The 71,939-nt window shown below is 46.1% G+C and overlaps 3 protein-coding genes across 3 annotated transcripts; 1 reads left to right on the top strand and 2 right to left on the bottom strand.

The window, feature by feature from the left end:
- Nucleotides 1-8,588: 8,588 nt before the first annotated feature.
- On the top strand, nucleotides 8,589-11,381 carry LOC147869236 (mitochondrial outer membrane protein porin 5-like). The gene is made up of 6 exons (XM_087323195.1): nucleotides 8,589-8,645; nucleotides 8,757-8,781; nucleotides 8,864-8,928; nucleotides 9,145-9,438; nucleotides 10,495-10,753; nucleotides 10,838-11,381. Exons 1-6 carry the CDS (start codon nucleotides 8,589-8,591, stop codon nucleotides 11,191-11,193), a joined length of 1,056 nt encoding a protein of 351 aa, XP_087179321.1. The 3' UTR covers nucleotides 11,194-11,381.
- A 12,387-nt stretch (nucleotides 11,382-23,768) lies between these two features.
- LOC147869237 (inorganic pyrophosphatase 2-like) lies at nucleotides 23,769-26,688 on the bottom strand. Its single transcript, XM_087337340.1, has 5 exons — nucleotides 26,415-26,688; nucleotides 25,949-26,070; nucleotides 24,390-24,588; nucleotides 24,150-24,295; nucleotides 23,769-24,039 (listed from the first exon to the last, which is right to left on the bottom strand). Exons 1-5 carry the CDS (start codon nucleotides 26,613-26,615, stop codon nucleotides 23,919-23,921), a joined length of 789 nt encoding a protein of 262 aa, XP_087193466.1. The 5' UTR covers nucleotides 26,616-26,688; the 3' UTR covers nucleotides 23,769-23,918.
- Nucleotides 26,689-27,574: 886 nt separating this feature from the next.
- Nucleotides 27,575-35,006, bottom strand: LOC147869238 (CMP-sialic acid transporter 2-like). Its single transcript, XM_087327638.1, has 14 exons — nucleotides 34,835-35,006; nucleotides 34,018-34,081; nucleotides 33,826-33,937; nucleotides 31,634-31,713; nucleotides 30,636-30,711; nucleotides 29,671-29,771; nucleotides 29,505-29,576; nucleotides 29,344-29,392; nucleotides 28,989-29,030; nucleotides 28,744-28,865; nucleotides 28,585-28,644; nucleotides 28,209-28,257; nucleotides 27,897-27,991; nucleotides 27,575-27,785 (listed from the first exon to the last, which is right to left on the bottom strand). Exons 1-14 carry the CDS (start codon nucleotides 34,890-34,892, stop codon nucleotides 27,734-27,736), a joined length of 1,032 nt encoding a protein of 343 aa, XP_087183764.1. The 5' UTR covers nucleotides 34,893-35,006; the 3' UTR covers nucleotides 27,575-27,733.
- Between the last annotated feature and the right edge of the window lie 36,933 nt (nucleotides 35,007-71,939).

The following is a 71,939-nucleotide window of genomic DNA, read 5'->3' on the forward strand; positions in this document are numbered from 1 at the left end:
CGCTATGTCAACTTTGTCTCTCCATTTTGAGTAGACCCATTCTTTCCACCCGAACCATTGTCGCCATCCGATCCACCATATTCTTTGTTCTCTCTCGTCATATTCTTGGCCCTTGTCATTCGTGGTAGTGTCTTTTACTGGCCTCTTTGTTGTCTTCATCAACCTTGACTTTTTTCCGGATCGCTCTCGTCCGATCGACTTTCGGTTTGATCGGCTTCCGATCGGATTCGTATTCGGCCGAATCGGAATCGGTTGTTCGGTTTCGATTGAGTCGGTCTCCTTCCGGCCCGGTTTCGATCTATCGGTTTTGGTTTCGGTTGGCTTTCTTTTCCTCGTTTTCACCGGCCTCGACCGGTCCCACCTCCGATTGAGTCGGATTAGCTTCTTTCCGGATCCGTCTCGTCCGATTGGCTTTCGGCTAGGTCGGCTTCCATCCATATTCGCGTTCGGCCAAGTCAGACTCAGTCGACCGGTTTTGACCAAGTCGATCCCTTTTCGGGTCGGCTTTCTTTCGGGTCGTCTTTCGGCCGAATCCTCATTCGCCCGATTCAGCTTTCGTTTGTGTCGTCTTTCGGCCGAATTCTCTTCCTTTCGGTTCGGCTTTCTTTCGGGTCGACTTTCGGTCGAATCCTCTTTTACCCGGTTCAGCTTTCTTTCGGATCGGAATCCCATCCGGATCACCTTCCATCCTCACTGGCTTCCGACTTTACCTTTCTTGCCGCCACCTCCCGTCTCTCCGGTCTCACGTTGCTTCTCAGACACAACCGCCGAAATCTCTAGGATTAGTGGGTAGGAATCCTCGGTATTATCATCCTCCATTGTTTCACCCATAGCCATATTCTCGGCTATCTCTCCGTCGTATGCATCGACTTCGACCTTTGTTTTCTCTCCGCCACCTTCCGTCTCTTCGGTCTCACGTTGCCTTTCGAACGCAACCGCCGGAGTCTCTGGAATTAGTGGTGGGGAAGTCTCGATATGGCCATCCGCCATTGATTCGTCCATAGCCACCTTCGATTCGATGTCATGTTTCGTGGCGACCTCCTCAATCAAGTCCTCCTTGCTCTCTTTCACTGCATCAATTATGCAAACATCAATTATGCTTACCCCTTTTTCACCCGATGTTTCGGACACTTGTATTCCGAAATCTTCTTCTACACTTGGGTTATCGGCCTTATCCTTCGCCGTCATTCTTTCGCAAGACAAGAGGGTAGCTTGTTTTACACCCTCTTCCGTCGCACCATCATGTTGTATTTCGGCCTTCATATCGGCTCCATCGTTTGTCTTCAATCGACCATCCTTCATCGGCCATGTCGTTGACAAGATTCTCATCTTCCTCTCATCATGTCTCCGGCATACCCTTTCGACTTTGGCCCAATCCTCGGTAAGACCATTCGCACCGTCATCGTCTTCGAGTTCGATCCCGATGTCCATCCTTTCTTTTCGATCGATCGATTTTACGAACATTAGGACTTTATCCTCTCCCACCAATCGTTGTTCCCGCTCCGAGAGTTGAGCAAGACGATGCTCGAACTCTAGGAATGCTTGTGTTGCACTTCGGTGGGTCTTCTCCGATGCCACCCATTCGTCGAATTTTCGCCGATCTTGTCCCTTTGATCTCTTGTAATCATATGCCTCTCGTAAAGCTTCTTCGAATGACCCCCATGTCGAGTTTTGTTGTCGTATCTTGTGGATTCTCTCTTGTAGCTCATCCGTGGCCACCCGATTGAAGGATGTCACTTGCAATCCTTCCGGTATCCCACATCGTATCATCTCTGCCTTGTAGTCATGTAGATAGCGTGACAGATCATTTCCGTTGAATTGTCCGTTTCGTTGTACGAGCCGCTTTACTGCCCCCGTGATCTCCGACATCACTCGTTGTTCTTGTAGCATCCGCTCGAACATCATCATCATCGTTATGCTCATTGCCTCTTGTTGATTCTCCATCTCCTTGCCACCCGCCTTCACGTCGGGTTCACCAACTGTGTCGTGCCTTTCGGCTCCGGATCGTTGCGTGAGTCGGGTGGGAACCACTGGGGTTTTGGACTAGGAGAAAGAAGAATATGAGATGAGGCTAGTAATGAATAGATTATTAGAAAGAGAGATAGAAATTTCGTGAATCCCACGAGTGTATTTTATTCGATTAATCAATATTTAGATAAGAATATGTATTTAGATTGAAAGAAAGATATAAGAAACTTGTGAATCCCACAAGTATAGATTATATTATTTTCGTGAATCCCACGATTATATTAATCGGTTGGTGTTTTCGGAAATATATCCAATTTCCAAATATTTCACACACCTATTACATTGTGCTCCCCATCCTTATGTAGTGATGGGAGAGACTAAGCATAGCTACATGCTTTTTTCTAATATGTTCATGCACACTAAATATGCATGTGATGCTTTTCTAATCCTTGCTTTTATTTGCTAAATATAGTGCTCATGCACGCTAGATGTGCATGAGTCACTTTTTAGTTGCTTGCGTTTTTCTATAAAATATTCACGCACTCTAAAAATGCATGGTTTACCTTTTAATAAAGGTAGGCGCAAATAAAGCACTTATAGTTATTAAATCTATTTATAGAACACTAAAGATAAGGTAGCATAATGGTAAAGTTGAGGTTTGGCTACGTGGAGGTATAGGGTTTGAATCTTGCCCTATGCACGTGATAAATATCTTGATATATTATTTTATTTATTTATATGTAATTAAATCGGTTATATTATTTTTACTTTTTCACGTAGTGTACGAAATACACTACGACAACGTCTCTTTGCTTTCTTTTCCTCTTGCCGTTTCCTCTTCGTACTACGTCCTTGTTGATGCGCTCTTATTCATGGATGGTTGTGTTGTTATCCCAGCGCTTAACATCATCCACTCATGACATTTTTCTTCAAACCCTCAACAACATCCTCACTCATCCTTTCAAAAATAAATCAACTTCCTCTTCCACAACATCCATCTTGCCAGTCATTGCCCGAGTCCTGTATCTCTCTATTTTCAACTAATTACAGTACATACACAAAACAAAATTAATCCACTCTCCTCACCCTCATGAAACCTTGCTTCTACCTCCGCCACCATCTTCACTCATCATTCTGAAAACTGAAAGTAAATAAGACTGCTTCAAAAATTTCCACATCAACTATCTCATCACTCGAGTCCTGTACATACAAAAACCAAAATGAATCCATTCTCCTGAAACCCTCATGAAACCTTGCTTCTACCTCCACCACCATCTTCACTCATCCTTCCAAAATTAAATTAGCTTCATTTTCCATTACAACCATCTTGCCATTCATCGTCTGATTCCTGTACTAACAAAAACCAGAATGAATCCACTCTCCTCAAACACTCATGAAACCTTGCTTCCGCCTCCGCCACCATCTTCACTCATCATGTCAAAATAAATCAGCTTCATTTTCCACTACAACCATCTTGCCATTCATGGCCCGAGTTTGTACCTACAAAAAGAAGACCAGAATGAATCCACTCTCCTCAAACCCTCATGAAACCTTGCTTGTGCCTCCGCCACCATCTTCACTCATCATTCTAAAAACTGAAAATAAATAAGTCTACTTCAAAAAAACTTCCACATCAAAGCATCTCGCCATTTTCCATCAAAATCCTCTCCATTTTCAGTACTTTCTTGTATATACACACTCCTCAGACCATCATGAAAATTTGTATTTGCCTCCATCCCCGTCTTCATTCATCGTTCTAAAAGTTACAATAACTAAATATGCTTCAAAATAATTCCACAGCAACCCTCTCGCCATTTTCACCAAATTCCATGTTGTCTACACTAAGAACGGTGATGGTGGCGGAAACAACCAACGAGGTGGAACATAATTCCACTTAACATCATCACCTACATCCAACAAAATAGGAATAGGTGCCCAAACTCTACGAATTCTTCTTCTTTTCCGGTTAGCTTTATTTCCATAACCCTTATAACTATCATACTCACCTTTTACTGTATGTATCACTAATTCCCAAAAGGTCTTAACCTGATCCACAACATGAATTTGTTCATCATTGTATAGTTTGGAACATCTTGCTTTCCACAAAACCCATAGGGCCAAAGAGGAAACAATCTACCAAACATAACACCGCGAGAAGAACTTGATTCCCGGTACGAAGGTTGAAATAGAGTACACCTAAAAACTTTTTACCTGTAAAGTCAATGAAGAATTATGATAATGATAAAAAGCCTTTTGCTAATCCAACATTCCCCAAAATACTGCACCCCACTTGAAAATGGTTGACCTATACTTACGACCTAATAACCTAAGAATTCGAAACCAAAAACTTTTGGCCGCAACACATTCCCACAAAACATGATGCAATGTCTCAACTGCAAACCCACACATAACACATGATCTTTCAGGCATTGTTCCCCTCAATAAACCTCCTACTGGCAAGGCATAATGAATCATCAACCATCGAAAATGTAATACCTTATTCATACACTTAAGTGACCAAAATTGTTTCCAGAACTTCAACATATGCGAGGATAACACATTACCTTCCTCCCAATATTTTTTCCCCGCAAGTACCGATTCACTCTGATTGCGAAGAATGGGAGGACCTTCGTTTGCGAAGTGTCGGATTTGGACAACTTCCAACCATAATCAGATGGATCCCAATGCAAATCAACAATTGGCCTAGATTGTAAAACCCAAATATGAGATCAATATTTAGCAATTAAGGGATTAGGATCTATAAAGATCTTTTTATCCAATCGAGCAATTACTCACACTGGTAACTGATTTGCAGAAGACATAATTGGAGCCTCCTCCTCCACTAAAAACAGTCTACCATTATCCAGAACTTCATAAAAATAAAGGCTACCATTTTGATGGTATAAATGAGCTCCTATAAGTATATATTAAGAGTCGAAAAAATACCATACCAATTCTGAAAATGGTCTAACTGCATAGTTGGCATTGTTACATGAAATACCATGGACACTTGAGAGAACATAATATTTTCCCCTCTTAAATTAGACAACCTATTCCTCTGCTCTTGCGCTGAAGTCTCCGAAAAAATTAGCCACTCCGCAACCATACAAGCAGGGCCACTATCCAATGCCGCCCAAGATAACCCGTAAAAGGATGTCCTACGAATTCTGTTCCACCCGTTGTTCCTTTGTAGCATCCACTTTCTTACTATTGACATCCTGGACTTGCACTACCAAGGAGACCGTCTCCAGCCTATGAAATTCTCCCAATACGGTGTATTTATCCTCCGCTGATAGCAGAAGGTCGACTGACTCATCACTCAAATGAGGCGACTTTAGGGGGGTGCACTGGACTCCTCTGCTCGCGTGTACAGGCCAGCCGAGAATGGTGTATGCAGTTGTTCTGTAGTCAACTTGTTGTTCATGTTCTTTGATCCTCTCGCGGTGGCAGCACTGTTTGCTCCATCCGCGACCTGTTCGGCAATCGTCACTGTGCTCTTCATTCTCTCCGCCTCAATGAATTTTATTTAATAAGTTTTATTTAATAAATAAGTATATATTAAGTAACCTAGTATATTATTTAAATATAATAATATAGTAGATAATTATTATTATTATTAAAATGTGTGAGAAAGATTTTATATTAGACATATATCTATGTATTTACTTTAAAAGTAGTGAGCAAAAAAGAAGAAGTAAAAGCGTAATTCTATGGTGGAGCAAAGAAGTGTGCATAAAGGAAGAAAAAGTGGAGCAAAGCAATGGTCAAAAATATATGAAAAAGATGAACCACTCAAGTCAAACATGCAACTAGAAAGAGACAACCTCTCCTATAAAAGGCAATGCATAGATGTAAGAGTGTGTTAAAAATAGAGAAGCACCCTCCTCAAGCTAGAGTTAACTTATGTTAATCCTCTTCTCTCCTAAATCATCTAAGCTATTCATGCTCATGTATAAGCAATAATCCTCTTCTAATATAATCTATTTGATGTATATGCTTGTCTAATTACAAGAATCTCTTCTTATGTCTCATGATATTTTAGTTTATGTCACTAATTAAACATATATTATGAATTACAAGTGGTCTACTACTCTTCTAGCTATGTGAGAATAGCATAAATTCTCACATGTTTGTACAGAATATTATTTTGAAATTGAGTTTTTGAGCCTTCTGCTCTCTCTCTGTCTCTCCCGCGTACTCTCTCTCAGACACAATTGTTCTTTGTGTTTACCGTTCTCTGTTGTAATTCGGTTGAGCCGGTTGTGTCTATGTAGCTTCCGCACGCTATTCTTTACAGAATGTTTCCCGTGAAGGGGGAGACTACTCATCAACAAAAGAGATTTCAACTTGTCGTCAATTATCATCCCTTGGGTCAAAATCTGGGAATTGATGCTCTCATATTTGTTCAAGTGTGCTTGGACCGAATCAGATTCTCTCATCCGAAGATTGTATAGGTGCCGAATCAAATAAATATTTGTGGTGGCCACCTTCTTTTCATATGTGTCTGATAGAGTCTTCCATAGTTGGTATGTTGTAGAACATGTCTACACTGTATAGTAGACCGATTCAGGCAGGTGCATCCATAGTTGGTATGTTGTAGAACATGTACACACTGTATAGTAGACCAATTCAGGCAGGTGCATTCAAATGGTGGCACAAGCTATACTATCGAGCTTCTTCCACTCATTTAGCTTGTATTCATTTGGAGCCGATTCATTCTCGATTGGGTCAATCTGACCTTTCACAATCAAGTAATCTGGCTTTTTCTCCTTCTAAAAATTGAAGTTTGTGTCGTCAAAATTCCTAAGACTCATCTTTGACGAGCCGGATGCAGAAGCCATTTCTTTGACAAAAGTCGACTAGTCAGAAGTCTTGCTCAAAGTGACTACGATCAAGGGAAAGGGTGTGAAACCGTCTGATTTACCCGAAATGTGATCTAGCCGAGTTGAGCACAAACACAAGAGTCGATTGATCAAAAGTTTTGCCAAGAGTGTCTATGACCAAAAAAGAGGTGCAGTGGACTGGTCTGCCTAAAGTATGGTCTAGCCAAATTGCACACAAACTTAACCAAGTGCTTTTTCCTATCACAAAACAAAAATATGCAGTGGCCAAACAAAAGATTTCAATTGGATTGAAATCTTGGAGATCTTGTTCAGGAGATCCGACAAACTTGAAGTTTTTAACAGTCGAATCAAAAGTGTTGATGATGGAAGGATGAATGACGACCAACAGCGAAAAAAAACCTATGGCTCTGATACCAACTGTTGGGAGTGTGGTCGTCAATTAAATGGTCTAAAACACGGCATTGTATGCTAAAAACGAGTTGATGGAAATGGAACAAAGATGAACAAAAATGAAAAAGATAGACTACAAGATTAACAACAATGGAGACAAGAGAGAGAGAGAGAGAGGAAAACTCAGAGGCACAAAATATACATTGTATATTCAAATGGCAACATTGACATCAACCTTACAAACTAGGTTACAAGTCGGTTATATACTCACCAAACTCGGGCAACTACCCTTTATGCTATTTACATAAATAGCCTAATCTAGTTTGTCCAATAAATTAGTGTGAATATGTCCATTATATTACCGTATTCGATGTCTTTTTCTTCTTCTCAAGCATACCTAAAGACGAATTCTCTATCGAGCACCATCACATGTTGGCTTTAGAGAAGGCATTCGGCAAACTCACACATCAGTCATGAAAGGGGACCATGAAGTGGCTTGAGAACACTACTTCAACCCAAAGGTGGTTGTTGATCATTGGCGAGGTCTCGACGACCTACTTGACTCACACCTTCACCAGAAACTCGATCAACTCCCCAAACTTTGTTTCCTTTTATGCTTAGTGGTTGCCTTGTAATTACCCCATATTGTACTTAATCACTTTGAAAATTTTGGAACCCCTACGTTATAAAAGGATTTCTTGTATAATTGAGCATCTACTTCTTAATAGGAGGTCATTTGGTCTTAATCTCGTGTATTTACATTAATCTCATATATTATTCCTAATCTTGTGTGCTAATCGGCTCCTTGGAGCATTCATGTCCTACACTCATGTACTACATTCACGTCCCTACGTTCACATCCTACATTCGCGTCCTATGTTCGTGTCCCAACTTTCATGTCCTACATTTGTATCCCAATCTTTATGTTCTCCCTACTCCAAGACCCCCACGCATGCATGTTTATGAGACATCAACCAAACAACTATTTTTACGTATGGTAGAAAAGTAGATATCAAAGACAAGAAAAATAGAATGCCCATAGCTCACAAAATGTTTGCTGGCAGACAAAAACTATTTTCTCATATGTTGACCTATATGCATCCCAATATTAGTGGGAATTACCGATTTGGCCTTTCATGTCATGTATCAATGTTGCCTTGTCTTGACTTCTTAAAGACCACCATTAATCTGAACATATATATATATATATCTACTTTCAATAACTTTTAAAAGACATAAACTGAAACAAATCTTAATGCTCGTCATGGTAAGAGGATTAGTACTATGTGATAGAGAGTTACAATGAGTTATAAGACTTTCTCGAGGTTGGCTCTATGTTAATTAATGACTAAATTGGGTCAACTATCTTACAACATTTAACGAAATATGGTCATGGAAAAGCTGGATGAAGCAGCTCGAACAAATGGGCAAGCCATGAATAAGGTTCACATGATATACAAAACAAAGTTCTTAATATTACATGAACTACGAGCAATCCAACACAAAGCACGGGCACAGATGGACTATTGGGTGAAGTCATATATTTTATCGTAGATGGAGCATGCGGCATCGGAAAAAGGTTCTAATTGTGTGCCCCTTCATGACAAGTACCCGAATCATTGTGCATCTATGATATTGATTTCACATTTGGGCATTCGCAGTGCCGGGACGTGGACATGGACGCGGGGCGAGAGGAGGGGAGGGAGGTCATGAAGAGGAGGAGTTGGTATATGTACAAATAAGTAAGCGTAAAAAATAAATAAAAACCCAACACGTGGAGGCTAAAGAACATGACCAAATGGAAGCCCCCCCCACTTTCAATACAGAGCTAAATTCATGGAGGATCATGTAGGGGATGAAAGCTTTGAATGAATCTCTGAGACACCAAACAGGAAGAGAAGGGAAGAGGAGATCATCTTTTAAAGATTTTCTTTTTACATAGAAAGGAAGAGAAAGAGAAAGAGAGATGTGGTGGGCGAATTATAGTGGTGGTGGTGGTGGTGGTGGTCCGCCATGTGTGTTTGCAGAGGTTGGGAAGAAGGCCAAGGATGTGTTGAGCAAAGGCTTGTCCACCGGCCACATGATGCTCTTCTTCTCCCACTTGACGTCCACTGGCGCCTCCTTGTCCACCACGCCCATCCTCACCTCCCAGGGCCTCCTCATGGCCACCGTCTCCTCCTCTTTCAAGACCGCGGGCGTCAAGGCGGACCTCTCCTTCTCCTCCCCCACAAACCAGGTAATCTTCTTCCCTGCATTTATGCCTTCCATAGATCCATTGACCTTCCTTTCCTTCTTTGTGTTGTAGTTTTTGCATCTTAGGACCAAACCCTTCCACATCATCTTTTCATGTGTTACCATTTTTGCACCATGGGATATGCTGCATGTTTCTAATAGCTTTCTATATTCAGTTGAATCTTGTATGCATGCCAAGGTACTACATTTTTCCATAATTTGTTTCCTATGTCATGATCGGTTTTTTTGGGGAGAAGCCGCCTATTGTCTGAATCTTTTGACATGTCCACCATCGCTTGCTTCGATTGATCGTATTGAATCCTTGACATGTTCCACTATTCTAATTATTTGCACAGCAATCAATTCCCTACAGTTAGTGTTTGCCATTCCATTTGCCTCACGACAATTGACTATTCTACAAATAGTTCCTCTTAGAGCCCATTTCTTAATGGGCAAGATCCACAATACTAAAAAAAAAGGCTGTCCCATTTATTATGCATATGAAAGTCTCTGTCAGTAGCACGGACCATCCAAATTTTACATGACAAAGCAAGATATGTCCACAAAAATCCCATTTTTACATGACAGTGCTGGGTATGTCTGAATATTGCATGCCACATGTATGATATGCAAAACGGTGTCAGAAGCCAGTCCTATAATGCAAAAAAAGGGAGCCCTTACAATATGCCAATTATTCCATTATTTCACACGAGGGCAAAATAAAACATGATACATGTTTCCAGTTCTACATTTTCATTTTGTCATGAAAACACATCCACCCGTCTATATGATATTTTTGTAGCATCTGTTTGTAGTGTAGCATTCCGTGGCAAAGAATTGTATATACTGGTTAGTATCCACCATCTATCTTGCTCTTGATCTTGCTTTTAATTCCTATAAAATAAATTTTATAATGCAATCCAAATGCAAAAATGTCTTTAGAACAGTAATAATAATATTATGCATTGTTGGAAGCTAAGGTGAGTATTTTCTAAGATAAGCTTTGAATCATCAATTACCCCAAATATTTGATAAGTTTCGAAATGGGACTTTTTATAAGATAACCGCTGAGACGACATATGAAGATCTTGCCCCAGGCTTGAAGTTTTCATTGTCAACAGCAATCCCTGATGCTAGCCAACTAGGGAAAGCCGAGTTGGTATATCGGCGTGAGGCCGCAGCCGTTACAACCACCATGAAGGGCCTGAAAACTACACCGATTCTAGAATGCAGTGCCAATTTAGGGTCAGAGAAGTTCTCGGTCGGAGGTAGTGTTGTATACGATACACAGACGAATGTGTTATCCAACATGGTAGCAGGTGAATATGATCTGTGGCATTTTTATTCTCTTTAACAAAGTGTACTAAACAAATATAGGATTTCTATTGTCATCTTCTTGACAGGGTTTGGTTATGTTGCTTGTCCGATGTCTTTGTGTCTCTTGTATAATCCCAAGAAGGGTGACAAGAACTTGACCCTGTATTATTCACATGAGGTGAATCCCAATCTCTCTCTAGCCATGCATGTTGACTATGAGCAGGAGGCAAGAATTAGCAATTCAGAAATTGGTGGATCATACAAGCTTGATCCACAAACAAGTTTGAAGGCCAAGATGAGCAATACAGGAGTCATAAGTACACTTTTGGAATATGAGCCAAAGCCATTAGTTACATTGGGGCTTTCTGCCGAGTTCAACGGCAAGCTTTTGTGGTCAACTAAGCCAAAATTAGGGTTTAATGCGACGGTGCTATCGATTTAACATGTTTTGGTTTTTCATCCATTTTGACGCTAGATACACAATGTTTGGGTTATATTTAACATGTTTTACTTTTTCATCTTTTCTTGATGCAAAATACGCAAAGTTTAGTGTAGTAAAGAGAGTGATTGGCCTCAATCTGAGGTACTAAATTTGGTTTGAATTATGAGCTAACTTGAAATTAACGACACGATTGTTTCTGTTATTAGAATTACAGTAAGATATCTTCCTGATTATAAAACCTCATCAGAGGTAGTAGTTCTAATCCTTGGCAATCTTGAAATTAATTTTTATGACTTGTTTCTGTGAATAAAAGAAACAACACAAATATTTCTTCCTGATCATAACATTCCCACATATATTTTATCCCAAGGAAAATTCGGTTGCCCACTTATATTAAAATTTATCATAGTTTTTGTTTGTGGGCAGATGAGTGCAACTTCATTCTTATTCTTTATTACCTTCAATGATGTTGCATTAGGATTTTAGATGTGGATAAAACTAATTGGAATGTTTGCATCTTATTAATGCGTACAGATGACATAATTTAAACATTGATTGTATGAATTTGGTACATTAGAATCGTGTAATACATATCTAGATAATGACTTTCAGTAGAATTAGCCCTATTTTGAGAAACTGAATTCTGGGTTATCAAGATAATAATTCGAGAGACCAAGCTCAAAGTTGGGGCTTCAACTATGTATATGCATCCCGAGTAGTTGGGGCTTCACTGTAATTAGTGACTTCAAAATGGAATGAATAGTTAACATGGTTAGAGGTTCTGTATGGTCTCTGTTTAGCAACTAATCATATGCATTTGCTAATCCAAGGCCTGAGATCTGTATGGTCTATCTGGCAACTAATCATATGCATTTGCGAGCCGGATTAATATTCCTTTCAAAATATGGCTACATAAATTTATACAAATAGCATATTTAGTGATGGAACGTGCATGGCATGATATTTGGCAACTATGCTAATTTACATTCACGTGGAAGCATGTGTCGGCTGTAAGTTTGCAATGGATGTATAACATCATGAAAAAACATTTACTTGCATCTTTACTTGCAGTCAAGATTCATACTAAATATATTAGGGGGATACATACTAAATATATTAGGGGGATACGTTTAAATTATGCAATGGATGTAAACATCATGAGATTGTTTTTACTTGTTCCTTTACTTGCAGTCCAGATTCATACTAAATAGATTAGAGGGATATGTTTCAATTACGGCGGCTTTAATGAAAAAAGGGAATGGTATTGGGCAAATGAAAGGACGATGTAGTAAGAGGGGTAAATGTCTTCTTAATCAATTAATCGTGGCCCAAAACTCAACCATTTTGCTTATTATCAAATGACTTAACAAGACGTGATTATTCCGTAGCCCACTAGAAGTAGAGCAACATTTCTTTTATAGAGTGCCCCACTAAATTCTAATCAAGTTGGATCAATGCCATCTACACCAAACAAAACTTACCATGGTACATTCAACACATAACAGGGATCTCTTGTAAAAGGAAATATACCTCTTGGGACCGAATTATATAAATGCATTACATTTTCCCCAAATTGTGTTAACTTTTTTACAATGCTCTTTTGCTAGGTGAAAATGTGGCAAATTGAGAGTGTCTTAAGAAAGGTAAAGAAACTGGACCCTATTTCTCCCCAATTATGTACACAAACAAGGCAAACAATTGGCATCCAAGTGGGTCAAAATAGAGAGCATGAGAGCTGAGAGACGGTTATGAGTGTGTGTGTGTGTGTGTGTCCTTTGGTCGCTAGCCTAGTTATATATAGGTGTTGTTTACTGTGGTAATTGAAAGAGCTGTTCTGAGGTGCAATAAAACTATTAGCTATAAGTTAATCTATTGGGTTTTATCTACTACATTAAAGTTATTTGACATCTAAAGATAGGTACATAGATGTGTGTGTGTGTGTGTGTGTCTGAAGCTAATTAAAACTAGTTTTGCAAATAAATGGTCTAATGGCACTAGATTTTGATCCTCTTTTTTTTTTCCATTGGGATGGCAAGGAGAAGACAATCTGCAGCTATTACCAGTACATAGCAATTGATTTTAGTTGCATTTGGAACTTAAGAGCCTGGAGTGTTTTTCTCTTTTCCTACTGTAGGAATCGAGTGAAGAATCGAGAGCCGATAGATGAGGAGTTGCAATGGCATGAAGAGCGGCAACAGGAGCCGCATGCGTTGCAGTGGTAGTTGCAATTGGATGCTGCTCCGCCATGATTGCACAAGCACACATAGATGGTATGATCTGCATCATGATATGATTTTTGGAAAGGGTGGCCACCCATTCCATTCAAAACAGTGCACAAGGAATGCTCAATGAATAGCTGAGAGAGCAACACACACACACACACAATTTGTTACAACAGTTATATGTACATATATATATATATACCTTTGGGAGATGGAGATGGAGCAGGAGCAGGGGCTGGTGGTGGAGGAGGAGGAGGTGCAGGAGGCGGTGGAGCAGGTGCAGCAGCAGCAGGAGGAGGAGGAGCTGCTGGTGATGGTGATGGTGATGGTGATGGTGCTGTTGCAGGACGGGCTGCTGCTCCTGATGCTGCAGCAGCAGTAGGGTTAGGGTTTGCAGGAGGGGGATTAGCAGGGCTGAGTACTTTGGTAGCAGTGGAGGAGGAGGAGGAGGTAGCAGTGCTGGTTGTACAAACTTTGGCCAGGATGTATGCGAACAGAGAAAACAGGACGATCCCAAGCACCACGAAGAGGAGCTCCTGCGATCCCACCACAATGTTGTCGGAGCCGACCTCGATACCACTACTACCACTACCACTATTCGACTGCAGCTGCTCCCTGCTACTACTACTATTACTACTACCACTACTGCTGCTGCTGCTGCTGCTGCTGTGTGTCTGATTCTTCACCATCATGTCACATGTGGACAAGCTCATGCAGCTCTCTGCAGGCGATCGAGGCGGAGGCGGCGGAAATGATGGTGGAGATGCAAACGTTTCCCAAGCAGCAGTAGCAGCAGCATCACGACGCATCATCCTCATCCTCCTCCCTCTATGATCTCCCTCTCTCTCTCTCTGTCTGTCTGTCTGTCTGTCTGTCTCATGCACCCATACAGGGAGGGGGATGCAGACTGGAACCCTGGGAAGAGGAGGTGGAGGAGATGAGATGAGATTTTGAGGTCTGAATTGAATTAATGGAAATGGAGGAGCAGGAGGAGCTGAGACAGCAACATGTGGAAGGAGGGGAGAGGGCGGCTGCTGATGACCACTAGCACTAGCAGGAAGGAGGGGATCCCACAGCTATATAGCTCATCAGAAATTACGTCTTTCTGTGTCTCTGTGTGTGTGTGTGTGTGTGTGTGTGTGTGTGTGTGTCTATGGCGATAATGTCTATCTATCCATCTACATACATGATGTACATATCTATGTCAAATCAATCTGGTGTCTGTGTCTGTGTCTGTGTCTGCAGGGTAGGAGTTAGTTGAGGGGTCTGGCTTGAAGACGATGATGATTGTGTGTGTGTGTGTGTGTGTTATTTGGCGATTGCGGATTCGAACCCTGGACCGACCCGATCAACCCCCTTCCTCTTCCGAACGAACGAACGAACAAACAAACACGCACGAGAACCTACTACCCCCATTCCTTCCTTCCTTCAGGAGCCTATTATTATTATTATTACTATTATTATTATTATTATTATTATTTGTTAATTCTTATTCTTATTGTATGTATACATATTTATATATGTACGTATAACAGAATGGATATGGTTAGGCGCAATAAATATAAACTACAAAAACATCGGACCCACCACATTCATACTTGACTACGTAACAGCATACATACATACATACATGCATGCATACACACACAATACATACATACATATTTGCTCGACTCTCGTTCTGAAATCTCCTAACCCTTAACTCACTCTCATTCTGAACCCTACATGTACAACTACAGTCTACACACACCAACAAGAAAATGGTGCCGACTTTATCGACACCTTCATGTTGTGATGTTCCGAAACATGGTTGAGTACGTTAAGATCAACAAGATTCTTACATTTTAATTCCCTGTCCGTGATGTTTGAGTAGGATGGGATCGATTGCCCAACTGACTCTAATTGGATTTTATCATGTTATGTACTTTAAGCATAGCTAGATAGCCTAGTATAAATGGCAAACAATACATTTCATTTGTAGAACATTTCGTATCTACACCATAATGTTTTGTGATAGGCCCGTGGCTATGTTGTGATGAAAGTCAGAAGTAAGGATACATACATGTTGTGTGTGTATGTATGTATGTATGTGTGTGTGTATGTGTGTGGGCACACTTTCAAGTGAGCAAGTGTGCATGCGTACATACATCATGTGGCAATTGTGACACTATTCAACAACGTGGCATGTTACGAATACTAGTGCTTTCATACAATTAGGTGCAAGTGTGAAACATGCAACCTTGTTCATCAACGACTATTGATATTTATGCACTCATCTTCCTCAAAGTTTTACCAAAGTTCATTTCTCAAGCACATTCTTTTTTCAATCAATTAGCAATGCCTATGAGACACAATACCGTTCGCCACATGTAGTTTTGTATCAGTCCACATTCCTTCTCTCGAGTCTCAATTAAAGGTCTATCTTTCATCAATGCACTTTTATTGAAATCTCATCATTAAAATGTCGATATATGGTCCAAATGGTAAACAAAAGTCAAATGCTCTTGAATTATAAAGAAATCCAAAATAAGTCACTTAAAATTTTGTCCTAAGTTCTAACCTAATAGCTTGTTAAAAAAAGTTATATTAGCTTACTAGCTCGTTAAATTTCTATTTTAACCTATTGGCTAGAGTCGAGAATTACATTAACATACCTAAAGAGTTTGAATCATAGAAATTATATTATATTTCCCGATTCCTAGAGATGTTTGCACTCATGCTACTTGCATGCAAGGCTTCAAGATGAAATATTTGGCCATAACATAAATGGCGTGAATGAGGACACGAGGTATAATTCACCATTTGCCTTGTCTTAATATGTCATCTACAATCCACTTGGAAAGTAACTATGACTCTAGCCTCACACATTTTCTTTTCAATATTAGCATCTTCAAGCACTTCATGTTAATATTGTAAAGAACTATAGAAGTTCTATCAAGGATAGTTGGACAACACATTGGAGATGATAGAATTTGTGTGTATGGGCATGTGTGTGTTCTATGTATGTTTGTGAGGAGAGAGAGAGAGAGAGAGATTTTATTATCAACTTTGGAGGCCAAATATGACCTATTCACATAATACATGAGAGAGAGTAATGAAAGTATTGGCTAAGGTCGCAGATGAGTGGAAAGCAATGTTGTTGAGAGACAAGCTCAACATCGGTTGGATCGGCTGAAGAAGCCGAGGACCGGATCGGTTGGGACCGATCGGTTAGGCCGACTGCATAAACCGGGAGGCCGTTAGGAAAGATATTCCGTGAGATATATTTGGGAGTTAGTGTAGGAGCTCTTAATGAGCATTGAAGTACTGTCAGTACTTCGGTCAGTCCTTCTAGGACTTGTATAAAAGTGTTCACTGAAGCACGTCTTATGTACAGATTGAGTATTATTATTGAACATAGTTTTTTGTGTTTCTCTCTCTCTCTGTCTCTCCTGCGTATACCGTGTAAGCTCAAGCTCTCCATTAAACCTGAGTTTCCTCCCTTCTGTTCGGTCTTCATACTTGCTTCCGCACGCTACTTTCTAAATGGTATCAGAGCGCGAGGGTTGAGAACCTCTCTGCAGCCGACACAGCTTGACGAAGAAGAACAAGAAGAACGATGGATAGAGGCATGGTGAGCTCACTTCGAACAGAGAAGCTCGACAGAACCAACTACGCGTCTTGGTCCTACAAGATGCACTAGTACCTGCTCGGACACGGCTACTGGAGTTATGTCGAAGGAGCTAATGACGCAACACCCGAATCGACACACAGAGACTTCCCGTCATGGGAGCAATCGGCGAGCAGGGTATTATACTGCTTCGCGTTGTGTGTGGGCGAACAGCTATTGAGCTATGTTCGGGATGCAAAGACGCCGAAGGGTGCGTGGGAAAATCTGAAGAAGATTTTCGCCGCGAGCACCACAGCCAGGAAGCTTCAGCTCCGACAGGAGTTGAGCAACCTACGACAACGCGACTTGTCGGTGGCGGACTATACCTCGAAGAACAAGGATATCTGCGACTCCCTCGCCTCCATAGAGGTGAACATCGAGGAGAGTGAGATGGTCCAGATCTGTCTCGGAGGTTTGGCGTCGAAGTTCAGAGCGTTCCGAACGGCTGTGTGTACCCGGGAGAATACGCCGTCCTTTTTCGACTTACAGTCGATGCTCCTAGTAGAGGAGAACCACGCGGGTGCGTCGACGAGCACGCACACCGACAGCAGAATGTTGTACACGGAGGGAGATAGGCCCCATGGACGTGGAGGACGAGGCGAGTCGGCGCGCAATGGAGGCGGTCGCGCAATGATGCTGACAACAACTCCGGACCCTTCGGAAACAAGGGGAGTCGAAGCGATGAGAACCGGCAAGGGAAAGCCATCGCGGAGTGTTGGTACTGTGGCAAGAAAGGCCACAGGGAAAGCGAGTGCTGGTAGAAGCACGCCGATTTGGAGAGAACCGGTTCCGGAAACGGCTCCGGACATACCGACAAGGGAAATCGGTAGCGATCGCACTACGCCGAAGACTCCGGGAGAAACGGAGAATGGTCTGCCTTCGTGACGAGACACGAAGCAAACTCAATGAAACAGACCACCCCGAGATCGGACGAGGTGTGGTACGTAGACTCCGGCGCGTCAAACCACATGACGAGCCATAAGGAGTGGTTCTTGTACCTTGAAAAATCGATACAACCTGGAGTAGTCGCAACAGGAGACGACACTCCGCATCCGATCGCGAATGTCGGAGAAGTTCCCCTTAGCCATGTCGGGCAGAAAGGGAAACTCATGAACGTGTTGCACATTCCGACAATCACGAAAAACTTGGTCTCTGTCAGACAGATCGTCGACCAAGGGATGGAGGTTCGGTTTACACACCTCGGGTGCTTCATTGAGGAAGAAGGCCGTGTGATTGCGCAAGAGCGCAGAGACGGGAGGATGTTCATCCTCGACTGAACTGACGGCGGCATCGCAATGTTCGCAAAGGGACAAAAAGCCGAGTCGGACATCGACTTGTGGCACAAGCGGATAGGCCACGTCAACCACCAACAGCTTCAAGATCTACAATCGAAACAGGTAGTGTTCGGATTGCCCAAATTTAGTGGCCGAAAGGCACAAATTTGTGAAGCCTGCCAGCTCGAGAAGCAACACCGACTTCCTTTCCCGAACAAGCGAAACCGGAGCCGGAACAAGCTCGACCTTATACACTCCGATGTATGGGGGCCGGCACAAAACGTTAGTCTTGGCGGGAGCCGATATTTCGTCTCCTTCATCGACGACCACACGCGGCACACGTGGATCTACCTCATTGAGAGGAAGAGCGAAGTCTTCGACTGCTTTCGGGACCTCAAAGGGTTCGTGGAAACGGAAATGGGACGGAAGATCAAGTACTTGCGGTCGGATGGCGGGAAAGAGTACTTTTCCGGTCAATTCAACGGTTATCTACAACAAATGGGAATTCGGCGCGAATTCAGTTGCAGATACACGCCGGAGCAGAATGGCGTGGCTGAGAGGAAGAATCGGTCAGTTGTGGAAGCGGCACGGGCAATGCTGGAGGAGAAGAGCTTGCCCAAGTTCTATTGGGCCGAGGCGGTAAGGACCGCGGTATACATCCAGAACCGGATCGGAGACAAAGTGTCGGCGCACAAGCTATATTTCGGAACGAAGCCGAACTTGCGACACTTGAGGGTGTTCGGTAGCATTGCATATGTGCATATACCGAAGGAGAAAAGGAGGAAGCTGGACACAAAGGCCGAGAAATGCATCTTGGTCGGTTACTCGGACGAGCAGAAGGGTTATAAGTGCTATAACCCTCGCACCAAACAAGCGCGTGTCAGCCGCGACGTTGTGTTTGACGAGTCCGCGTCCTGGTACCTGCCCCCGACTACGAACCTCGACTCCAATCCGAGCTCTGACGATGAGGTCAGCGAGGCCAAGATGCCTCCGGATGAGCCCGAAATCGAGACCCGCGAAGAGAGTCTGATTTCACTCCGGTTAAGTGGACCGATTGGACGACTGAGTCGGTACGACCAGTCCGATGAAGAGCCGGCGAGTAGTGGAGACTCGGCCGTGCATTCCCCGCGCAGGAAGCCGAGGAGACGGCTTACGCGCAAAGAGAAAGGAACGAGTCAGACCGACGCGAGTCCGACTACGAGGGAACCGGTGACGGGTCTTTAAAGATGAAGACCGTGTCGACCGAGAAGGCCTCGACATCGGCTAATGTGAGATTACGCCGATCTACCCGCCCGAAGAATCCTATTTTGCAGTTCGGATACAACGAGTACATGGCGCATCATTATGCGTACATGACCCGTGTAGCGGAAGTGCGTGAGCCGGAGAGCTATGCAGAAGCGGCTAAAGACGTGAATTGGCGTGCCGCGATGGAGGAAGAGATGCACGCATTGGCGGAGAACGAGACCTGGCACCTGGTTGACGCACCGAAGGGTGTGAAGCCGATCGGGTGTAGGTGGGTGTACAAGGTCAAGTACAACACCGATGGCTCGGTCAACCGGTACAAGGCTCGGCTAGTGGCAAAGGGCTACGCGCAGAAACACGACATTGACTACGATGTGACATTTGCGCCGGTCGCGAAAATGACGACCGTCCGTGTTTTGCTCGCAGTAGCTGCCGTGAAGGGGTGGCACTTACATCAGATGGATGTAAAGAATGCGTTCCTGCAAGGTGACCTTGAGGAACAGGTGTACATGGTACAACCCCCCGGATTTCACTCTGGAACGAACTCCTCGGCAGTATGCCGACTGAAGAAGTCCCTTTACGGACTGAAGCAAGCCCCGCGTGCCTGGAACGCGAAGATCACGCAACAACTGCGTCGGATGGGCTTCGTCACGTCAAAATCGGACTCTTCCCTGTTCATCCGGAAAGGTCGACTCGGACCGGTTAGTATTCTACTATATGTTGATGACTTGGTCATCACCGGCGCCGACCTAGGTGAAATCAACCGCGTGAAGATCCAGCTTGCAGCATCGTTCGACATGAAGGATCTGGGGGACCTTCATTACTTCCTCGGGATCGAAGTGATCCGTACCCCCGAAGGCATATTGATCAGCCAACGTCATTACGTGCTGAGTATGCTCTTCAAATTCGGGATGGCCGACTGTAAGTCCGTCTCGACTCCTCTGGACAGAACCGTCAAGCTTTGTCCCGATACGGGAAAGGTATGCGACCCGACGAGGTTCCGACAAATTGTTGGAAGCCTTATATACTTGACCATCACCCGACCCGACCTCAGTTATCCGGTCGAAGTGATCAGTCAGTTCATGGCGCGACCTACCGAGGAGCACCTTCAGTGTGCGCAACGCGTACTATGGTACGTAAGTGGCACTAAGGACTGCGAACTGTTATATCGGACCGGTGCAGCCGCGCAGTTAGTCGGCTACACCGATGTTGATTGGGTTGGCCACGCCGCCGATCGCCGATCCACATCCGGATACGCTTTCTCCCTCGGGAGTGCCGCGATCGCATGGAGCAGTAAGAAGCAGCCGATAGTTGCACTGTCGAGCACCGAAGCTGAGTACCGAGGAGCGGCTGTCGCGACATGCGAAGCCATATGGTTGAAGCGGCTACTTAAGGACCTGCAAGTGGAGGTGTCAGATCCGACGACGATCTATTGCGACAACCTCAGCAGCATCCAGCTCGCGAAGAACCCCGTTTTCCATGCACGGACCAATCACATTGAGGTGCACTACCATTTCGTCCGTGAGCATGTCCTTTCCGGTGAAGTCGAACTTCAGTACGTGCCGACGGATCGGCAGACTGCCGACATCTTCACAAAGCCTCTTGGTCTGGACAAGTTGCGGCAATTCTCAGGTGCACTCGGGTTGCGTCACCTCGACGTGCCAACCTTGAGGGGGAGAACAGTCCCGAACGACCAAGCAAGGCAGCAGGAAAGGAGCGAAGACCGCGACACCGAGTCCGAGTCGGTTGACTCGGTTGTCGAGTTCGACTTCGGATCGGCTGAAGAAGCCGAGGGTGGACCCACGGAAAAGTCTGAAAGCGGATAGAAGGGGAGCAGCCGAAGGAGAGAGCCGAAGCCAACCACACATGGGCGAGATGACACAATCGAGGGCGAGAAGACCGAAGACGAGTTGGAGACAGCCAACTCGGATGAGAGCGAAAACCGATTGGAAGTAGCCGAGTTGGTTCGGATGTTTGATTCAAACACATTGAATCAACCGAGGCCCAAGCGGAAGAAAAGGCAGCAGAAGAAGTGTTGACACCGCAACAGCAGAAGAGCTTATAAGGGTCACATGAGCAGACAAGCCGACCGTAAGGGTCGAAGCACGCAGAGTCGAATAGGTCGAGGAGCGCGAGCGAGGCGTGAAGCCAGGAGGAACCGGAGCTATGAAGATCCCGAAGAGCCTCAAGTTGAGCTTGAGGGGGAGTGTTGAGAGACAAGCTCAACATCGGCTGGATCGGCTGAAGAAGTCGAGGACCGGATCAGTTGGGACCGATCGGTTAGGCCGAGTGCGTAAACCGGGAGGCCATTAGGAAAGATATTCCGTGAGGAATATATTTGGGAGTTAGTGTAGGAGCTCTTAATGAGCATTGAAGTATTGTCAGTACTTCGGTCAATCCTTCTAGGACTTGTATAAAAGTGTTCACTGAAGCACGTCTTATGTACAGATTGGGTATTATTGTTGAACATAGTTTTTTGTGTTTCTCTCTCTCTCTGTCTCTCCTGCGTATACCGTGTAAGCTCAAGCTCTCCATTAAACCTGAGTTTCCTCCCTTCTGTTCGGTCTTCATACTTGCTTCCGCACGCTACTTTCTACAAATGTGATCAAACGCAAAACATTGTATCAATGTGTAATACTCAAATTCCTGAAGTTGTCTAGGGCAAAGTGTGCATAGTCGATTCCTCTCATCACGTGTGCCCTAATGCCTTGTGTAACATCCTAGCACGAGTTGGAGCTAAGTTGTATAGAAGCACTGGTTGAGATGACAAACAATGGGATGAGCGCTAACATGTATTGATGTGCAATTTTCTTGCTTGGTGAAGAACATGGTCTTATAGTTAGGTGTAACATATGTAGTATAATGTGTGAACCATGAGCCTCCACATTCCTCCCATGTCATGATACATTGAGTTCTTAATGGTTGATGGAGTTTTTGTGGTCATTCTTAAGTGGTGAATCAAGAAATGAACAAACACTAGCTTTGCTCTCCCCATTGCCTAATTGGATATGTACATCATCTTGGCATGTCAAAAGCAAAGTCATGAAAGTTTATGGGTGCCAAATGGAACTAAGTTAGGATTCCCCATTCAACCCCATTGAACAACTGTTGGAATTGGTCAATGTACAAGCACAACCTTTGTTGGTGAGTTTGTTAATGTCAATTTGTTATAGTTGTGTGACATGTATCTCCTTTTGTTGTTGCCCACTAAGCAACTCCTCCATGTTCACCAAGTGTTGCTGACTCTTTTCTAACATCTCCATAGATGTTGCTTGTATATTGATTTACTATGGTTGGTATACTATCCAATAGATAGTTGTCTATACATTACCCATGGGAGTTTTTGCATTATGCTCAAAAAAAAGGGATGAAACTTTGAGAGAAATTCTACTTTGATCGCATTCAATTTTGCCTCTTACCTATTGATCTCCCATGTGCAAACTATATGACCTTTAATGTTTCCAAGGTTGCGTGAGTAAGGGGGTCTTGTCTTGTGCTAGTAGAATCCCAAATTGGATGCAACGCAGCATCATTGAGCAATCTCTTTACATAGGTTATCACATAGAAATCGTCGATAAATAATCGAAGAGAAGTGGAATTATATTAAAACAAATATTCAACTACAATTGATCAACACTCACACACGTATTGGTATATATATCGTTCACACTTCCAACAATGCTAAAACATTGAGCTGACATTATCCTTAGGGTTTTAGCACATAACAAAACAATGAAAGACGTAACCTTCAAAACAACAAGAAATCAACAAACATATTGAAGCTACCATTAACAATTAGAAGTTAGTGAATTCTAAGTGATCGTTTTGAAGGTTATTTTAGCAATATAAAGGTTCCTTTAACTTGGAAATTTATGAATGATAGAAAAATGGGGGGAAAGCATATCATGACTTGACCTGCCAACAAAATCTCTTTGGCAACTTCTACATACATAGATTTGACATGCAAACTCTAGCCTAACATAGCTCTGAATCCGCTATCAAAGAGATCCTTACAAATGTTCCATTCTTTTGGAAGACTAATACTCTAAAAATTCTTGGCCATGTGTAGAATGACTAGGAATGCTCTATTCTTGGTGGGGTTTAGTTATTTAGCTACATTTGATCAAAATGTGAGCATCTCAATTGTTATTGCAAAGCTACCATCCTCAAACCACAACCAACATTTCTCTTTTCAAAGATTATCAACTCTTTATTCAGGTCTCATTTTGTTCAAGCCCTCTATTTGGTTTACCAAATCACATGTCATCACTCCCTATATATTACTCGCACCGTAGCCATTTACTTAACATTTCTTAAATTTATCAACTTACAATGTAATTAATTATGATGCATTATCAAGGGTATAAGTTTCTCCTTCATTTCACTTCCATTATTCCATGGATATACACTTGCTTTAACCTTTTGAATATTTTCTGTAATCAAGTCAAATAAAGGATACCTGTGAAGATGAAACAACAAAGTCCCAAAATAAAAGTAAGTTGTTTATTAGTGAGCATTTGAAATCCTAATGACAAGGTTTCGAAGAGTGTTACAGTTGAAATGGCATACCCTTGTCGAGGAAGTACACAATCTTCTAAACCTAGCCTCAATACGGGACAAAGATCACCAATTCCATCACCAAGATATATGATTCTCCTTCTGAGATTACTTGATTCCTCTTGTGTTTCCTCCTTTATTCCATCTAATACCATTCCCTACCCAAGAAAAATACAAACATACGAGAATGTCTAGTAAAATAAAATAACAAGTAATGAAATCTATGTTTTCATTGGAATCTATCACAATTACCTTACACATGTTAGGGGGACATAGAGGACATCCATGTGACCTCCATTGCTTCTTGTGATAAGGCCCTATATGGATTCTTCCTTCATCAATAAAAGAAGGGTTTGTATGTATTCGACTAAAAAGATGTTGGACCCCGTGTTTTTGTAAGATTGTATCAATAAAGAAATCATTGGCATCACTCACAATCCTTAGTTCACACCTGCGAATAGAAAATGACTAGTCTTGTATATGAGACCGTGGATGAGGACATCTAGAGGTACTCTCTAATCTTCATAAAAAGAGCCCAAGAAGGTTGGATAATCTTCTATTGTAGTTTCCATATTCAAAATTGGGAAATTTGCTAAAATAGGCTTGTTGTTTGGAGAAAATCTAAAATAACGTAAACAAGTACCACACACTTAGGGTCGTTCTTTTTTAATGAGCCCCAATATGTATTGTGAAATGCACATAAGAGATCAAAACCAGTCTAGTTAGCTTCTTACTTCTTACTCAATTTATAGTTTATACAAAGGTACCCATTTGGGTTGGCTTAGCTTAAAAGGGTATGCTAAAAGGGTGGGTCGGCTTAGGTACATGCATCCTAAAAAGGGTGTGCTAAAAGAGTGGCACAAAGGCATACATGCACACCACAATATTATTGGGATGTCTATTTCCCCATTTGGACCCAAAACTTTGATAATGTCTCAACTTCATCACAATGTCAAAAAGGAGAGCATTGTGCTCTCCTAGATCACATATTGGTATATCACACTTTTATATATCCCAAATTTGTGAAGATCCCATTTTGTGACATCTAACTAATGGAAAGAGTTTGAGAGGATGTGTTATTCTAAGGTTGAAAATGGGGGTTGCACCCATGTATTTGTGGGTTGCACCCATGTGTAAAGCTTTAAGTTCGGCTGGTAATTAATTCATGCATGGCTTATCAATTGTATTAAAATGGGGGTCTTCATTGTAATTGATGTTCAAGAGGATCTAAACCCATCTCATTGAATACAAGCTTCTTGTTTGGTTCCCATATCTTGTTAAAGCTGTAATTTAGTAAAGGTCAGACTACTAGATATTGAATAGACTAGAAAACATTTCGAAGGCAATCACCAAGAATAGAGGCCAGTTCAGTTTAATAAATGGCAAAAATTCAAAACACAAGTCAAGGCATGAAGGTCAATTGAGAGACCACCTATCTAACGACTAGTGTCCATGTAGGCTCTAGCTAGTGAGCCCTAGATATGTTTATGTAATGCGCAAATAGTGTGAACGATCCGTATCTTATTGCAGATGTTTGCAATGTAGATGTTTGTGCAATGTACAAGCGCCGTCATAGACAATGCACTTAGATAAACATGTCTCACGGAAAAGCATCGGAAATATGGAAGTTCTATGCAATGGAATGAGGGAAGTTGCCAACAACAAATTGCAGTGGTTTTTGTTTTCTGGTTCTCCATTAAAGGATGTCAAGATCCAACAAGTAAGAAGCGTGCGTGTGTGTGTGTGTGTGTGTGTGTTATAATTATGGATGAAAAATCAGAATAAGAAGACTTAGGAACACAAAGATTTACCCGCGAGCATGGGTTTCTTTAATCGCATTTATAGTGTCGAGATCGATGGGGATAGAACGCAGTGCTTCCTGTACATCATCAACAGTGTGGCCCTTCTTTTGGAGGGCTAGCATGAGCACATTCTACACAAAAATAAATACACACAACTTTTTAATGCAAGATGTTTACAAGTAATACATATAACCATGGTAAGCAACGTAATCTTCGAAATCCTTAGATGTTAAATCATGTTATGTGATGGACTCTCTAATCAAGCATGAGAAGAATGAGAGATGGGGGCTCAGAAGCAAATGTAAATGAGACATGCAGTTTGGATGATTCTTTGCCTTTGTGGGTCCCATCGGTTTACTGTGAGACATGGGCGGATTGATGATCCAAACATTCGGCCGGTATATGATGCATGCATGTGATGATGGCATGGCAGGGCAGGGCATGGCATGGCATGGCATGGCAATGCAGGAATCACCATCATGTCATTCCATGGGAGGTGGGGTTGGAGGGAGTGGAAGAGAGGGGAGGCTCCCAGTTGTTGGGCGACCCAAGGGTCGCTATCCACATCCACCACAGTGCAATCAAAGTCGAAGATGACCATCGTGCCATCGCTATCGCCATCGCCATCGCCATAGCCATCATGCTCCCTCACACTGCACTCTCCTCTTTCATCCATCCTGCACACACACAGACAAGAACAAAACAAACAGAAATAGCAATAATTAACAGGTCTTCGAAATGATCTCCTCGATACCTACCTATACCTACCTAGTAAAGGCGATCAAATGATCCATATATATCTGTTTACGTTGCTGTTCTCTTTGAGACAGACAGATCAGAGAGCGTCTCTTCACATATTTGATATTTCCGTATTGTCTCTTTGTCAAATGAGAAAGAGGCCATGCCATGTTGGAATGTTTGGGACACACACTGTTGGTTACCAAGAGAAACAGCCATCTTTTCCTGGAATACCCCTCACCTTTCCTCGATCGCCTTAACAATCCTAACGAACATTACCACCCAACAACAAAAGCCAAACATTTTTTGAGTTCCAATCACTTGGCAGTAACCTAAAACTATGAATATATATATTATATCATCATTAATTCATACCCACCAACACCAGAGCGAAATACATTCAACATAGAGGGAATTGTCAATCATACCAAACATACTACACGTTTCATACCAATTTTGTAACTCCATTTCACTTCTTTGGTATGTATTCATGTCATCCATACTAGCCTTATTCTTGCTTATTCAACAATTGTGTTTCTCCCTCCCCTTTGAGCATATAATATCGTGAACAGGAGGCTAGTAGGTGGATGTGCATGGTAGAAACATTTCGGCAAATGGAAACCTAGATTTTTTGTAATTCGTAGCCTCCTATTTAACTTTTGAACAGGCATCACGATGCTACTCTACTGTTTTTAAGTTCTGATGTGGACTTTATCAATAAAAATTTATTTCATTGAAAATGAATTCATGTAATAGGGTCGCCTATCATAAAAAAATCTATGAAATTTTACAACTTATGGCAAGATGTCAGGAGTTAAAATGCACATAAAAGAATGAGTTCAATCTTTTATGCACACTAATGTTTTAATTTTTTAATAGAAGCGCGTACACTCAAAATCAAAAAATATTTCTTTTATATCAACAGCTCCATTCCAATGGCATATTACAATATAAATACAAGCCGCGAAAATGTATGTCCTGCATGAGTGATCAATCTCCATTCCGCCTTCATTATAAACATATTAGATTTCAAAATCTTAATCCACAATCGCTCATTCACTTGCCAGCTTTGCCATGTGAATGCAAGTAAACAGCAATAGACACCACTCTGAAACAACAATAATCCGAAACACTAATAAATATATGTAATTAGAGAAAATTTTGCATTCTTATTTCATTATAAATAGTACCAACAGATACAATGGAGTTAACTACTTACGAAGATCCGAGAACAAATGGTAGTGTCAATTTGAAGTTAAAAAGCACCATGGACACAAGTGCTGTCAGAAGCATTGCCACAGATGTGGAGTAAACCTAAAAAAGAGGAAATAGATAAATAAACACAACAATATGGCGAATTCATGCCCCTTCATCACATGGGAGCATCGGCAGAAAATAATAAAACGCAGGGACATTTGGGGAAAAGAAGAAAAACATGAGTATTTTGGAGTTCTTCATAAAGAAGAACAATAATCTACTGAATAATTTAAGTGCAGTGAAATAGTAATTACAAAATTAAATTTCTCCTCACCTTTACAATGTTGTCTGCATACTTCATAACCATGGATACTGCGATCCCGCTGAAACAATCACAAGACGAATGTGATATTATGGCCAAGCAATTAGACTCTCTATATGAGAGAAAAAACGACCACGCAATCAATTATTATTAAGTAGGTATTACAAATAACCTGTTGTGTCTATCAGAAAAACACGGGCATTATCTCACTCAAGACAGATGCTTCCTAATAAAAGAAATGGAGAAAAAAGAACACCCATAGAAGAAAGTGTTCTACTATCCCAATCTCACCATTGATCCATCAACGTGTCTCCTTATTTGTCTATTAAATTTGGCATTCTACCTCGGTTTCACTCATTTGCACAAGTAATCAGGTTGTGTACTTTACCTCAAAGCATGATTTACTATCATGCAAACAGTTACAGCAGTGTATCCATGAAAAAAGCCCCTGCATACGTATTCCTTTGTCAGGTGATTATATGACTATATATGAAATCTAGTAAATATCATATATCTTCAAAAAGAATAAAAATGGTCTTCGTCATACTTTTCAATTACAGCATCGAAGTCTTGAGTGAAGATAGCAATTGAATTGAAGATGATTCCAAAAACATATAACCAAAAATTCTGGACATTGATGTTACGTGAAGGCCTCTTTTTAATTATGACCTGTTGACAACGCAAAACAACATAATACAAAAAATGAAGAAAAATATCAAACACCTAAATCAATTCAATGCAGCAAAATAACTGCAACTAATTGTGTGTAAAGACAATTAGCTTCGCCGTTACCTCAGTATACACACCTGCAAAGCCACTCAGCAATGCCATAATCTGCATAAAAGAAAAGCATCAGTTTGCAACATTAATCTTGCCTAGTTCAAGAACCAAAGACCCAGCAGCCAATATGTTCAGACAACAAGGTTAAACCTGATGCTATACATATGAGATAATTGTGTTCGACTTCAAAACAGAGATTGTGACCATGGGATGACTTTATATATCATGAACTCTCCATATAGAAATTTAATTATAGAAATTATTCTTCAAGATGAAGATGGTATGAATGACAACACCCAATATGACATAATATTGAGACAATCATGATTTCGCAATTTTAAAGCAACAAAATCAAGAATACACTCACAATTGCCAGTGCCCATCCCTCAAATGGGGTCTGAAGGACATGCTCTGATCTGAAAGAGAAAATCTGGTTTTCAAACTTCATGGTGGAAGGCACATAACTAAATGGAACAGAAATAAGTACTTGTAATTAAACAAAAGGATTGCATTTCTCATTTAACTTACGAGGCATTCAACTGAGCAGTGGTGCAGCCCAATGCAAGAAGAGCATATGCTGCCCATTGGATTGCAGTAAGTCTGTATGAAGACATCAGATTGTAATAAGAAAATCATGAGATTTTACACCGATAATACTGAGATAATGCAGGAGTAAGCACAACTGAAATGCTACCTGCGTTGGAGAAAAAGCTTGTATAGTACCCCTGTTGTAATGATGTTCAGATTCTTCAATATCTGATAGCTTGGGGCATCGACATACAAGAAAACATAGTACTGTAAACAATAATTAACATATGATTAGATGTCATGTTTCAGTGGAGTGAAACAATTTATTTTACAGAAAATCTTGCAACGTAAAATGAGGGAAAACCTAAAATCATGTACATCGACAGACAAAACTGAGCTCCATGTGTAAGTTATTCACACATGCATTTAATAAGGCCCTTATAATCAAATGATAGACAAAAGCATAATCCTTTCTCTACTAAAAGTGACAAATAGATATATTGGAATTTAGTCTTAACAATCTACGACGCATGCATTAAATGCAGAGACAATGATGGTTTTCAACAAAATCAAACACAAATAACAATGAAAAATACTAAACAAAGATGCACGCATGAGAGGAAATATAATGATCCCATTCCAATATCAGGAAAATGCACGCAAATACTCTATTGAGCTAATGCATGGGCTCGGATACATAGACCATCCAAAACGTGGACATGCAGACATACATAAGTACACATTTGTAAGAATGCATACATATAAGTGTAGATACATATTCTATACAACGCACGTAGATACGACAGTGTCCAGCATAATATTCTAAACTTACAAACGCAGAGAAATCTGAGAAATGGAGATGAAATAAGTGAACTACAGACAATCTTTATTTTTAAAGAAAGAGTACACCCTTCATGTACAGGATACTTAGGGATATTATATGCAGAGAAATTCAAAATATCAAAAGACCATATGCAGCTTTTGATACTTTGTGGTTAGGGATTGGACTACTAGTGGTATCAAAGCATAGGGATCATTACTCCTTGGCTACCTTTAATTTTAACTGAATTTATTAGGTTTATAGGTGCATCAACCTGAGTAGATACACTACGATAAAATCAACAGATCTACCTGTAAGATATTTTTTATGAGATATAAACCGGCAGGAATGGGATACACCTTAACCTCTTCCCATGACATACTCAACCTGCACGGAAGATGCTTCAAGTATTCATTAAAGTGTAGAACTAAGCTTATAAAGTTTCGAAAACATCAAACATCACATACATCATAAGACTATAAAGTTTCAAAACCATATTTTAACAGTCGTTGTCATAAAAGTAACCAAAGATGTTTGAAAGGGATGTCATTTTGGCATGTGGTATAGATGGCCCCACATTACAAATAACAGATAATAGCACTCCGATTCTTCATAATTTATAGTATTCCTCAGTAAGAAAAATCATGTAATTAGTAGTATACAGGGCTAGGAAATTGTTGTCTGAGAATCTCATGGGTACAAAGACAAAGGCAACAAGAAGGAGCTCATAAAAGGTTCAAGAAAAATAAGGACACAAAATACACGCTACATTTGGGCAGATATCACAGATTTTCTTGGTCTGACTTATTTAGCCTCATCAAACAATTGGTGACAGCATTATATTCACTGAAGCTCTGACGTCGAATTCAACATCTCAAGTTACCTTGTAAAATGATATTTGATTCCTTAATTGAAACTTTTAGCCATATCTTTCTAGCCCTTTCTTTAATTTACTTAGAGAATTGCACTACCCTCTCGTAGCCTCCCTCAGGTTAAACTAAAACAGAAAATATAAATCATCAGTACTACCTGATGAGGAAAACTGTCCATAAATCAGGTAATACTGGAGCATAAAATAAGGTAGAGAATCATATTCATGCGCTAAGGTTACTAATATTGGTTGTTTCTTCTTACACAATTATCACGATTTTCATTTCAATGGAAGAAATCGAATTTCTACATTTTTATTAGACTCCAAACTGAGTAATAAGAAAGTGATGAATACAAAATCCTATGTTTCTGTTATATTACGAATAATATTTGAAATTTGATCATTTGGAGCACTGAACACCAATTATAAGTTTCATACTTGTTGTCTTCATTAACACCATTCTTGCGCCAGATTTGAATCAAGGATGCAAGAGAGATGAGACACTTCAAAAGTTCTACCTGATAAAAAAGAACAACGTTAGAATCTTATCTCCAAAGTTACCTTGCAGAGAAGACAAAACATTGAATATGTGCACAGTTTCTGGGGGGGAAGACAGATCTAGAAAGGGCCATTGATATAGACCTTATAACACTGAATCTTGAATTAGCATGGCCTCTACATGTAAGAAAGATTGAATAAAGCCAATGTGAATTAGCATCTGACATCTATTGATCTCAGAGCACAGAATCTCTAATTACTCATGCCTCTAGATATAAGGAGATATTTAATAAAAGCAGCGTGAAGTAGCAGCTTTGATTCTTTTAAAATATAGAGTGGGCAATCTATCACTGGACATGTTGCACACAGGTGGCGGTTTCATCTGTCAGCAGCATCCAGTGTTCATCAAAATCAAGGACAATGCAAGGGTCTACAACCTAAGAGAAAAGCCTAACTCCTTTCCTCTATTGGGAAGATCCAGAAAGAGAATTTCATTGACTCTCCAAAGTTAAGAGTACAAATCAAATGAAATTTCATACAGTGTGACCAGCACTTCCAATGTAGACAGACACACATCACCAATCATGTGGGAGCACCCTCTCTTCAAGATACACCACAAGATGATGTTGGAAACTGTATATGAGACTATCATTATGATGGTCCATCAGGTCATGGCATGGTAGCATGTTCAATGTGTCTGTGGAATATCCAGAATTTATGAGCATAAAGACGTGGTTACAATATAGACTCATATGTTACCAAACTTTCTGCAGTTACCAAAGTACTGCTCCCCAAGAAAGATATCACAAGTGCAGGGCAGAGAATGAATCGTGATTTTAGTGAACTGACTGCACACCAAAGTGACAAAGACAATATTGTAACCAGATGAGAAAATAGCATCATCCTTCCAGTCAACAATGTAAGTCTCAAGACAGAGTATGCATAGAAGGAAAACGTATCACAGAGCATGCATTTTGAGGGCCATCAATGTAATGGCTGTACCCCCAAATCCAGAGGTGCCACTCACAACCTAGCACAGTGAATCTCCTGGACATGTTACAACATCAGTAATTACTGTCAAACACAAGTAATACTAGGTCGCGGTTGGCGTATTTGCTAAAAGACTTGGCAGTACAGAGTCACAACACACATAATCGAACCAATGAATTATCTTCCAACCGGGTGATTGATTATTACATATGGCCAACAAGTTCATCTAGCCTTTGTTTTGCACTTCCTCTCAACTCTAGCTTGGGAACATGTGTATTCTTTCTTGACTGCATGGAATGTCTATGTGCATACCATTAGCGAAATGCGTGAGGAATAGCCAAGGTACCTTAGGCAGTTTTGCTACTTTTTTTATTTTGATTCGTTGCTCTTCAAGATGATACACCATTTTCCTATATGATCTCTTATTCAGTCTCATCGGTCATTTGGGCATCTTCAGAAATGTTGATATATCATTGTTTATCACCTTATATATCCTAATCTTGCAAAAACTTTTAATGTTATCTCCCAAAGTAGCTAATAATAAGCTCAAAATCTAGTGATTTGGGTTCCTTGTCCATTAATAATAGGAAAAAGCTGTTATGTACCTCTGATTTTCTTCTTTAATTCCTCAAATACCCCTAAGTTTTCGTATTTCCATAAAATCTTTTGGCAGAAACCTCTCAAGCAATTGTATGGTCAATTCATCTGCTTTCTCTCAGTTATATGAAGTCTGAGTAATATATTGCAATTTTTCCCTCTTTTCTGTCATGCCTGAGTTAATCCAGGGTACTTAGTTTTTCCCACAATAACATGTAGTCGAAATCTTTTACGCTGCTTTGAGCTCACTCAAATCTAGCTATTTTAGGGCATTGGTTAATTAATACAAAGGAATGTGTCTCTCCAACTAAAAAGCATACTCTAAAGCATGAATTTAGGAGCACGTTTATAAATATAAAAGGTTCAGTAAAGCTCTTGATTTAGTAAAATAGCTTCATCCTTTTCTAACTGTAATAAAAAAGAACAAATTTTGGAGAGATTTCATCAATGTATATATAATTTGGGTTTATGATATGGAAAAGTTTTATCAACTCCCAGCTTAACCTAGTGACCAAACAAACAAAGATACATGTAGAGAGAGAGACCATAAAGTTAGCAGTTGTGATACTATAATCATAGCCTCCTGCCCTCTTTGACCATGCAATTAAGATCCCCTGTGAGCTTGTTAAGATGGTAAGTGCAAGCGTGACCATGGACCTTTTCACATACAACGAAAACATCAATTACTTTGTTGTCACATTAAGGGGAGATATCAGTATGTAAAAATAATCGGTTACTTGCGCTTCCATTCTGACACGCTTGAATGAGCATCATTGAACTTGATATCCACATGAAGGGAATCTGCAATGGCATGTATTCATTATGTGTAAAATGCACAAGGGAGAATTTAATATAAAAGTTCAAGGGAGGGAGGATATAAAATAAGTGGATTTAGGGAATAGACTTTAAGATTCAGTAAACAAGTCATGACATCAATGATAGAAAGAGAAACTCTTAACGTTCTTTTCACTCTATGCGTAATACATATTCAAAACAGAGTTTCAGAATAAATTTGTAAATACCAATACTAAAGCTCTTCAAAGGCTTCAAAGCCAATTTCTTTTTGTAGGATGAATGTAAAAGGGATCAAACTTGAAGCTAGTTAAGATCCAAGAACAGTTTTGCACTTAATAGACATCCAAGCAAACAGTTTGATAAAGAATTTGTTGATGCTGAGAGAAAGCTCGAGAAATGCTTACTTCAAGGAGGTTTCTTTCTGTAGAAAAAAAAACTCTTGAATCCTGATGAAGACTCGCATGGAGTGATGCACACTATATGCAATAAAACAAACAGTTTGGGAAGAAAATTTCAAAATGCAGCGATACCAAATCAATGAAAAAAAATAAAATTTGAAGCAATGCTGTGATGCAAACTCATTTCTAACAAACGGTATCAGAAGAAACCTTTAAAATGCAGCAATCTAAAATCATTTCAAACAAAAGAAATAGTGAAAATGCTGCAGAATATTGGAAATGCTAGCTGAAATGAAAGTATTTCCATGTCGGAGAAAAGAGAAACAGATGTAAAAAGAAAGAACAAAAACTCGAAGCGTACCATCTTCCTTTTTGTCCAGCTCGGGGATCCTGGTGCCCAGAAGCATCTTCTCGGTCATCTCGGAGAGGCAGCAGGGACGAATGTGAGCGATCTGTTGATCTGTACAGTGATGTCGAGGAGCGAGGCGGAGCTACTTGGGTTGGGGGGTATGGCGCTCTTCTGGCTTATGTTAAATTTTTCAGTAAAAGAAGTAGAAAGGGAGTAGTATGTATGTAGTTGTACATATAATAGACAGACACAATCACAACATAGTCACAAAGATAGAGATAGATAGATAGGTAGATTATATTATCGTCTTCGGAGGTCAAATATGGCCCATTAGACCCAAAAATATTACATTTCACGTTGTCGCGTTGTTACGCGCGTGCATGGAGAAACGAGGCGGGACCACCGGGGTCTTGAACCGAAGAGCAGGCGATAGGAGGGGAAAGAGAAAGAGAGAGACGACCGGTTACGTATGAGCAAAGAAACACAGGGACACGGCCCGTCAACGCAGAAGACACGAATGGACACAGAGACAGAGAGACACGAATGTTTGTATATTAACAAATGACACAAAAACAACAGAGCACGCGAGCGGTTACAACCGAATAGTCCGGCGAACAGATGTCGATGCCTGCTCGTCTGCGCACAAAAGGGGATAGGATGGAGGTGCTGTCGGAAGCACACGGGCGTTCCTCGAAGCAGCGCGAGCCTCCCGAAAACCTGCAGAGAAGAGCAATAGAGAACAAACAGAGGAGAAGTATTCGGTTACGGTCCGACAGCACTTCGTCCTCCTCAATGCGCGATCCCTTTCTCCCCGCGTCTCCCTCTCTTTTATAACTTCAAGAAGGGAGCCGTTTCCCTCATTAACTTCCTACCTACCGAATGTAACTACCTAGGATATGCCTTTGTACTTAATTCTCTATTATATACATTAAAGGGCGCGCACGCGTGAAGAGCCGGTTCACGCGCGCTATGCACCGATTGCTCTAAGGGACGGTTTTCTTCACGACATCCGCCCCCACCTAACCACGCATCCACCGGTATGCGCCAAATTTGGGTTCTGGTTGGAGGAAACCGGTCCAGGTTCTGGTTCCTCGTCCATCGGTTCGTCCTCCGTCTCGGACTGTTTGTCGTCGTTGTCCAGGCCTCTTAGATCCGGTTCGCCGTCGTGGCGCTTCTTGAACGCTTTGATCCGCTTCCCTGCTACTGGTATCGCCATCCTCGTACCGTCGAGTTCCGCTAGGTGATACGTCCCGTTGTCGTTGGCGCTCGTTACCACGTAAGGTCCGAACCACCGCTTTGCAAACTTCTGTGTTGCTCGGTGCTGGTTGTCGAGGCTGTTGTCGTAGACTAGCACCCAGTCGCCTTCCTCGATTTTCTTTGGTCGGAGTCGGTGCGTTCGGTCGAACCGGGCTTTGTTCCTCATCCTCACCGTCCGAAGTCTCTCCGCCGCTCATTCCACGTCCTCTGGCCTCCGCTCGAGCTGCCGTATACGCGTCGCTAGCAGTTCTTCCCGACTCATCTCGTCTCTCCGGTCCACTGTCGCCCAAAGAGGAGATCGTCCGTTCCATCGGCATGATTGGCTTCTATCCAAACATGAGCTCGGACGGCATGAACCCGGTTACCGAACTGTGCGTTGTCCGGTCCGCCCACAAGGCATAGGGTAACAGTCGTGGCCAGTTCCCAACCTGGCCTCCACATGCCCGGACTAGCGCTTTGACGATCGGTCCGTGTCCGCGCTCCACCTTCCCGTTCGCCTCCGGATTGTATGCTGTGGTGAGCGAGAGCTTGACCCCTAACCGGTCGAACAGCTCCTCGGCCTCTTTGGCGTCCAACTCCCCGCGGTCAGCCACGATCTTCCCGACACACCCGTACCGGCATATCACGTCCTCGATCAGGAACCGACACACGGCCTCGGTCGTTTTGTTTTGCAGGGCTCGGCCTTCCACCTGGTTCGTCAGGTTCTCCCGGGCCAGCACCAGATATCGCATCTACCCTATGCCCATCGGCATTGTCACCAAATCTACCATCCATTTGAAGTGGATGGCCGAAGGGTATGTAGGGTGAAGCTCATCCCGATGTCGGACTATGGAGTGTATCTGACAGCTCTCACAAGTTGTCACGAACTGATGCATGTCCCGGTACAGTCCCGACCACCAGTACTTCCCCTTTAGTTTCTTGAACGTGGCCCACGTCCCACGGTGTCCAGCCCAGGGGCTGTCGTGGTAGGCCTTCAACAACTCCTCCTGTTCCTCCTTCATCGCCACTACTCGGAGCGGGATGTCGTTTCTCTTCTTCGGGTGCTTCCACAAGTATCCATCCCGGAGAAAGAATCGGTATGCTTTCTTCCGGATCCGGTTGGCCTCGTTCTTTGTCCATGACGCGTCCGGCGTCATCGTCCTTAAGAATCCTCCAAACTGCAGCCACTCCCCGTCGTACTTGCTCTCGTTAAAATCGTTAAGTGTCGGAGTGCTCCCCCCCTCGGTTGTTACGTAAGCCGCCTCGAAGAAGTCCACGCCTACTTCCTCGTCCTCCGAAACCATGCTGCCCTCGTCGTCGAATCGCGCCCTCGAAAGCATGTCGGCCATGGCATTGTCTTTTCAGGAAATGTGTTGTATTTCCGGATCTAGGGACTTGATGTACGCTATCCACCTGAGCATTGCCAGGTCCGGGGTTGCGCATCCGGAAACCATGCCGAGAATCGGCAGGCAGTCCGTCTCGATAATCACCTCTGTCCCGATAAGATAGTCTTTATCAGCCTTCACCGCTGAAACGATACCCCAGAGTTCGCGTTTAACCTGGGCGTATCCTCGCTGTCGCTCGCTGAGCACCTTCGCGCCGAACCGGATTGGGAACCGAATGCCGTCCTCATCTTCTTGGTTGACGACCCATCCGATCCCGGTCGGACTTGTATCTACCGTTATGTAGATAGGAGTGCCTTTCTCGTAGACAGCCTTCTGGAGTGCCGGAGCTGCAGCAAGAGCCTCCTTCATCTTCCGGACCGACTCCGCATGCTCGTCTCGCCACTCGAATTTTCGCCCCTTTTTCAGCAACCCGTATAGCGGCTCGGCAACGTGGGCGTAATGCGGGATCCATATGTGGTAGAACGCGCATGCTCCCAAGAACCTCCGTACCTCCGTGACCGAGTTACAGTCAGGCTTCATTGCGGAGATGGCTTCCACCTTAGCCGGAGACGGTTTCCAGCCATACAGTCCGCATAGATGTCCGACGACCATGATCTCTGATTGCCCGAAGGCCGATTTCTCCTCGGAGAAGGTGAGCCTTGCGTCCTCTAGCCTCTACAGCACCCTCTCGCAGTCGTCAATGTGTGTCATCACAAATTTCCGGCATCCGTCCGGTCTGATCGTTTCGTCCTTGTCCTCCACCGGACATCCCTTGATTGGGATATCGTCCAAGAATGGCATGGTGACGTCCGGGATACAATCCCTCAGCACATTGTTCATTGCATTCACCATGTGGGCCACCGAGTTCGTCCCTCCTTGTGGCAGGGTGCACATCCGCACTAGGCCGAGAGGAGTCCGCATCGTCGTAATATCTCTGCTCTCTACGGCTAGTTGGAACTGATTGTACCCCGAGTACAGATCACCGATCGAGTAGATCGACCTTCCGGCGAAGGCCTCTGCGAACTCGTCTATCGTTGGTCCAATTCCTGCGTTCCGAATGGTCACTCTGTTGACCGGTTGCAGGTCTTGAATGAAGCGCAACGTCCCGTTCTTCTTCGGTACGGTAAACCACAGGTTCGAGTACAGGGCACTCGACGGTTCGAGGATGCCCATATCGACTTTCTGCCTCAACAGCTCCATCAGCTTCGGGATGTGAGCTCTCGGTACCGGAATTGGTTTGAGATTCCACGGCACATGCGGTACTGTGAATATCACCATCGGCTTCACGACTGTCGGGTCTACGCACCCGATCTCTCCCGGTGAGAATGCGAAGGCTTTCCCATGCCTTCCGAGCATTCTCCGAAACCAGTCTTCTTCCGCCGGTAGTAGGAACCCGCCCCCACCAATTTTGAGCTCTCGTAGCGTTCTGTCGGTGAAGGTGTGTCCTATGCAAGCCGGATCACGTAAACTGGGGTCCGATGCGACCCCCTTGATTCGCAACTCGCTGCCCTCCGGTAATGGTGCCGCGACTGGCCTTACCTTCCGGTCCACAGTCTTGTACTTCGTGTTAACCCGGGCCGTCCGATCCGACTCGAGCCCCCGACTGAAGTTCCCGATGACTTCGTACATTTCTTCTGAACAAACCGGTATCGTCCGGTCCTCTTCAAGGCCCTCTCCGACCACCTCTCGCAGTATTCCCAAGGTATCGTCGAAGGAGACCGCCTCCACGGCTCCGTTGATTTCCTCGTTGGGCCCGAGAACTCTGTTGGGAGACAGGTCCCTCCGGATGGGAAGGGAGAAGAACAGTGCCGACAAACAAACTCGGTCGAGGCCGATAGGCCGAGGCCGAAACGGTATGAGGAGAACCCGGCTACGGAGAGCCGGATGATGCAGGCCCGGTGTGAACCGGATGAGGAGTACCCGGCTACGGAGAGCCGGATGGTGCAGGCCCGGTGTGAACCGGATGAGGAGTACCCGGCTACGGAGAGCCGGATGGTGCAGGCTCGGTGTGAACCAGATGAGGAGTACCCGGTTACGGAGAGCCGGATGGTGCAGGCCCGGTGAGAACCGGAGGAAGAGACATATTCGTAAATATGTTTTCTGAGAGCCCATCGAGGCTATATTTGTAAAATAGCTGAAAAGTCATATTAGTATAAATATGACTTAGGGCAAACTCTTAGGGTGTTGTTGTCAATTTTCTGTATTACATGAGATTAGTGTGTGTAACGTTGTACAGAGAGACAGAGAGAGAGAAAGAGGTTGCTGCCTCTGTTGTAACCGCCGCCTGTGGCGAAGATCGTGAGTCCGAGGTCGTTGCCTCCGTGTACTCACTGTTTTGTACATTCATACATAGTGACAGTTTGCAGCCTGTGGGCTGCCGTGGTTTTTCCCATAGTTTGGGGTTTTCCACGTTAACCTCCTGTGTACCATTTCTCTTCTTTGTGTCGTGTTCTATTTCCCGTTTTCTGTGTATGAAAAGAATCTCGGTTGTGGCCGAGTCTTGAGCATAAGGAACGACAAGTTCCCGTCAAACTCCGCACGCCCAAAGTCGCTCTTCCGCCCTTGTCTTTTCTCGGCCAACAACGCCAACTATCGTACACCCCCCATTGTCAGAGAAACAAAACTTCCTACTCAAGGTTTCTTCGGTTTCGCCTCTATCGTACATTTGTGGGGTTTTCTCGGAGTGTCCGGACTATCGCGGCCCCACGCCTTGACAACCCTCTCTAAAAATCCTCTCGGTTCTCGCCACCGAGGGACTCGCGGTTTCGCTCGTGGTTCGGTCGCACCGTCAGGAACTGGACCGAATGACGCCCGTCCTGACTCTTGACCCTCAGTAAGCCGACCCGTTGTCCAGCACCTTGGTCTCCATTCGCGCTGCCGTAATGTACGGTTCTTCCAGTATGATCGGGTGCGAGGACGTCTCCTACACAAAGAAGTGCTGGTCTATCTCGACGTCGTCGATCTTGACTCGCACGTTTGGGCAGGCCCCGTGTAGTTCCTCGGTGGCGCTCGTCGCCGCCCGTATCTTCCACCCGTGCTGGTGTTGATCGGCCATTTCCCCTTCTTGTGGAAGTCCATGGACATCAGGTTTATTTCCGAACCGTGGTCCACCAGCGCCACCACCAGTTCCTGAACATCCCCAATCTTCACCGGGGTTTCCGTGGTCGCTCGGGCCCAGTGTGGCCTCGAATAGTGGCTCTCTACCCACTCGTCTTCCAGCGCCATGTCCACTATGTGCGTTGTACGCACCTCCACCGGCCTTTCCGGTTCTGCCTCCGTCGACAGCCTCTTCCTCTTCACCAAGTCTACGATGGAGTCGTGGAACTCCTTCTTGGCGATTCCGAGCACCTCCCGCAACGACAGTTCCACCTTGCTGTCGAGGATTCGTTCTTCCAGGACCTTTCGTATGTCTGTGGTCCTTTCGATCTCCGTGCCCAAACGGTATCCGCCCTTCTTGTGGTTATCCCGGGCACTGGACTCACCGGCCTCGTTCCGTTTCAGCCCGAATCGGGTTTCGTATCTCTGTGAGGGTCCAGCCCCTCCGGTTTTACCTACCCGTTTGTCTTCAACCAGAGCCTCGTAGTTCTGGCAAGCTGCCTCGACGAAACCCGTCTTTTCTTCGACCGGGTCACTCCACCCGGTTACCTCCTGGACCTGCTTCTCTGTGCGGTCTGCCTCATCTTTCTTTAGTCGGGCACCGGCGAGGCCTTCCAGTACCGTCGGCCAGAACCCGGCTTTGCTCTCCTTCCGGGCCTCGCTGCCTCCGACCCGAATACCGGCTGACGCTGAGTAGTGAACGGTCTCCGCGTGCCGGGCCGCCGCCTCTTCCATCAGCCTTTTCATTCCTCCTCGCCCGTCGTTTCGGTTCAGGGCCCTCCGGGTATCGCTGACGTGCACCCGACCTTCCCACTGGTACACTACCCGACTTCTCAAAGCCTCCGTAAAGTCCCCGCAGTCTTTCCGGATGTGGCCGACCTCGTCGCACCACATGCACCTATTTCCTGCCGGAGGCCGTCGGTCACAAGCCTGATCGCCGCCTTCCCTCCGAGCCTGGGCGATCTGGAGATCTTTTACCGCCCGTGTCAACTCCTCCAAAGCTATCCCCCCGGACGAGCCTCTGATCACGCCGGTCGAAGCCGAACCGGTTTCGAGCCAGTCCCGGGTCTCTTCCCGTCGCGCCTGCGGTATCGGTTCAAGCTTCCTTGCTGCGATAGGACCTGCCCCGGTCGCCCCTGTATCAGCCCACTCCCACCGTTTGTCAAAACGGCCGCAGACTCTTTTTACCGCGGCCCAGTCGGCCGTCAGCCCATCTTCGGTTTCCACTAAGGAGCCCACTTGCTCTCGATCCCGTGCGTCAACAGATTTGACAAACAGTAGGACACGACTTGTGTCCAGAATGGTCCGATCGAGCGCCGAAAGGCGCGCAAAGCGATCCTCAAACTCCCGGAGGAGTGCCGACGCATTTCTTCCTTTGTTGGGGGACTCCACCCACTCCATGAAGCCCCGCTTCGAAAGTCGAAGCGCGTCATCCAGCCCCGTATTTCTCCAGGAGCCGTCCTTCGAACTCCTCCCAGGTCCGGCTCTCCACCCAGACCTCGAGCACCTCCGCATGGATGCTCGACATCGCCACTCGAGGGAATCCGGCAAGACGCCTCTCTTCCGGAATATCCCTCATCAACATCTCCGCCCGGTAGGACGCCAAATAACTCGTGGCATCCTTTCCACTGAACCGGCCGATCATACCGACGATCGCCTCAATAGCCCTGTCAAGGGCGCCGATGCCCTCGCGCGCGCTCACTATCCGGTCCACGGCCGAAGCCATGGCCTCTGCAAGATCCAACCCCCTCATCTTCTGCTCCTCTACCGCCTTGTCCACGTCGGGTTCACCAAATATGTCGCATTGTTACGCGCGTGCGTGGAGAAACGAGGCGGGACCACCGGGGTCTTGAACCGAAGAGCAGGCGATAGGAGGGGAAAGAGAAAGAGAGAGACGACCGGTTACGTATGAGCAAAGAAACACAGGGACACGGCCCGTCAACGCAGAAGACACGAATGGACATAGAGACAGAGAGACACGAATGTTTGTATATTAACAAATGACACAAAAACAACAGAGCACGTGAGCGGTTACAACCGAATAGTCCGGCGAACAGATGCCGATGCCTGCTCGTCTGCGCACAAAAGGGGATAGGATGGAGGTGCTGTCGGAAGCACACGGGCGTTCCTCGAAGCAGCGCGAGCCTCCCGAAAACCTGCAGAGAAGAGCAATAGAGAACAAACAGAGGAGAAGCGTTCCGTTACGGTCCGACAGCACTTCGTCCTCCTCAATGCGTGATCCCTTTCTCCCCGCGTCTCCCTCTCTTTTATAGCTTCAAGAAGGGAGCCGTTTCCCTCATTAACTTCCTACCTACCGAATGTAACTACCTAGGATATGCCTTTGTACTTAATTCTCTATTATATACATTAAAGGGCGCGCACGCGTGAAGAGCCGGTTCACGCGCGCTATGCACCGATTGCTCTAAGGGACGGTTTTCTTCACGACAACGTTATACATGTGAAAGTGAGTAACGACTCTCAATGTTCGAGAACTTTACCAATGAATGTTGCTATCGAGAGTTCACATTGTGGTGGTTGTGAGAGAACTTCGTGCAAGGATTGGGCTTGGTCGAAGATGTGTGGAAAGCATGGTTGGATATGATCAAAGGCAGAGCAATTGTATCAAAGTGTGATACTCAAACTCTTGAACTTGTTTAGGGCAAAGTGTGCATAGTCGGCCACTCTCATCACTTGTGCCCCAACGCCCCGTCTCACATCTCAATGTATGCGAGCTAAGTCACATGGAAGCAATGGTTCGAATAGAAGCCAGCGGAATGGGCTCTGACATGTATCGATGTGTTAAATTTTTCAATAAAAGAAGTAAAAAGGGAGTAGTATGTACATATAATAGACAGACACAGTCAAATTGTCACATAGACAAAGAGAGAATGAATGAATGAATGAATGAAATATTAACGTCTTCTAAGACCAAAAATGGCCCATGAGACAATTGGTTTACAATAAAAATGGGGTATTTACCCATTCATCGAAAGTAAAAATAAAAAAAATAAAAAATAGAATAGAACTTCAGCTAAAGAGTTCTAGCAAAAAAAAACATGTTCTATAAGGAAATAACTTTATAATAGGCCTAGTTTCATTTCCATCCAAGTCTCTCGAAAAGAAGCAAGAGGTCAAAGGGTTTCGATGTGGAGGTGGCCCGTGGTCCCAATGGAAAAGATACTACAACCATAGCTGCTAGACGACGTAGCTCATGTTCCCTTATCTTCTTAATTGTTTCTACTCCACGTCGTGTTGCTTTGAAGCCCGACATCCGAGGGTGTTTGGTTGTTCTTTGCATTTCTGCTTCATCAAGAGAGAGGCCTGAGTGGTGTAGGTGTGTCCACATTCATCGTCTCCCCTTCTTCCTGAAAAATTATATGAGTTACATGTTGGTGAATATGAAAATGATTATGGTTAACATTTTGTAGTTTTTCCTCCCTATGTTGTTTTAGCTCTAAGATATACCTACCTAGTCTCTTTATATCCGGGGTGTCTAATAGTTCGGAGAGGGTGGGAGAGGGTCCATATTTATCTTGGTATTTCGCCCTTATCTCGGCATAAGTTGGACACTTGCATGTAAAGTGATACTCATCCTCTATCTCTATGTGACATAACCTACATAGCCTTTCCTCTCTAGGAACTCCATTAGTACAACCATTCTCAATCTCAAGTTGGTGAGATGATATCCTAAGTTGTCCAATGGTCACCCTTAGTGCATTTGTCAAGAATGTATCTAGATATTTTGGTCATGTAATAAAACCTAGCTTAGAGAAGTGCATGAAGTGTTCCTTATAGACAGATGTTGGGGATGCACATCATTCGGGACCGGTCAGTGAAGCAACTATGGTTGTCACAGGAGAAGTATGTGACAAAGGTGCTTCACCGGTTCAACATGTCAGATGCAAAACCGGTCGGATCGACACTCCCGGCAAACTGCAAGTTGTCCGGCAAGCAAAGCCCGAAGACAAAAGGAGAGAAGGCAGATATGATGAAGATTCCATATGCCTCTGCCGTCGGGAGCTTGATGTACGCAATGGTTTGTACCCGACCGGACATTGGATACGCAGTCGGAGTGGTGAGCCGGTTCATGAGTAATCCCGGCAAGGAGCATTGGAACGCGGTCAAATGGATACTCCGGTATTTGAAGGGCACTTCAAATATGTGTCTCCGATTCGGCACCGGAAAACCTCAACTGGACGGTTTCACCGATTCGGACATGTCGGCTGATGTGGATACCAGCCGGTCTACATCCGGGTATGTGATGACATATGCAGGGGGAGCTGTTTCGTGGCAGTCGAGGCTGCAGAAGACGGTTGCATTGTCAACCACAGAGGCGGAGTACATGGCGGCTGTAGAAGCCGGCAAGGAAATATTATGGATGAAGGACTTCATCGGAGAGCTCGGTATCCGGCAAGAGGAATACCGACTCTACTGCGACAGTCAAAGTGCCATCCACCTTGCTAAGAATGCGGCCTACCATTCCCGGACGAAGCATATCCAGCGGAGGTATCACTGGATCCGGGAAAGGGTAGATGACCAGGAGTTCGCATTGGCGAAGATCCACACGGCCGAGAACGGGTCAGATATGCTGACCAAAGTGTTGACACCCAACAAGCTGGACGCATGCCGGAAGAGGATCGGGCTGGAAAGACACCCCATGCCGGAGTGAAGGGGGAGTTTGTTGGAAGACAGGTCCCTCCGGATGGGAAGGGAGAAGAACAATGCCGACGAACAAACTCGGTCGAGGCCGAAACTGTATGAGGAGGACCCGGCTACGGAGAGCCGGATGGTGTAGGCCCGGTATGAACCGGATGAGGAGTACCCGACTGCGGAGAGTCGGATGGTGTAGGCCCGGTATGAACCGGATGAGGAGTACCCGACTGCGGAGAGTCGGATGGTGTAGGCCCGGTATGAACCGGATGAGGAGTACCCGACTGCGGAGAGTCGGATGGTGTAGGCCCGGTATGAACCGGATGAGGAGTACCCGACTGCGGAGAGTCGGATGGTGTAGGCCCGGTATGAACCGGATGAGGAGTACCCGACTGCGGAGAGCCGGATGGAGCCCATCGAGGCTACATTTGTAAATAGCCGAAAAGTCATATTAGTATAAATATGACTTAGGGCAAACTTTTAGTTTTTTTTGTGTTGTCATTCGTGTGATTATTATTCTTCCTTGTTGGTGCAAGAAGAAATAAGAGCACGTAACTGTACAGAGAGACAAAGAGAGAGAGAGAGAGACGAGGTCGTCGCCTCTGTTGTAACCGCCGTCTGTGGCGAAGATCTGAGAGCACGAGGTCGTTGCCTCAGTGATCTCACTATTGTATATTTCTGCATAGTGATAGTTAGCAGCTTGTGGGCTGCCGTGGTTTTTCCCCTAGTTTGGGGTTTTCCATGTATACCTCCTGTGTACCATTTCTCCTCTTTTGTGTCGCGTTTTCATTACCTGTTTTTCTGTGTATGTAAAGAATCTCGGTTGTGGCCGAGCGTTGGACATAAGGAACGTCGAGTTCTCAACAATCTTGGCCTTCTCGCCCTTGTTGGCTTCATCTTCCCCATGCTTGGCTGGCCCTGGCTCTTGCTTTCGGTTGCTGCCCTCTCGTCCGCTTCCGGACTCTTCCATGGATCCGCCTAAATCAAATTCGTCATCCGATTTGGTGTCACGATCACTTCTGCTCCTTTCCTTCTCCTTTCTGTGGTCTTGCGGGACTTTTCTCCCCCTCAAGTTCGGCACGTCAAGGTGGTGCAACCCAAGCGCACCCGAAAATTGCCGCAACTTGTCCAGACCAAGGGGTTTAGTGGAAATGTTTGCGGTCTGCCGATCCGTCAAAACATACTGAAGTTCAACTTCACTAAAGAGGACACGCTCACGGACAAAGTGGTAGTACACCTTAATGTGCTTAGTTCGGGTGCGAAAGACAAGGTTCTTCGCAAGTTGGATGTTGTTGAGGTTGTCGCAGTAGATTGTCGTTGGATCGAACACCTCCACCTGTAGATCCTTAAGTAGTCGCTTCAGCCATACGGCTTCGCATGTTGCGACAGCCGCTTCTCGACACTCGACTTCTATGCTTGACAGTGCAACTGTTGGCTACTTCTTGCTACTCCATGCGATCGCGGTGCTCCCAAGGGAGAACGCGAATCCGGATGTGGATCGGCGATTGCTGGCATTTCCGGCCTAGTCGGCGTCTGTATAGCCGACTAGCTGCGCGACAGTACCGGTCCGATATAGTAGCCCCCGGTCCTTAGTGCCACTGACGTACTTGAGTACGCGTTGCGCGCACTAAAGGTGCTCCTCGGTTGGCCGCACCATGAACTGACTAATCAAGTCGACCGGGTAACTGAGGTCTGGCCGCGTGATAGTCAAGTAAATGAGGCTTCCGACAATCTGTCGGAACCTTTTCGGGTCGCAGACCTTTCTAGAGTCGGGGCGAAGCTTGACGGTTCTGTCTAGAGGAGTTGAGACGGACTTACAGTCTGCCATCCCGAACTTGAAGAGAATACTCAACACGTAATGCTGTTGGCTGATCAGGATGCCTTCGGGGGTTCAGATCACTTCGATCCTGAGAAAGTAATGAAGATCCCCCAGGTCCTTCATATCAAATGATGTCGCAAGTTGGAGCTTTACGCAATCAATTTCAACTAGGTCGACGTCGGTGATGACCAAGTCATCAACATAATTGGCCCAAGTCGACCCTCCCGGACGAACAATGAAGAGTCTGATTTGGACGTCGCACATTCCATCTGACGTAATCGCTGCATGATCTTCGCGTTCCAGGCACGTGGGGCTTGCTTTAGTCCATTGAGGGACTTCTTCAACCGGCATACCGCCGAAGTGTTCGTTCCGGGGTGAAATTCGGGGGGTTGTACCATGTACAGTTGTTCCTCAAGCTCGCCTTGCAAGAACGCATTCTTTACATCTATCTGATGTAAGTGCCATCCCTTCGCCGTAGCTACCACAAGCAAAACACAAATGATCGTCATCTTCGCGACCGGCGCAAACGTCTCATCGTAATCGATGTCGTGTTGCTGCGCATCACCTTTTGCTACTAATCAAGCCTTGTATCAGTTGACCGAGTCGTCAGTGTTGTACTTGACCTTGTAAACCCACCTGCATCCAATTGTCTTTACACCCTTGGGGGCGTCAACCAAGTCCTAGGTTTCATTCTCCGCAAGTGTGTTCATCTCTTCCATGGCGGCACGCCAATTCGCGTCCTTTGCCGCTTTTGCGTAGCTCTCCGGCTCACGCACCTCTGCTACGCATGTCATGTATGCATAGTGATGCACCATGTACTCGTTGTATCCGAACTGCACAACGGGGTTCTTCTGGCGGGTAGATTGGCGTAATTGCGCATTAGCCGATGTTGAGGCCGTTCTGGCCGACGCGGACTTCACTCTTGAAGGCTCGTCATCGCTCTTCTCGGAGTCAGATTCGCGTTGATCCGACTCGTACCTATACGTGTCGTACTCTGGCATCTTCTTCTTTCCCTTTTCTTTGCACATAAGCCATCTCTTCGGCTTCCTGCGCGGGGAATGCATGACCGAGTCTCCACTACTTGTCGGCTCTTCATCTTACTGGTCGAACTGACTCAGTCGCTCATTCGGTCCACTTAGCCGAAATGAGATTGGACTCTCTTCAAGACTTCTGACTTCGCGTTCATTAGGAGGCATCTCAGCCTCCCTAACCTCATCTTTAGAACTCAGATTGGAGTTGAGGTCCGGAGTCGGAGGCAAATACCAAGACGTAGACTCATCGAACATAAAATCGCGACTTATGTGAGCTTGTTTGGTTCGGGGGTTATAACACTTATAACCCTTCTGTTCGTCCGAGTAGCCAACCAAGATACACTTCTCGTCTTTTGCGTCCAACTTCCCCTGCTTCTCCTTCGGCACATACACATACACAATGCTACCAAAAACCCTCAAGTGTCGTAGATTCGGCTTCCTTCCGAAATACAGCTCATGTGACGACACTTTTTCTTTGATCCGATTCTGGATGTAGACCATGGTTCGGACTGCTTCGGCCCAATAGAACTTGGGCATGCTCTTTTCTTCCAGCATTGCCCGCGCCGCTTCCACAACCGACCGATTCTTCCTTTCGGCATCGTTATGCTCCGACATATACCTGCAACTGAATTCGCGTCGAATTCCCATTTGTTGCAGATAACTGTTGAATTGGTCGGAAAAATACTCTTTTCCGCCATTAGACCGCAAGCACTTGATCTTCCTCCCTGTTTCCCTTTCGGCAAGATTTTTGAGGTTCCGGAAACAGTCGAAGACTTCACTCTTCTTTTCGATGAGGTAGATCCATGTGTGTCGGGTGTAGTCGTTGATGAAGGAGACGAAATATCGACTCCCACCAAGACTCACGTTCGGTGCCGGTCCCCATACATCTGAATGTATCAAGTCGAGCTTATTTCGGCTCTGATTACACTCGTTGGGGAAAGGAAGTCGGTGTTGCTTCCCTAGCTGGTAGGCTTCACAAATTTGGGCCTTTCGACCACTAAATTTCGGCAATCCGAACACAACTTGTTTCGATTATAGGTCCTGAAGCCTTTGGTAGTTGACGTGGCCTATCCGCTTGTGCCACAAGTCGATATCCGACTCGAATCTTTACCCTTTCGCGAACATGGCGGCGCCTACGTCATTGGTGTCGAGGACGAACATCCTCCCATCTCTACGCCCATGCGCAATAACTTGGCCTTCTTCCTCGATGAAGCATCCGTGATGCGTGAATCGGACTTGCATCCCCTGGTCGACGATCCATCCGATCGACACCAGATTCTTCGTAATTGTTGAGACGTGTAACACGTTCATTAGCTTCCCTTTTTGCCCGACGTGGCTGAGGGGAACTTCACTGACATGTACGATCGGATGCGGAGTGTCGTCTCCTATTGTGACTGTTAACCGTTCTGTTGGAAACACCTTCGATATGCCTACAAGCTATCGATATCAAGGGAAGTGAACGTGAAGACTTGTGCAGGAGGCATCGTTAGGGGAAGAAAACGGAGAGCCTACCTGGAATAGAGCTCGGGTCGTATACGTAGTCGAGACCTTAGAAACGACGGCACACAGATGAAAACAACAAGAGCTAATAGATATGTATTACTTCAACCAGTTATCGATGATTACAAAAACACGACTCCCAGCTGGTGACCTTACAAAGCTCTTATATCTATGAAACGACCTCGCCTAGGCTCTAGATATCTCCCGCCTGCCGAGGTACACAGACCTCAGTTTATATATATTTTCTTCATACAAAGCCGAGTGCTCGACTAACTGTGAGGCTCGAAACTCGGCGTTTACCTACTCACCTTACCTACCGGCGTATTACATTTAACTAATTTATATTTTTGGCCTATGGACAACACCTGGCACGCCCGTGGGACAGGACTTTGTCCATCGAACCCACAGTTCACCATGGATTTGGCAAAATAACACGAATTACAAAAATTACATGTTCCTACAAGGGCTTATAGGTTGGTTTTATTCCTCTTCCAATATGCCGAGGATATCCTCAGGGGCGTGGGGTTGGGCTGGCTGCTCGGCAGGTGGGGTTGGTGATGGAGGTTGTGTTGCCGAGTTGGGGATGGCGGTGTCGTCGTGTGTGCCCTCCTATGTTGGGACCGATTCAGGCAGGGTCGGGGTTATAGTCTGTGGCTCCGGTGGGATGGGGGGGTCAGTAGGGGTAGGTTCCTCCGGTCTAACTACCGTGGTGAGTGGCTCGGTTGGGATGTGGAGGTCGGTAGGGGCCAATTGTTCCGGTCGAGCTGCCGTGGGGAGTGACTCGGTTCCTTGCTCGGTGGTTGTGGGAGCTCTGTGACTCCCGATAGCGAGTCGTTCTTCCTCGTACGCTTTGGCTTCTAAAAGAAACACCATTAGATCGTCGTTGAATTCCTCCAAGAGTTGCTTGATGGCCGTGGTGTGGGATGTTGCCAAGGTATGATATTCTTCCGCTAAGTCTTCACGGAGAGTCTAGATGCTAGTGTCATTCATCTTGTAAAACCCTCGGCCCTCCTTCCTTCGGTTCTTGGCATCCGTGCGTAGTATGTGTAGGTCCGCGGCTTGGACTGACCACTCCTGCCAGACATGGTCAAGCGTTTCTTTGATCTTCGTGGTGAATTGCTGGTGATACCTGTGGATTAGGGTCTTGATTTTGGTATTGTCGATGCCGATGCTCGCACGGTGAACTTCCAGTGCCTCCCTTGCGGCCTTGGCTTCGGCTTGGCTTTTGCGGGCGAAGAGTGGCAAAGTAGCTTGATTATCTTTTGCTTTTTCAGTGATGAGCGCGATGGTCTGCTCATAACGGTTGGTGAGCTGAGCTACAGTTTCGTCCCTTTCTTGTCGCCAAGCGTCCAAGTGTTGTTCTTTGATGGTGATGTGCTCGGTTTGCAACTGGTGATATGCATTGGAAATTTTTGCTCGTTGCTCCTCCGAGATCCTCCACTTTTGCATATGTTCGTTGGCCATGTCCTGGAAGGCTCTTTGATGATGTCGTAACTCCTGGTTGTCTGCGAAGAGCTCTTGTTCCCGTTGGCTATTTTGCTCGGTTTCTTTGATGAAATGTTCTTTAGCCTCAGTGATAGAGACCTGGAGGGTCATCACCTCTCGTTCTCGTGCTTCAGGTGCGACCGACCTTTCAGCAAGCAGTTGCTTGAGGTTCTCTTCGCGGCTCGCGGCTTGTTCCCGTTGCTGCCCAAGAATGTTGTTGTGGTTTTGTTCTGCCAACGCAACCAGAGCAATCTGGGCCTGAAGCTCCTCCTAGTAGTCCCTAAGGGGAGGCCCTATCTAGGTTGCCGCTTGCTGGAATTAGGCTGAGGACTCCCTGTCTGTCTGTGTCGCTCGTTCCATGACGACCGGAGGTGGTGGCGTTTGCGTAGAGGCTTGGCTGGTTTGGGGGTGCGGGTTGATATCTGCCTGTGATGATGGCTCACTTGTCTGTACCGAGTCCGTCATTGTGCTGGCCTTGGCCGTGGCTACCTCGGGGTGGACGATGTCGTCTTTGTGTGCGACGAGACCTTCAGCACTCGGGCTCGGGTTTGGAAGAGTGGCTGGTGAGACAACGTCACTCGGCACAGGGAGGATTCAGGGCAGTTGTTGCTGTGTGAATGTCGCTAGTTTCTCTTCGGTAGCTTGCCATAGGTCGGTAGCCCGTTTGGCTTGTTGATGCGCCGTTTTGATCCATCGGGCCACGTCCTTGGCTGCCCGAGTAGTGTGGTGTAGATTGCGATATGCCTTGACTAAGGCCATGTTCAGATCCGGTAGTTCCATGAGGAGCGAAGCATTCTGTACTTGCTTCTTCCATCCTATCTTCTGTAAGGCTTGATCCTCGTGAGGTTCGATTTCACCCATTAGAGCGCGTTGAATCATCTTCGTTTCGGCGTGCTCCTCGGCCATGCGAGCAACGACAGTTACTTGGGCACGCGCGAGGAAATCCATTAACTCGTAAGTTGTGCCCAGTCGAAGTAGTGCACTGAACTCGTATGCCTCCGCGGGGAGATCTTTGTAACCGAGGACTTCCTCCTCTGATATCTGCATGGTTTGTCCATGCTCAACCGTACCGACTTGGAGCCATGACTCCGCTGGTACTATGTCCATGGAGGTGGGGCTGGCCTCTTTTGATTTCTGATGCTGGTCGCCTTCGGTTTCTGTGGTTGCCTCTCGAATGATGCGGCATCTTTTTGACGGCTGATCCTGTGCGTCCGGGGCTGGTGGTGTTGGCTCCTCGGCCTGTTTCCTCTTTTGCTGCCGGATGGCCGAGGGCTGCTGGCTTGTGGGCCGTGGGCTCGGTTGTGGAGAGGTCAGTGATGTCCTTGGTGGCTGCTAGCGTATGGTGACATCCTCAGGGATGGCCTCCTCGGCCTCATCCCATTCGACACGGGTTGCTGTCACTGCCCATTGTTTTTGTGTTTTTGGTGGGGGTGGGGCCGAGGCGGAAGTGGGGTTCCGAGCGCCTGAGGGAGGTGGAGAAGACGAGGGGTCTTCCCATTCTTCCTAGGTTATCTCCAACATCTTCTCTCGTTATTTCCTTGGTGGTGGTGGAGAGGTCAAGATGCGATGAGGGGAAACCGAAGGAGGTGGGTAGAGGACTGTAAGGAAGTGATTGATCACAAGCAGCAACCGCTTACCAGTTTGGAAGGATTCGAGCGTCGTAGGGATTCCTTCGCTTATGATGATTCCCTAGTCGATTTTGTTTCTCTCGTAGGCACTAATAATGATCGCCACTTTGCTTTGTGGCATACTTGTAGGGTTGGTATGCACGAATGCGTACTCCATCAGGATGCGAGCGAGTTCTTCGAATGCCTTGTTGGATCCATCGTAGGTGTGATAGGCTTTACTAGATATGGAATACGCACCAAAGTATTCCTTCAGGGTCATGGAAGGGGGAATCTCGACTTCATGATCACCTCCTCGCTTCAGGTCCAAGGCAACACGAATCATATTGTTGGTGACTGTGTCTAGGTGAATTCGGCGTGTGACCGCTTGGGCATCAAGGAGTGCAGGGGCATCGATCACCTTTAAATAACCACCCAATCCTCGTTCCTGAAGCCAGGAGCAGGTTTCCTGTGAAGCTGCAAGAGGCATAATGGACGCGGGGTTCTGTTGTGTGGAAGATTGGGGAAGGAGGATTCGACCAGGCTGAGACAGAGTGAGGAAAGGAGATGGTTGTGGTGCGGCAGAGGGGCTACGAGGACAAGAAAGGGCTTGTGAGCAAGAACGGTGGGAGCGATGGATGCGCTGAGAGCGAGAGGAGGCTTGAGAGCGTGAGAGCAATGAAAGCTGGGTGTGCAAGAAAACGTTTGTGTGTGGGGTGGGCTTGGAGTAACTATTTTTTAGCGAACGCCTAGGGATTCGTGCATGAAGAGGAGCCTGGAGATTCTTGGGCATGGATGCCATAATAGGATATTATGGCCACATGTCTTAGGAAGTTAGTGCTTTGCCTTGGGTGTTGTGCATGTGCCTTTAAATACTTAAGTGAATGTGAAAGTGACTAATGTGTGCCTCTAAACATGACGTGATTTGGGTGATGTGGTAGGTGGTGTAGGTGGAACTAACTAATTGCTAAAATTATGCCTAATCCTACCTAATGTCTACTTTGGAATGTTGGTGGGTTCTTACCGAGGGGGACACGTGGCCTCCTTCGTGGCATTGTCCGTGCCGTGAGACTCGGCGAAAGGGTTGGCTGGGGTATTTCCTTGGTACGGTCACAGTCGGAATCCATTCACCCAGCTTTTGACAATTTCCCTAGCGAGGGTGCCGAGCTGGAACGTGCCGTTAAACTCGTCAATAATCCAGAAGGGGCCAGTCCATCGAAATCGTAACTTTCCTGGCATAGCACCGAGTCGCGTTTGGAAAACGAGGACCGGTTTGCCTATGATCAGTTCTTGTTCCAATCCTTTCCGATGTCGGTCCACAAAGGCTTTCCGTTGTCGTTGGCGTTGTTCAAGTTGGGCCATGCTTGCTACTCGGTCCTTGCCAAGTTCTAGGAGTTGTTCCAGCCTCAATTGTTCGGATTGGGCCTCGGGGAGCCGTGCTTTAACTTGCACTCGGAGACTCAGAACTTGGAACTCGATGGGCATAACGGCTTCGAGACCAAAAGCCATTCGAAAGGGGGTGGATTGAATGCTAGTTTTGAATGTAGTGCGACAAGCCCATAGTGCACTCTGGAGCTTGTCATCCCAATCGGTGCGGTTCTCGTTGACGATCTTCTTCAGGATTGTTTGGAGAATTTTGTTAGTCGATTCGGCCATTCCGTTTGCCTGCAGGTAGTATGGTGTACTTTTCTTATGTACCACTGCGTATTGTGTCGTCAACTCACGTATTATATGGTTTATAAAGTGCCCACCTTGGTCACTAACGAGCTCAATTGGGCATCCATAACGGCACCAAAGATGTTCGTACACAAATTTGGCCGTGGATGCTGTCGTGTTGTCTTGTAAGGCCTTTGCCTCGACCCATTTTGTGCAGTAGTCCGTGGCCACGATGATATACTTATTATCGGTTCGGGCCGCGGCTGGTTTGAAGGGTCCCACAAAATCTAACCCCCATTTTTCAAATGGTTCCAATGGAAGAATCGGTTGGTGTGGCATTCGAACTTGTTCCATCGGCTATCCCAACCGTTGGCACAAGTCGCACTGTCGGCAGAACTCGTGGGCATCCTTTTTCGTTGTAGGCCACCATAACCCACTCTGCCATACTTTCCTTGTCGTGGACTCTCCGGCGTAGTGTCCACCGGCGATTCCTACGTGGGCTTCTTGGAGGATGGCCTTCTTCTCGAATTGTCGAATGGCCCGACGCCATATTCTGTCCGAGCCTTTGTGGTAGAGGATGTCGGAAACGAGACAAAAGTTGTAGCTACGTACTGCGAGTCGTTTCCGTACATCAAGGGCCATGTGGTCGGGAGGCAAGCCAATACTAAGGAAATGGGTCATCTCCGTGATCCATTCATCTTCTTTGTCATTTGGCAGCGTTGTGAGATGAAATAGGCCGGCATCGGGTAAATCGTCATACGTGGGCTCAACAGGGTCTCCTGACTCAAGGCGGCTTAGGTAGTCAGCGACGGCATGTTGGACTCCGGGTCGATGCTGTATATGAAAATCAAACTCTTGCAATAGGAGCATCCATCGAGCCAGTCGACCTGTCAGGGCTTGTTTATTAACCAGGTAAAGGAGGGCCGAGTGATCGACGTGAAATGTGAATTTTCGGCCTAAGAGGTAATGCCGAATTTTATTGATGTTGTAGATCATCCCGAGGGCCTCTCGTTCTGTGGTTGAATAGTTCTTTTCCGCTGTCGAGAGACGTCGGCTAGCATAATACACTGGCCGATACCAATTTCGGGGCGTGCATTGCATAAGTACGCTCCCGATGGCGATATCTGATGCGTCCACGAAGATGTGAAAAGGTTCTGACCATATCGGGGGTTGTACAACTGGGGCATGCAAGAGCATTAATTTCAATCCTTGGTAAGCCTTGTCCTTGATTGAAGTCCATTGAAAGGGGAGTAGATGCACTGCTGCGTATAGTGTTGTCGCGAAATCGGCCATGTGGCGTATCATCCGGCTGTGCCATCGGATTTGTCCCACAAATCGGCTGAGGCCTTTTGCGTTCGAGGGTGCGGGGGCGTTTAGGATGGCTTGTACTTTATCTGGGTCCATGGCGATACCTTCTTGACTGACGATATGCCCGAGTAGGTTGCCGCTTGTGACCAAGAACGCGCATTTTGCCGAGTTTAAACTTAACTGAGCCTGGCGGCATCGATCAAGACAGAGCCGTAACTGGGTCATGTGTTCCAGTCGCTGACCATATACAGCGAAGTCATCGAGAATGACTTGCATGAACGCCAGGATATACTCGTTAAAAATTTCGGTGATGATGCGTTGGAACGTGGCCGACGCCGTTTTTAAACCGAACATCATTACTTTTGCCACAAAAACACCCCATTCCGTGACAAATGTTGTTTTCTCCTAATCATCCGGGTGCATTCTGATTTGGTTGTAACCACTGAACCCATCTAGAAAGCTGTAGCATTTGTGACCTACCACCGTGTCGAGAAAGCTATCCGTGAACGGAAGAGGGAATCCATCCGTGACCGTTGCAATATTAAGCTTGCGGTAGTCGACACAGACTCGGATTTTCCCGTTTTTCTTGGGGACGACTACGATTGGGCTTAACCATGTGGCGTGTTTTACAGGTCGTATGAACCCGACTCAGAGGAGCTTGTCTATCTCTTCCTTGACCTTAGCCGCATAATTGGGGTTCATCCAGTATCGTCTTTGCTGAACCGGCCGAGCGTCCGGGAGAAGATGGATCTGGTGTTGGTAGTATTATGGGTCCAAACCCTTCATATCCATGTAATACATCCTGGTAATCGGTGAGTAAATGTATGAGGGTTGCTCATTCGCCGGCTGGTAAGTTATTAGCAATTTGTAGGGTGCGAGGGTTCTCGTCTGAACCGAGGTTCAGTGTTTCGAGCGTTGATGCCTTCACTCGTTGGGAGATGGCGAGTTCACGTTCAAAAGCGTCTTGAGCGTGTCATAATTCTGCGATGGTGGTGGGATCGGGCTCATCCTGGGGAGGTGTATTCACTATAACTTCCTCGTCTAGAGGTGTGCGGACGGCTGTCATGGCGTCAATTTCGAAGAGAGGTATGATAGTGGGATGGTCTTCTAGGAAGTCGTCCACCTCATCATCGGCTAACCCGTCGAGCATGTGCACCCCTTCCGCGTATAATGGCGAGGTGTTGTGGGGCATGGTTACGTGTTCTTCGGTTATGATCCGAACCTTGGTCTTTCCTCGGCGAAACGAGATCATGTTGCGCTGCCGATGTTGTTTGATATTTGTTGTGCGCAACCATGGTCTGCCCAGTAACATTGGGTAACCCCCCTGTGCTTTGAGTCGTAATACAACAGCCGAGATAGTGAACATGTGGCCTCCTAGAGTAAAGTCGAGGTGGCGGATTAATCCGATGGGGCGAACCGATCGTGTGTTGGCCATCCGAAGCCAAAAGGGGCAAGGTTCCCACTGATTTAGGCCGAGTTTATGACAGGTAGCCTCGCTAATGACATTCACGCTAGAGCCGCCGTTAATTATGCACCCGTGTAGGTCCCTTCCTTTAATCATAATTTTTATGGCTGGATTCTGCGCATCCATGAGGGGTGGACCCGTTCCTGGCTTGGTCAGGTGCACAAGTGGCACGGTGGAATGGGTGTTGGCCGTGAGTGTAGCCAAGGTGTCCCTAAAACGCAGCATGAGTGGTAAGAGTTTATGTAGGTGCAAGGAGATCCTGGAACTAGTAAGGGCGTCCCATAGCTGGTCATCTTCTGTCGACGTGGATGGTGCCGAGGACTGTGTTGCTCCGATGGTCGCGTCTCCCATTTCTATTTGCATTCCCGCCACATTGTTTTTGTTGGTCGTATTCATCCATTCTTTAGCTGCTTGTCAGACTTCATCCTGTACTTGCCATGGGGTGGTTTGGACTTTGCTGCGTGTTGTGACGTTTTGTACGTCGGCCATAATATTATTCACCGCAGGAGCCTTTCCGCGGTCTGTTGTTGGGCATTACGTAGCGTAGTGACCAGGTTGGTTGCACTTGAAGCAGGTAACGTTGGCCGAGTTGTTGGTGCCAGCCTGATCTGTGTGTCTGTGGGAGGGGTACAGTTGATTCCCGCCTCGTGTGTTTGTGGGTTGGTCCAGGGCGCGTTCGAGCTGCGCGGTTCATTGTGCGGGGGGTCCCGACGACGGTTGTCGTTATTCCTTCTGTTATTGCGCGATCCTCGGTGAGAGTTGCGCCCCGATCATTACGGAAATTTCTTTGATCGTATCGGTCATTCCGATCATCTTCATTCCGATCATAATCGTCGTTTGACCGATACTGGTCATCGTGATGGCGATCACGGCGGTCGTCCGATCTTCGTCGGTTGTCGTTTCGGTAACGGTCGTCGTCCCGACGGTAATCGTCATTACGGTGCCGTCTATGCGGCGATTGGGGTCGTTGGTTATCCTGGTTCCGGTAGGATTGTCGCTCGTCCTGACGAGAGTATGTATCCCTGGGCTCGATCTGGCGAACCGGGGCCATCGTTGTGCGGTTGAGCATATTGTATTCACAGTGCTCGACAGTGTGAGAGCAGGACTGGCAGATCGAACATTGTGGCCGGTGAGGACATTCGAGGGCCAGATGGCCCGATCCCGAGCAAACTGTGCATTGGAGGGCTTGGCGGAAGCGATTGTCCTCCTGGGGAAATGCGCTTTGCAATGAAATCATAGCGAAAGTCGTGCTTTGCTGAGTCCGATCGAGGGTGAGGACGCGCGCTCTGACTTGCTCGATCGTTTGGTTGGCAAAATTAGTAAGTGCGAGAGTCGTCCGTAGAGGCTCCCATAGGCTAGACAAGAATGCGTCTGGAATGTGCTATGCAGAGACATCGTCAACCACTTGTCTGTAGAGATCCCGGAACCAGATCGTTAATTGAGCGACCGTCTCGTGCGGTTCTTGTCGCATGGAAAAGAACTGTCGGAGCAATTCTCGTTTGGGCACCTCGTGATGGAACAATTCTAGGAACTGCGTGCGAATGTCATGGAAGGTGGCAAACTCCCCTGTGTCAAGGCCAGAATACCATCACACAGCTAGTCCATCGAGGGATAGCGTAAACTCGGCAATTTTTGAGGCCTCGATTTCGGCAGGCGAGAGTCGCTGTGTTGAGTGGTTGGCCTGCCAGGTGGACACGAAGGCACGGATGTGCGACTTTGCATCAGGGCTGTCAGTGTATCGTGGGTAAGGATACGTCATGGTATCGAATTCGGGGTCTTCCGGTAAAACCGGAAAAGGGTTAGGGTCAGGGTGGGTGACCTCTGGCGGGCTTGGTGGAGAGGTTGGTGTGGACTCAACTTGCAACCGAGTAGCAGGTGGCAAGGATTGCAATCGGTGAGCCTCCGATATTTCTTGGAAAAACTGGTCCGTGACCGCCGAGTCGGAAGAGCCTTCGACTAGCTTAGGGCGTCGACCAGATGGCCGAGACCGCTTGGTGCGATTGGGCGTCGTAATGGCGGCTAAAGGTTGTCTGCAACGTAGTTCGCTGTGATCTCACAGTTGTAACCGGGCGTGCCAAATTGTGTTAACCGTTTTGTTGGAAACACCTTCGATATGCCTACAAGCTATCGGTATCAAGGGAAGTGAACGTGAAGACTTGTGCACGGAGGCGTCATTAGGGGAAGAAAACAGAGAGCCTACCCGGAATAGAGCTCGGGTCATATACGTAATCGAGACCTTAGAAACGACGGCACACAGATGAAAACAACAAGAGCTAATAGATATGCATTACTTCAACCAGTTATCGATGATTACAAAAACACGGCTCCCAGTCGGTGACCTTACAAAACTCTTATATCTATGAAACGACCTCGCCTAGGCTCTAGATATCTCCCTCCTGCCGAGGTACACAGACCTCGGTTTATATATTTTTTCTTCATACAGAGCCGAGCGCTCGGCTAACTGTGAGGCTCGAAACTCGGCGTTTACCTACTCACCTTACCTACCGACATATTACATTTAACTAATTTATATTTTTGGCCTATGGACAACAACGACTACTCCTGGTTGTTCCCTTTTCTCCAGATATGAGAACCACTCTTTATGGTTTGTCATATGGTTTGACGCTCCGGAGTTAACGTACCACACTTCGTCCAATTTTGGGGTGGTCTTCTTCATCGAGTTCGTTTCGTGTCTTGTCACGAAGGCTGCCCTTTCCGAGTTTTTCGGATCCTTCGGCATAGTGCGTCTGCTGCTGATTTCCTTGTTCGGTCCGTCCAGATCCGGATCTGGTTTTCTCCGAATCGGCGCGCTTCTTCCAACACCCGCTCTCCTTGTGGCCTTTCTTGCCACAATACCAACATTCTACGGCGTGTTTCCCTTGCCGGTTCTCATTGCCTCCTCGACTCCCCTTGCTTTCGGAGGGTCCGGAATTGTTGTCGGCATCACCAAGATGCCTTCTTCATTGCTCCTGTCGGCCGTCTCCATTGCGCGCCGACTCGCCTTGTCTGCCACGACCATGGGGCCTATCTCCCTTCGTGTACAACATCTTGTTGTCGGCGTGCGTGCTCGTCGATGCACCCGCGTGATTCTCCTCTACAAGGAGCATTGACTACAAGTCGAAAAACGACGGAACGCCGTGAATTGGTGACGTGATAATTTATTCACTCGTCCGTCTCGGTAAAAGGCTTGATGTCCTTCTTTACGAGCTTGTATGACTCGCGGTGTCATGGGCACACCAACCCTAGACTACGACGGAGCACGAATGACGAGGCTACGATCAATAAGGTTACAAACGTGGAACTCAACGTGATGAGGCTAGAAACTCAAGAAGTTGGGAGCGACGAGATGAGGAACTTAAGACGCTAGGAACAATACAAGAGCATAAAGATAGAGATGTAAATCAAGGAGAGAAGACGAGGCTAAACAAGAATACTAGATTGATGTGTTAGTGACTGGTGTTGAATCCCTTGAAAGGGATCAAGGAAGTTACAAGTATTTATACATGTTTGTGGCCTCTACATGTAGTTCCATGCATCAACCCATTTTCATGCAGAAGCTTCTAGAGCTTTCTAGAAGCTTCTAAAAACTCCTAGAAATTGGAATAGATAATCTACTAATAATCTACTAAGATATAAATTATATGACTATGTATTTGGACGTGTTGGTTAGAATATAATACTTGACTATATACAAGAGGTGAAGAGTTCGAATCTTGACATGATTGTTGTCATGTCCGTGACATTGTCCTCCCTTTTACTGCCACCTTTTCGGAAGTGTGACACGCAGCATACAAGTTTTACGGTGCTCAATTTGCATCTTGGTGAGGTCGTCATCTAACCCTCAAAGGATTAGTCTCTTCTTAAAAAAGGTGAGTCTAGATAGGGTCACCGCCTAACCCTCGAAGAATTGGTCTCTTCTTAAAAAAGGTGATTCTAGATTCTAAGTCCTTAAACTAAAAGACTAAAGCTCTCTTCCTAGCAGTGTCACGACCCACCCTCCATTTTAGAAAAAGCATGGATTGTTATGTGCTAAGCCTCTCCCATCATTATATAAGGATGGGGAGCACAATGTAATAAAATGGGGATAAATAAATAAATTATGGGGTGATTATTAGGGTCTAAATATTGATTAATATAATAATCGTGGGATTCAAGAGGTTTTCGATCTCTCTTCCAAATCTATTTGTATCTATTCCAAAGTATAATTAGGGTTTTGAATATTAATAAAACTAAAAAACTATACTTGTGGGATTCACAAGTTTCTATCTCTCTTTCTTATAATCTATTTATATTCTTATTAGCCTTAAAACTCTCCTCCTCCTAGTCCAAAACTAGTGGTTCCTACCCGACTCACGCAACAATCCAACACTGAAAGGCACGACACATTTGGTGAACCCGACGTGAAGACGAGCAGTAAGGAGATGGAGAATCAACAAGAGGCAATCAATACGATGATGATGTTCGAGCGGATGTTGCAAGAACAACACGAGATGCCGGAGATAGTGGTGGTAGTAAAACGGCTCGTGCAACGGAACGGGCAATTCGACGGAAAGAATGTGTCATGCTATGTACAGGACTACAAGGTGGAGATGCTGCAATATGGATCTCAGAAAGATTGCAAGTGATATCCTTCAATCGGGTGGCCATGGATGAGCTGCAAGAGAGCATCCACAAGTTACGACAACAAAACTCGACGTGGGTGTCCTTCGAAGAAGCTATATTGGAAGCATATGATTACGCAAGACCAAAGGGACGAGATCGGCGCGAGTTCGTCGAGTGGGTGGCATCATCAAAGACCCACCAAAGCACAACACAAGCATTCCTAGAGTGTATCATTTTGCTCAACTCTCTGACAAGAATATGCAGAATATTGCTCGGTCACAACCAAGTCTTAGAATCAACCACAGAAAGATGGGAATGGGGAGAAATGCACGTATACACACATTTAATAGAACAAGAGAGAGTACACAAGATGTTTACGTGGAAAAAAACCCTAAACGGGAAAAACCACGGGAGCCCACTACCTCCAACTATCACTATGTAAGGAGAATACAACAGGAGGAGCACAGAGGCAACGACCTTGTGCTCTCAATCTTCGCCAACAGGCAGTTACAACAGAGATTGTTTAGGTCTCTCTCTCTCTCTGTGTGTTACACTCTGTACAACAGTTACACCCAAAAATGACCAACAACATGATACCTGTTTGCCCTAGGTCATATTAATACTACTATGACTTTCGATCTATTTACAAATATAGCCGCAATGGGCTAACAGAAACATATTTACATCTATGTCCCTTCATCCAGTGAGAGGTTCTCACCGGGCCTGCGTCCTCTGGTTCTCACCGGGTCTTCCTTGCCGGGTACTCATATCCCATCCGGAGGGACCGAAATCCTAACAAACTCGCCCTTCACTTCGGCATGGGATGCCTCGTCATTCCGATCCGCTTCCGTCATGCGTCCAGCTTGTTGGGTGTCAGCACCTTGGTCAGCATATCCGACCCGTTCTCCTCCGTGTGGATCTTCGTCAGCACGAACTCTCGATCTTCTACTCGCTCCCGGATCCAGTGGTACCTACGCTGGATGTGCTTCGTTCTAGAATGGTATGTCGTGTTCTTTGCAAGGTGGATGGCACTTTGACTGTCGCAATAGAGCCGGTATTCCTCTTGCCGGATCCCTAGCTCTCCGATGAAGTCCTTCATCCACAGTATTTCCTTGTCGGCTTCCACAACTACCATGTACTCCGCTTCCGTGGTCGACAACGCAACTGTCTTCTACAGCCTCGACTGCCACGAAACAACTCCCCCTGCATATGTCATGACGTATCTAGATGTTGACCGGCTGGTATCCACATCAACCGACATATCCGAATCAGTGAAACTGTCAAGTTGGGGTTTACCGGAGCCGAATTGGAGACACGTACTTGAGGTGCCTGTCAAGTATCGGAGTATCCATTTTACCGCATTCCAGTGCTCCTTGCCGGGATTGCTCATAAACCGGCTCACCACTTCGACTGCGTATCCGATATCCGGTTGGGTACACACCATTGCGTACATTAAGCTCCCGACGGCAGAGGCATATGGTATCTTCATCATATCCGCCTTCTCTGCCTTTGTCTTTGGGCTTTGCTTACCGGATAACCTGCAATTTGTCGGGAGTGTCGATCCGACCGGTTTCGCATCTGACATGTTGAACCGCTGAAGCACCTTTGTCACGTACTTCTCCTGTGACAGCCACAATTGCTTCTTTGACCGGTCCCGGATGATATGCATCCCTAGTATTTGTCTTGCCGAACCCAAGTCTTTCATTGAGAAGGTTTGGTTCAGAGACTTCTTCAGCATCTGTATCTTGACTTGGTCTCGTCCGACGATCAACATGTCGTCCACATATAGGAGGAGTATAAGGAAGTCTCCACCTTCCCTTTCTTCACAAATCCCTCCGGTTGTTGCATGTAGATCTCCTCTTCAAGGTCGCCATGGAGGAACGTCGTCTTCACGTCTAACTACTCTACCTCGAGGTCCATGCTTGCCGTTATGCTCAACACCGTCCGGATGGAAGTCATCTTTACTACCGGGGCAAATATCTTGTCAAAGTCCACGCCCTTCTTCTACTGGAACCCTTCACCAGGATCTTGGCTTTGTATCTCGGGGGGTTACCGGCATCTCCCGATTTCAGCTTGTACACCCACTTATTCCGGAGTGCCCGCTTTCCTTTCGGCAACTCCATCAGTTCATACGTGTGGTTCTCATGTAGGGAATCCATCTCGTCCTCCATGGCACTCACTTGCGGCTGTGGGTGTCCTCCTTTGCTTCTTCTAAGATTTCCGGCTCCACTCATCGGTTAGCAGCACGCGCTCTGCATCCGGAAATCTCTGGGGGGCCCTTCTCTCTCTGAGAGGATATCTCCGTCTTTGGCTTTTAGCAACCGGCTCCTCTGTTTGTTCTTCATCTGAATCCGATTTGGGGTCTTGGCCGGTTCCGGTTTCAGCTTCTTCTTCTTCTTCTTCTTCTGCCGGTTCGGTATCCTCACCGTAACCGGCCGGTTCTTCGAGTGTCAACCGGCTCTTAGCCAGGTAGGTCCGTATCTCATCGAACCGATCCTTACCGGTTGCCTCGAAGTTCATTATCTTCTTCTCCGACTCCTAGTCGGCAAGGGTCTTGTCCTCTATGAAGATAATATCTCGACTCCAGAAAACCTTCTTGTCGACCGGATCCCACACTCGGTAGCGGAACTCATCATCGCCGTATCCGAGGAATATGCAGGGCCGGGACTTTGGATCCAACTTTGCTCTCTGGTCCTTTGCAACATGCATGTAAGCGAGACACCCGAAAACCTTCAAATGCCGATAAGACACTTCCTTACTGGTCCACACTCTCTGCGTCGTGTCTCCGTCCAAGGGCACTGAGGGTGATCTGTTTATCACGTACGTTGCTGTTGCTAGCGCCTCAGCCCAAAACGTCTTGGGTAACTTTGCATGTGCCAACATACTCCGGACCCTCTCCATTATGGTCCGGTAACTTTGCATGTACTGCCGCTCGAAGGGAATCCGGCTTGAATTACCGCGCCGAAGACGCCGGAACTAAACGGACTGGCCGAGAGGATGAACCGGACCATAATGGAGAGGGTCCGGAGTATGCTAGCGCATGCAAAACTACCCAAGAAGTTTTGGGCTGAGGCATTGTCGACGGCGACATACGTGATAAACAGATCACCCTCAGTACCCCTAGACGGAGACACGCCACAGAGAGTATGGACCGGTAAGGAAGTGTCCTACCGGCATCTGAAGGTGTTCGGGTGTCTCGCGTACGTGCATGTAGCAAAGGACCGGAGAGGAAAGTTAGATCCAAAGACCCGGCCATGCATATTCCTCGGTTACGGTGACAATGAGTTCGGCTACCGAGTGTGGGACCCGGTGGACAAGAAGGTATTCCGGAGTCGAGATATTATCTTCAAGGAGGACAAGATGCTCGCCGACTGGGAGTCGGAGAAGAAGATAATGAACTCCGAGTCGACTGGTAAGGATCGACTCTACGATGAGCAGACCCAACCGGCAAGAGACCGGTTAGCACTCGAGGAACCAGCCGGTTACGGTGAGGATACCGAACCGGCAAAAGAAGAAGTAGAGGAAGCTGAGACCGGAACCGGCCAAGAACCCGAATCGGATTCAGATGAAGAGAAAATGGAGGAGCCGGTTACCGAAGCCTGAAGACGTAGATATCCTCTCAGAGAGAAAAGGGCGCCCCGGAGATTTCCGGATGCAGAGCATGTTCTGCTGACCGATGAGGGGGAGCCGGAAAGCTTCGAAGAAGCGAAGGATGACACCCACAGCCGAAAATGGTTAAGTGACATGCAGGATGAGATGGATTCCCTGCATGAGAACCATACATACGAATTGGTGGAGTTGCCGAAAGGAAAGCGGGCACTCCAAAACAAGTGGGTGTACAAGTTGAAACCGGGAGATGCCGGCAACCCCCCGAGATACAAAGCCAGGATCGTGGTGAAGGGGTTCCAGTAGAAGAAGGGCGTGGACTTCGACGAGATATTTGCCCCGGTAGTAAAGATGACCTCCATCCGGACGGTGCTGAGTATAGCAGCAGGCATGGACCTCGAGGTAGAGCAGTTGGATGTGAAGACGGCATTCCTTCACGGCGACCTCGAAGAGGAGATTTACATGCAGCAACCAGAAGGATTCGTGGAGAAAGGGAAGGAGCACTTGGTATGCCGGTTGAAGAAGAGCCTGTACGGATTGAAGCCGGCTCCCCGAAAATGGTACCGGAAGTTCGACTCCTTCATGACCGATCAAGGGTACCACAAGACGCAGGCCGATCACTGCGTGTTTGTGAAGAAGTTCGAAGGAGGGGACTTCCTGATACTCCTCCTGTACGTGGATGACATGTTGATCGTCGGACGAGACCAAGTAAAAATACGGATGTTGAAGAAGGCTCTCAACCGGACCTTCTCAATGAAAGACTTGGGTCCGGCAAGACAGATGCTGGGGATGCACATCATTCGGGACCGGTCAAAGAAGCAATTGTGCATGTCACAGGAGAAGTACGTGACAAAGGTGCTTCACCGGTTCAACATGTCAGATGCGAAACCGGTCGGATCGACACTTACGGCAAACTTCAAGCTATCCGGTAAGCAAAGCCCAAAGACGAAAGTAGAGAAGGCGGATATGATGAAGATCCCATATGCCTCTGCCGTCGGGAGCTTGATGTACGCAATGCTCTGTACCCGACCAGACATTGGATACGCGGTCGGAGTGGTGAGCCGGTTTATGAGAAATCCCGGCAAGGAGCACTGGAACGCGGTCAAATGGATACTCCGGTATTTGAAGGGCACTTCAAATATGTGTCTCCGATTCGGCTCCGGAAAACCTCAACTGGACGGTTTCACCGATTCGGACATGTCGGCTGATTTGGATACCAGTCGGTCTACATCCGGGTATGTGATGACATATGCAGGGGGAGCTATTTCGTGGCAGTCGAGGCTGCAGAAGACGGTTGCATTGTCAACCACAGAGGCGGAGTACATGGCGGCTGTGGAAGCCGGCAAGGAAATATTATGGATGAAGGACTTCATCGGAGAGCTCGGTATCCGGTAAGAGGAATACCGACTCTACTGCGACAGTCAAAGTGCCATCCACCTTGCTAAGAATGCGGCCTACCATTCCCGGACGAAGCATATCCAGCGGAGGTATCACTGGATCCGGGAAAGAGTAGATGACCAGGAGTTCGCACTGACGAAGATCCACACGGCCGAGAACGGGTCATATATGCTGACCAAAGTGCTGACACCCGACAAGCTGGACGCATGTCGGAAGAGGATCAGACTGGTAAGACACCCCATGCCGGAGTGAAGGGGGAGTTTGTTGGGAGATAGGTCCCTCCGGATGGGAAGGAAGAAGAACAGTGCCGATGAACAAACTCGGTCGAGGCCGAAACTGTATGAGGAGGACCCGGCTACGGAGAGCCGGATGGTGCAGGCCCGGTATGAACCGGATGAGGAGTACTCGGTTACGGAGAGCCGGATGGTACAGACCCGGTATGAACCGGATGAGGAGTACCCGGCTACGGAGAGCCGGATGGTGCAGACCCGGTATGAACCGGATGAGGAGTACCCGGCTACGGAGAGCCGGATGGTACAGACCCGGTATGAACCGGATGAGGAGTACCCGGCTACGGAGAGCCGGATGGTACAGACCCGGTGAGAACCGGATGAGGAGTACCCGGCTACGGAGAGCCGGATGGTACAGACCCGGTATGAACCGGATGAGGAGTACCCGGCTACGGAGAGCCGGATGGTACAGACCCGGTGAGAACCGGATGAGGAGTACCCGGTTACGGAGAGCCGGATGGTACAGACCCGGTGAGAACCGGATGAGGAGTACCCGGTTACGGAGAGCCGGATGGTACAGACCCGGTGAGAACCGGATGAAGAGACATATTTGTAAATATGTTTCTGAGAGCCCATCGAGGCTACATTTGTAAATAGCCGAAAAGTCATATTAGTATAAATATGACTTAGGGCAAACTTTTAGTAACTGTAGTTATTGTCATTTTTCTTGTTGGTGCAAGAAGAAGAGACAGTACGTAACGTTGTACAGAGAGAGAGAGAGAGAAAGAGGTCGTTGCCTCTGTTGTAACCGCCACCTGTGGCGAAGATCGTGAGTCCGAGGTCGTTGCCTCCGTGAACTCACTGTTTTGTACATTCTTACATAGTGACAGTTTGCAGCCTGTGGGCTGCCGTGGTTTTTCCCCTAGTTTGGGGTTTTTTCCACGTAAACCTCCGTGTAATTTTTCCTTCCTCTTTGAGTCGCGTCTTATTCCCGTTTTCTGTGTGTCAATCTAAGCTCGGTTGTGGCAGCGTCTTGCGCATAAGGAACGACCAGTTCCCGTCATCGCGTTATTACGCGCGTGCGTTTAGAAGGGCGGGACCACGGGGGTCTTGGACTAGGGAGTGACGGAGCGTAGGAAGTCGTGCTTCACCATTTCCGGGGCATCCCAGAAGCACACCGGAAGCAACCGAAGGGAGAGAGAGAGAGAGAGCAAGCACGCAACATTGACTCTCGCACACACGCACACCAACAAAGACACGAATATGGACAACCAAATGTATATGTATTTACAAGACAATGAGATTCAACACCGACTTCGAGCCGGACCTAGGTCGCATAAGATACAACCGTTGTCTACTGCCAAGCCGCCGGTCGGGGAGCTCTCGGGCTTGTCGCACCGAGCGGGGTCTTGCACAGAGTACAAGGCAAAAAACCGGAACGCTAGATGCCAAGGCTCGACGCATAGAAGGACGAAGAAGAAGCAGAGGAGAGCAAGAAGAAGAAACCCTAAAACAAGAGAGAGAGAGAGAGAGAGAGAGAGAGAGAGAGAGAGAGAACGTCTCTCCATCTAACGGTATACCCTACTAATACAAAATGGGCAACCCCTCTACAAGGGACCATCCCTTCCTTTTATAGAACAAGGAGAGGGATGCGTTACAATGTGGGATAAATCCCGATTTACATGGGATCCTTCGTCCCGACTTAACTCCTATTATTCACACAATTATATGAGGGTGAGTGCACATGGTCCACACCGCCGATGTAGCCAATATTTCCCGGTTTCCGCCTCTAGCCGAAATTCTTCACGACAGCATCCTTCGGTTTTCACCGGGTCTTCCTTGCCGAGTACTCATATCCCATCCGGAGGGACCGAAATACTAACACTCTCGAAGCGGGAACAATGATTGGTGGGAGTGGATAAACTCTGGTAGCAAAGATGACGACGGTTCATGTGGTGCTGACAGTGGTTGTGGCAACGGGGTGACATCTTCACCAAATGAATGTGAAGAATGTGTTTCTTCAAGGTGACCTTGAAGAACAGTTGTACATGATCTAGCCCCCCGGTTTTCACTCGACGATGAACAAGTCGGTAGTTTGCCGACTGAGGAAGTCGCTTTACGGCCTGAAGCAAGCTCGGTTAGAAAAGCACACACCGGTGGCATAATATGGGGTTTGTGGCCTCTAAGTCCGACTCTTCACTGTTCATCCAGAAGGGTCCAAACGATCTGGTGTGCATTTTGTTATACGTCGACGACTTGGTCATCACCAGACCTGACCTCGCTAAAATAGGCCAAGTAAAGTCCTGGTTGTCGGCCGCATTCGAAATGAAGGACTTGGGGGATCTTTATTATTTCCTTGGGATCGAAGTGATCCACACCCCGAACGGCATATTGCTCTCACATCGACATTATGTGTTGATATGTTGTACAAGTTCGGCGTGACAGATTGTCAACCAGTCTCCACACCCCTGGACTGGAACCTGAAGCTTCGTTCCACTGCAGACTGGCCTGCAACGAGAGAAGGTTCTAACAAATTGCTAAAAACCGCATTTACTTAACGATCAAATGACCCCACATCAACTATCCGGTCGGAGCGATCAGCCAATTTATGCAGAGGCCAACTGTCGAGCACCTTTAGTGCGCGCATCAACTATTGAGGTATGTGAGCGGCACTAAGGATCATGGATTGTTATACCGACACGGTATAACCGAAACGCTAGTTGGTTATACAGATGTTGATTGGGTCGGTGATGCGTCGAATCATCGATCCACTTCCGGTTATATGTTCTCTCTCGGGAGCGTAGTTGTTGCGTGGAGCAACAAAAAGCAATCAACAATGGCTCTTTCGAGCATTGAGGCTGAGTATCAAGGCGCTACAGTCGCCACTTGTGAAGCCATCTAGCTTCGGCAACTACTACAAGACCTTCGAATCGAAGTACCAACGCCGATCCCGATCTACAACGACAACATGAGTAGAATGTAGTTGGCCAAGAACCCTGTGTTCCATACTCAGACAAAGCACATAGAAGTGCATTATCACTTTGTGTGCGAGTAGGTCCTCAACGGTGAAGTCGAACTTCGGTACGTTTGGATAGATCGGTAGGTTGCCAACATCTTCACCAAGGCACTTGGGACCGACAAGTTGCAACATTTTCCGAAGATGCTTGGTCTTCAGCATCTCGACATGCCGCACTTCAGGGGGAGAACAGGAACGGAAACTAGGGAAAACAGGTAAAACCGAAGAGAAGGAAACAACCGAAACCGAGGGAGACAAGGATGAAAATGAAGCCGAATCCGAACAAGTCAGAACAAGTGGCTACGGCGGCAGAGTCAAGAAGGACAAAGCCGACCAGAAGTAGAAGGCCAAGACGCAAACATGGTCTGATGTGGTAAAGGGCCTAAAGATTGAAGACGAATTGGAGACAACCAATTCGGACAAGAGCTGGAATGAATCGAAGGCACATGATTCGGAGGAGTCGAATCAAAAGAAGTCCAAATGGATAAGAAGGCAGCCAAAGTCGACATTGACATGGAGGAACCGACGGGTCGAGAAGCGCCAAAGTCATAGCAGTGAGGGAGCTGAGTTGGGCCTTATGAGTAGGCAAGCCGATCAAGAAGGTCGAGGTGTGTGGAACCTGACGGGTTGAGGAGTGCGAGCAAGGCGGAAGATGCCAGGAGGAGCCGGAGGGAAGGACTGGCAGACACTGACACCACGATCCGACCTCATGTTGAGCTTGAGGGGGAGTGTTGAGTGGACAAACTCAACCGGATCCGGATCGGTATCCAGAACGTAGAACCGGATAGGTATCCGGATCGGAGAGCCGGATCGGATTGTAACAGGTAGGCCGTTAGAGGTCTACGATCCTAGCCTAGTATGTAGGCATATTTTTAGGAGTCAGTATTAGTAGCTCGGTACGAGCATTGAACTACTAGGTACTTCTGTCAGTCCTTTCAAGGACTTCTATAAAGTGCTCTCTGAGCACATTGTATGTATAGAGTGTTAGTTTGAAATTGAGTTAATACTGTTCTGCTCTATTTGTCTCTCCCAAGTACTCTCTCTGTGTGACTTAAGCTTTCCATTAAACTTGTGTATATTCTCTGTTGCTATCCAGTGAAGCCGATTTTGTCTACAAGCTTCCGCACGCAATTCTTCACAAATATGTTACTTCACTTTGAATTATTGCATCCTCATCAAGCTTTCGCACTCGTTTTCTCGTAATAGGGCATGTGTACTATTTTTAATGCAAGATATCCAAAGGCATACAAGATAACTCACTGAGAAAAAATAGTGAGAGAAGCGCAAAAGTGAACCCTTCTCGGTTTCCTCCTTTCCACGTGATTTTCACACCGTTGCCAAAAATCTTTACGACAACGTGTCCTATAGGACACTATTCGATTCAGCCGGGGATGGGACATCGAAGTACTCTGTAGGAAACACAAAAAGCAATAAAACGTTGCTCCTTGAAGATAAGTCGTCAGAACATAAGTTTAAAATTTATTTAAATTTAGAATGGAGTCTTGCGTACATCAAGGAAGATGGAATGCTTCTACTAATATTCACAAAGTCAAAGGGTAAAGATAAGCTCCAGGTTGAGAAAACCTTTACTTATGGTAAAGTGTGTAATATAAAATATGAAGATAGTGATTCGCCCAATATCTTCATCAACGTAGAGAGATCGGGTGGTACCAGGCGAGTGTGGTTGGATGAAGGAAACTTGGTTGCTGAAAGTTGCCACCCGAAATCATTACGCAAGGACATGCAAACAAAAAATAATTTAATAGTTTCTCTTCAGCCATATGTAATCGGGGAGATGCACATAAGCGGAGACTCCACCAAAATAGTCTCGGAAATCAAAAGTTGAACACAAGAAGTATAAAAAACGAGTGAGATCAGATGAAGAATAGCTCGAGCTCTTAAAGTTCATGGAGGAGGAAGAGGACGAGCCACAACTTGAGGTAGTGACTCTAGGAGGACAAATATCTTCTAGTGTATTGACTTCTAAGCAAAATAAGATAAGAGAGAATATAGCTAAGAAAAAACTTGTC

The sequence above is a fragment of the Azolla caroliniana genome, unplaced genomic scaffold, assembly GCF_043228905.1.
Source record: "Azolla caroliniana isolate FFs.n. ecotype wild unplaced genomic scaffold, voAzoCaro1.0.p SCAF_1, whole genome shotgun sequence".
Lineage (NCBI taxonomy): Eukaryota > Viridiplantae > Streptophyta > Polypodiopsida > Salviniales > Salviniaceae > Azolla > Azolla caroliniana.

Bases quoted from the DNA above. Each gene is read 5' to 3' on its own strand.
- LOC147869236 (XM_087323195.1), top strand. From the start codon at position 8,589: ATGGTCATGGAAAAGCTGGATGAAGCAGCTCGAACAAATGGGCAAGCC. The intron at 8,782-8,863 runs GTTCTAATTGTG...GGGCATTCGCAG, and splicing joins GCATGCGGCATCGGAAAAAG to TGCCGGGACGTGGACATGGA. The intron at 8,929-9,144 runs GTATATGTACAA...CTTTTTACATAG, and splicing joins GTCATGAAGAGGAGGAGTTG to AAAGGAAGAGAAAGAGAAAG.
- LOC147869237 (XM_087337340.1), bottom strand. From the start codon at position 26,615: ATGGATGAAAGAGGAGAGTGCAGTGTGAGGGAGCATGATGGCTATGGC. The intron at 24,589-25,948 runs GTAAATCTTTGT...TTCTATTCGCAG, and splicing joins AAAGAAACCCATGCTCGCGG to GTGTGAACTAAGGATTGTGA. The intron at 24,040-24,149 runs GTATGCCATTTC...TCATCTTCACAG, and splicing joins TGTGTACTTCCTCGACAAGG to GTATCCTTTATTTGACTTGA.
- LOC147869238 (XM_087327638.1), bottom strand. From the start codon at position 34,892: ATGACCGAGAAGATGCTTCTGGGCACCAGGATCCCCGAGCTGGACAAA. The intron at 29,772-30,635 runs GTAGATCTGTTG...TATTGTTTACAG, and splicing joins TCATAAAAAATATCTTACAG to TACTATGTTTTCTTGTATGT. The intron at 29,031-29,343 runs GTGAGTGTATTC...TCTTTTATGCAG, and splicing joins AGGGATGGGCACTGGCAATT to ATTATGGCATTGCTGAGTGG.